Source organism: Tachypleus tridentatus, chromosome 1, assembly GCF_004210375.1.
Source record: "Tachypleus tridentatus isolate NWPU-2018 chromosome 1, ASM421037v1, whole genome shotgun sequence".
In the NCBI taxonomy this organism is placed as follows: Eukaryota; Metazoa; Arthropoda; class Merostomata; order Xiphosura; family Limulidae; genus Tachypleus; species Tachypleus tridentatus.
Genome location: NC_134825.1, coordinates 125,343,557 through 125,410,662, shown reverse-complemented (window position 1 = coordinate 125,410,662; position 67,106 = coordinate 125,343,557). Strand labels below are relative to the sequence as shown.

General features: G+C 34.2%; 2 protein-coding genes and 1 pseudogene across 5 annotated transcripts; 1 reads left to right on the top strand and 2 right to left on the bottom strand.

Moving 5' to 3' along the window:
• Positions 1 to 2,815: 2,815 nt before the first annotated feature.
• On the top strand, positions 2,816 to 4,791 carry LOC143233117 (calcium release-activated calcium channel protein 1 pseudogene; annotated as a pseudogene).
• A 7,276-nt stretch (positions 4,792 to 12,067) lies between these two features.
• Positions 12,068 to 27,838, bottom strand: LOC143222746 (MORN repeat-containing protein 3-like). Its single transcript, XM_076449682.1, has 5 exons — positions 27,662 to 27,838; positions 26,088 to 26,245; positions 19,237 to 19,396; positions 16,824 to 17,008; positions 12,068 to 12,349 (listed from the first exon to the last, which is right to left on the bottom strand). Exons 1-5 carry the CDS (start codon positions 27,807 to 27,809, stop codon positions 12,263 to 12,265), a joined length of 738 nt encoding a protein of 245 aa, XP_076305797.1. The 5' UTR covers positions 27,810 to 27,838; the 3' UTR covers positions 12,068 to 12,262.
• Positions 27,839 to 33,805: 5,967 nt separating this feature from the next.
• LOC143222736 (transmembrane protein 45B-like) lies at positions 33,806 to 66,882 on the bottom strand. 4 transcript variants are annotated; one of them, XR_013012452.1, is made up of 3 exons: positions 44,119 to 44,411; positions 38,623 to 38,748; positions 33,806 to 38,107 (listed from the first exon to the last, which is right to left on the bottom strand). XR_013012452.1 is itself a non-coding variant. In XM_076449673.1 (2 exons), exon 2 carries the CDS (start codon positions 38,193 to 38,195, stop codon positions 37,242 to 37,244), a length of 954 nt encoding a protein of 317 aa, XP_076305788.1. In that variant the 5' UTR covers positions 38,196 to 38,748; positions 66,635 to 66,882; the 3' UTR covers positions 33,806 to 37,241. The 4 variants fall into 4 exon arrangements, 2 of the variants coding, with proteins under 2 accessions (XP_076305788.1, XP_076305778.1); XR_013012449.1 differs by having other exon boundaries at positions 33,806 to 38,164; positions 44,119 to 44,410; XM_076449673.1 differs by lacking the exon at positions 44,119 to 44,411 and adding an exon at positions 66,635 to 66,882 and having other exon boundaries at positions 33,806 to 38,748.
• Positions 66,883 to 67,106: the final 224 nt, after the last annotated feature.

Here is a 67,106-nt window from a genome sequence, read left to right as displayed (position 1 = left end):
GAAATTCCAAAATTGGGAGCTAAAGTTTTATTTCTTTGTATATCAACAAAAGCAGAATATCAAACCTAATCATGCTTTCATCATTCTTCTCTAAGTATACTTCCATTTAAACTCCTGTAACTACATTGTCATTAGTGGTTAACTTTAAACCTAGAATTGCATCCTCTCAATTGACTGTCTGACCTTTTGGTGAAGAAAGACATCCTGGATCACTTCAGAAAAGAACCCCAGTAACACAGCAGTATGCCTGTGAAGTTACAACTCTACAAACCAAGTTTTAATACTCATGATGGGCAAAGCACAGACAATCTATTGTGTAGATTCATGCTTAACTTCAACCAAGCAAATATGTCAGAAGAATTGTAGCACTGTTTGTCTACATACAGGCCCAAAACCACTGCATTTAATGTTGCACTCACCTATAATTATCACATTAGTATCCTTATATGAGATAGAACCCTGATCTCTAATTAAGCATTGCTCTCATCTGTCTGATCAGGTAGCCTATAACAACTGCCAAGTATTACCTTTATACCCTATTTGCAACCCATATAGACTCAATGTCTTGGCATCCAAATATTGTCTTCATTCCCAAATGAATGCAGTTCATTCCTAATCTAAGGAGCCAATCCATCCCATCTCTCTTTAAAAGTCTGTTAATAATAAATAACTTTAAACCAGTTATTCCAAATTAATATAATAATAACAGCTAAACTTGTCTTAAAAGTAACAGATTTATCTCTTAAAACTATTAATTTACTTTGTATGCTCTAATAAATCTTTTAATCACCTTGCAGCCATAACTGTTCTGTTTATTTTCTGTTTTCCAAGTTCTTTTCATCATTATGCAGATTTAAACTTTAACAATTTTTTCTAGAGTTTTCTTACACATCTTGTTATTTAGCCTGCATATAATTTACCCTCCTTCCATAAAACTGTCCCGCTTTCTTAAAAACAAAAGAAGTACAAGAATGGATGTGTGGCATTATTTAGTGGGCATTAGCAATTCCTTTGTCAAGCATGAAATGTACAAATTTATTTATTTTTTAATTTGTGGCAAAATTATTTTTTTGGGGGAGGAAAGAGTAATATGATATGGTAATGCAGTGTTAGAAAAAGTTATGAAACATGAGTACACCTTTTGTAGTTTGTGTATGAGTGTGTATTTCAGCGGGTCATAGTATATACTAATTGATTAATTGAATGTAATGAGTTAATTAATCTAGCAGTCAGTCAATAAGAAGTACCACTGAGCACACAGCTCTGATTTACTGAAGATGACCCATACCTTTCCAAGATTTATATTTGTATCCCCTAGCCTTATCAAACCTTAGTCTTATTGTATTTATTGTATAAATACAATAGCTAGTACAAGTGATGCGTTAATGTAACAGAATTTAAACACATCTTAAAACCATAAGTACCCCACAGTTTTAGCAAGGAAAGGTTTTACTTCTAGTCACGTGACAGGAAAATTTTAACGACAATGAATAATTATACTGTAATTGCCATGACTTAAGACATGACAGATTTAACCATCATACAGTAAGCAATATGTCGTGAGGTATGACTGAGTTAACCATCATAAGTTGAGAATAAGAATCAGTTAATGTACATATGAGTTTAAGGGTTATAAATCCCACTATAATTTGAGAAAACTGTGTTTGTTTATCCTCTAACTTCTCCTAGGCTCTTGCATTTGGCCCTGCCAATATGGTTTAATTAACTAGGAGTGATATGGAATGGCAACAAGGAGCTATTTTTCTTTTAAAATGCATAGATTTTATAGCTACAGTGCTGGTTAAATATATATTGGTCATGGGGGGCATTGATGGGATTTCTCCAGTTTCTTCTTTAATTACATGGAGTATACATACAATCTATGTACTTTCAGTCATTACTAATATATTTAGGACAAAAGAAGAAACTAACTATTCCTGAGTAGTAAAATATCAGTTCTGTAATTGCATTTCATTTTCAAATAACATCAATGACACTGCACAACAATTTTTTTGAAAAGTTTTTGCTGATTGTGACAGGTACCTGGTGGGTATGCACAAATATAGTTTTGGTTTTGCTTCATCATGTAGGAACTCTGAGAAATAGACAGTTAACTGTTTACCGCAATAACGATTAATTGCATTTATGTTTCTAATATGCTATTAAGTTCAACGTAATTAAAAGTGTTTTGCTCCTAATTTTCATTTGTATTTAATGTCTGGTGCATCACGTTGCAGTGTCCAACAATAGTCAGCAAGCATTGAGGGATTCCAGTTGCCCTGATATCATTGTAGCAATGTCCTGGTGAAACAAAGATTTCGATGAAACGGTACATGATGGGCAAATCTGGATGTGAATTTCGTGATCAGCAGCCAAAAATCTATAAGGAACACCCAACAGTGTTCAAGAAGCAAAAACTTTGTTGTGCAGTGTAATTTGAGGGATTTCTTTTATGCACATTGTTTATATAAACTTTCAAGAAAGTTATACTGAGGTGTTTTTAAGCCATATGTTAGTTATTTCTTTTCAGCATGAAAAAAACTTTATATTGCCACTGGCATATTTTGGAAAAAGAAAATTTCTCTTTTGATGGCTTTACCACTCATTGATGTGACTTGTAAACTTTCACAAACCTTTCATCATGCATTGCATGGGTGCATATGCAAATTGTAATAACTTTACACATAAACAACTTCTTTCAATTAATTATGGAGCTTAGGCTGTAAAATATTTTAATGTGATTGTGAAATAAAGAAATATTAGCAATATGTTTGTAGATATATTTACTAAAGTAAAAACAAAATCACTTTTGTAATTTTCATCCCTACAGGTGGCAATGGTAGAAGTTCAGATGAGCCATGACATTCCAAAGGGATTGCTAGTTGCTTTTAGTGTCTGCACCACACTTCTAGTGTCTGTTCACATGCTAGCTCTGATGATCTCCACATGTATTCTACCTAATCTAGAGTCAGTTGCCAGTGTACATGGGGTTGCAACTGTATCAGAGTCTCCCCACGAGAAATTGCATATTTACATTGAAATTGCATGGGGATTTTCCACAGTGCTTGGGATTCTTCTCTCTTTATGGCTGAGATAGCCATTCTATGCTGGGTAAAGTTTTACAGTTACAGTAAGAATGCTGCTGTAGCAGCAACAGTCATACTAATTCCTGTAGTGCTTGTCTTTCTTGATTTGCAGTGCACTTCTACCGTAAACTAGTAGCTCATCAATATGAGCCGCACATGGACTAAGAGAACTGGAATCTATGGTAACTCAATTACAAAATGAAGAGACAGATATGTCTAACACAAGAAATGTCATGACAGTGTAGCAAATATTCCAAAGCAACCAAAAGATTAAAATATATTGAATGTAAGATTAATTCAGAAACATTAAAAAAAAAATTACATTGTTACATTTTCATGTCCTCTCTGTCAAAGAAATTTTAAGTATTTGGTTATATTGACATGTGTATATATGTAGTCTGTGATATTTGCTAACTATTTAAAAATTAAGTATGCATTTATAAATAATTGTATAGTATGTTAAAAGTTAAAAATTTAATGTCAGTCATGTGACCATAAACTAGTTTAGTTCTTGTCTTTTTGTACAGTTAGTACTTCAAGTTTTGAACTACATGACTGAAGAAATGAGTAAATTTGAAAAAGAAAATATCTTATGTGAGGGTTTCGGATAATAAGAAACACTGGTGTTAGCAATTAAAATAGATTTTCCTAACATAGAAAAAGTTTTATTTAAGAACAAATTTATATTTACTTGTACATATTTTCTCAGTTAGATATAAATTGGCAAAACTTTGTTACTGAGTTTACCACTTTGCAGATTTATGAATTTTCAGTGTGTTTACTGGTGTCATAAGGCAGGTAGAAGACTTAAAAGTTTAGACACTTTGATGCTTCAGGAGTATATGTATATTTTGTTGATGTTTTTTCTGTGCTATTTGTTACTGTTTCATGTCTTGAAAGCTGTTAAGATTATTGACTAATATAATTTAGCTGCTCAAAGTAGTTATATTGTAGCCTCCTTTATGGCTACTGATGTTTAAGGCTTCCTGTAAAGCTTTATAAATCAAAGCTTCTATACTTTAATAAAAGTATAAATCATTTTATTTAATAACATGAACAAACATCTAATTGGAATCAAAATTTCTTTGTATTGGAACTGGATTGTGGATGAGAAGAACCATTTATACAAGTAATAGATGTTTGTATCAATATAAATCTATAAAATAAGATTATTTGGAAAACGTTAGGTCTTAAATATTTCATTAATTGACTCAGAGGTATCTCTAGGTGGTTAAGATATTCTGGGCTTAGGTCCACAGACATGGAAATTTTTCATGTTTCAGTATAAAATTGATCATGGCTTTCTATTCTGATTTTTCAAGACTCCAACTGGAGATTCAGGACATATGATAACAATTAGTGATGCCTCTGAACTGACTAAAAACCCAATGCCTCTGTTGAAATTTATATATTTCCTAACTTAAACCTTATATTTTAAGGTAACATAAAACTGTATATTTCAGTTGTGTGTGCAAAAGGAGTTTGTTCACAGCTGTTACACATGCATCTGCCATTTTCTTTAGTAGCCTGTTTCTTATAAAGTGTACTTATTGCACATGTGTTAAACTATTTATATTTTCTGTAGTACTTTCACAGTTATATCAACACACGTCTTGATGGCAGAAAAAAATAAAACGTTTATAACTTCAAAAATCTGAACTTTCTATACAATGTAAAATTGCTTAAGTATATGTACCATCATATCAAAAAAAATAATGTGTATGTTATGATAATGAGTTTGGTAAAATGCAAAGCTAATGATATAATACATTTTTAACAAAGATTTTATTGAAAAATAGATAAAGCTTTATGATTATTAAAACAAAGGAAAAGGAGTTAAAAGTGCTTCTACATTTGTTTTTGAAAGCACCTAAAAGAGAGAGATGCAGACAGATAATATAAAAAAATAGAATCCAGAATCAATTTATGGACTATACATTTCTGTCTTTCCTTTGACTTTGTATACCAGTTAGTGCCTTCACTAAAACTAGATACAAAACAATTACTTGGCTTCTGTTAAGAAACAGGTAATTACTTATTCATCTAATATGATGAACTAGGGGTTGTATTGATAAAACCCATTTACTTGTAATAAGGATCATCAAATATATTAATTGGTCTTTATGGTGAAAATTATGGTTTGAAGAAAGAAAAGGTGGTGTTGTTTCCCTCAAAAATTAAATGTTGTAATAATACCTCTTTTGCAGTCAGAATATGGTTACTTGTTACAATAGGTTGCTATTGTTCAAACAATAAAGACAGTAGTTTCTCTCAACTTAATTGTTGAAAGATAATAAACAGGCAATATTTTGGAGATTTTGGAAGGATAGTATTGAAGTATTTTAATAGATGAGATTAACATAATTCACATTATAAATATTTTAGATATGTCTTTCTTTAATTATACAGCATCATACTTGACATGTGGAACTTATCTTCATTCTGTGGTTTGATTTCCAACAGTGGACAGAGTGCAGGTAGCTCATTATAAAGTTTTACACTAGAAAATAAACTTTCATCCATTTAAATTTTAGATTGATGTGATACTTTGTTATATGCAAACTAAAACTAAAGAGGTTTATTGTTGTTTTAGTACAAAAATGCACAGAGGTTTTGTACTGTGTCCACAATGGGTGAATCACATTCCAGATTTTAGCAGTGGAAGTGTGTAAAATTCTGTAGTTTGTTGTTAAACTAAATATTTGTAATTTTGTCAAGTCAAACTAGCTATATTGTGCACACACAGATATATGCATAATAGATGAAATGCATAGAAACTATAATTAAAAACTGAGAAAGAAATTGGTACTTTCAACTTCATCATATTATTAATTATTTTTATGTCTAGGCAAACAACAAAAACAAAAGAGCATTGAATTTGACACTGAATCATTTCTCAAATAGAAGTAAAATTTTACAGTAAAAAAAAACCTTCCAGGAAAATTGTTGTATTGTTTATGGAACAACCAATAAATGCTATCGGGGTTTAGAGGTTGCAGCTAATTCCCACTATTCATTCTTAAGAGAGACTAGCAGCAACTTAAGGCTTTGTCGTTGGGTATAATAACTACCTTTTTTATATGCAAAAACGGCTCGTTTGGGCTGAGAAAACACTTTACATAGAAGAGCGAACAACGTTTCGACCTTCTTCGGTCATCGTCAGGTTCACAAAGAAAGAGGTAACTGACCGGAAGCTGACCACATGTTTGAAAGGGGTTGTGTAACTGTGTGTCGAAATGTAGAGGGCGGTATTAGATGTTTGAATATATAATTTATTATATTAATATAGGTATAAAGGCGTTCCTTTATATTGGTTTATTTTGGGTTTAAGTTGTTGTATAAGTAAGGCTTCTTTAATTTTACGTTTGTTTATGTTTGTTTCTTTATTTAATATTTGAGTGTTTTCTATGGTTATGTTGTGTTTATTTGACTTGCAGTGTTCGAAAACGTGTGAAGGTGACTTTTTATGTTCTTTGAATCTGGTTTCCATTTTTCTACTTGTTTCTCCAATATAGAAGTCGTGGCAGTTATCACATTGTATTTTATAAATAATGTTGGTGTGGTGTTTGTCAGTGTAGTTTTTACATAGTATAGACCTCAGTTTTGTGCCGGGTTTTTGAATAAATTTGGTATTAATTGGAATGTCATATTTTGTTACTAATTTTTGCCAAATGCTGGTTATTTGTTTGCTGATGTCGGGAATATATGGTATACAGCAGTATATGATTTCGTGGTTTTGATTCGTGAGCTGTATTTACTTTAGTTGGTTGATTTTGCTTTCTGTCTAGGTGTGTGCGTATAATGTTTTCTACGGTTTGTGGAGGAAACTTATTGATGTTGGTGAAGTATTGTTTTATTTTGTCTAATTCATCGTTAATTTTATCTGGTGAGCATAGTTTTATGGCTGTGTTTATTTGGTTTCTTAGTATGTTGAGTTTTGTGTTGTTTCATGTGCTGAGTCCCAAGGAATGTATAGTCCAGTATGGGTGATTTTTTCGGTGGATTTCTGTTTGAAATTGTGTATCAGTTCTTGTAATTTTGAGGTTAAGAAATGATATTTGATTGTTTTCTTCCTGTTCACATGTGAAGTTGATGTTGGGATGTATAGAGTTAATGTGATTGAAAAAATTAAGTATGTGTTCTGTAGATTTGAATCCCGCAACCGTGTCATCTACATATCTATACCAGTATAGTGGTGGATGTAATGCTGTGTTAATTGCTTGTGTTTCAACTTGTGTCATAAAATATTGGCTAGAACTGGTGATACTGGGTTGCCCATGCTTAGGCCGTTTGTTTGTATATAGTTTTGGTTGTTGAACATGAAGTTTGTCTTTATCGTGGTGAATTCTATGAGGGTTGCTAACTGGTTACTGGGAATTTCTATAGTTGGGTTAGGGTCTCGGATATAGAGTTCTAAGGCTATCTTGCAGGCTTCAGTGGTTGGAACTTCTGTAAAGAGGGATATAACATCGAAACTGGCCATTAAGGCTTTATGATTAAGTTGATTTAGATTAGACTTGAAATTAAAAGAGTCTTTGATAAATGAGCTGGCTGATGTTACATATTTGGAGAATGCCCATGCTATGTATTTACCAAGGTTGTAATTAAACGATTCATATGTGGACATTATTGGTCGTAATGGACAATCTGGTTTATGAGGTTTGGGGATGCCGTATATTTGCGGTGTGCGTGAGTCGGTTTTACGTAGGTAGGAATAAAGTGTTTGTGAAATGGTGTTGGCTTTTTTTCATTTGTAGTAGTAATTTGTTCAGTTGCGTCTCGTGTGTCTTTGTTGGATTTGTGTGTATTGGTTTAAATTTGTTCGTGTCTGATAGGATGTTATTCATTTTTGGATGTATTCATTCGTGTTCATTATGACTATAGCGTTACCTTTATCTGCTTTTAGAATTTTATGTTTTTTGTCTTGTTTTAGGTTTTTATGCAATTAATGTCTCTTTTGTAAGGTTGTTTTTCAGTTTTCTGTTTTGTGAAATTATGTTGATGGTTTTGTGAGAAAATTCTTTGAAAAAATCGTTTAAGATGTTGTTTTAGGTGTTTCTGGAAAATATAAATTTGTAATTTTACCTGGGAAGGTTGGCTGTTGGATGTCAATAATATTATCTAAGTTATCTTCTTTCTGTTGGTTGTTTTTGGTTGTTTCCTTGTTTTTGTTCTCTGTAGAAAGTATCACAAGTCTCCTGGCTAGGTCTTCTAAACATGTTTTGATTTCTATGGTTGGAATGTACCTAGGTGCTATAGCGAAGTTGAGTCCTTTGTTAAGTAGATGTATCTCGTCTGTGTTTAATTGACGGTCGGATCTGTTAAGTATGAGGTTAGTCAACGGTTTGTCGTTTTGGTGTCTTTTCTGTTGTTTGCATCTTAGTTTTTCTAGTTTTTTGTTGTGGCAGATCTTTTTTGTCTCTGTCGTTTTTAGTATTGATTTGGTTTATGTTTCGTTGTATAAGTCCGTAAATCTCTGGTTTAATGCAGCATGCCAGTTGATGGTCTAGATTCATTTTTTGTTTTTGTAAGTCATGTAGTTCTTTGTATTTTGTGTTCAACATGGCTTTCACTAGTTTTTTCTGTAAATTTTGGATAATGTTTGTGTAGGTATTAAAATATAAACATAAACAAACGTAAAATTAAAGCCTTACTTATACAACAACTTAAACCCAAAATAAACCAATATAAAGGAACGCCTTTATACCTATATTAATATAATAAATTATATATTCAAACATCTAATACCGCCCTCTACATTTCGACACACAGTTACACAACCCCTTTCAAACATGTGGTCAGCTTCCGGTCAGTTACCTCTTTCTTTGTGAACCTGACGATGACCGAAGAAGGTCGAAACGTTGTTCGCTCTTCTATGTAAAGTGTTTTCTCAGCCCAAACGAGCCGTTTTTGCATATAAATTTCTCAACAAGTGGGTTTCTCGTCATCACTGATAATAACTACCTGATCTTGGTCTTCCATAGTTGTTTTTATCCTTATTCTGAGGACACAGACATCTTGTAACTAAAGCATAGTGATAAATAGTTTGTTATTGAATAAGGATGTATTCAACAAAGTTATCCCATACCCACTGGATCATTTGTTTTGTCAGTGCTGGTAGAAAAATGACTAGCGTGTCCAGTTTTCATTGCGCTCAGTTGAGAGATGTTGGCTTAAAATTTCAAAAGTCAAATTTATATAGAATTTACACAGCAGTTGTCTCCCTTAAAAAAATCAAAAAAAAAAAAAGATTCTGAAGAAGGCTGTATTTAATAGCTGAGCATTGAATATTGTCAAATAAGAGGGAAGACATGAAATCAATGTTTACACACACCCCGGAAATTTGAATTCTCTAATTTAATGGAATGTGATAAAATATATACATTGATGTATAATTTTTATCAATTTTTTTATTTCTTATTCAAACATCCTCCCTATTGGTACAGTGGTATGTTTGTAGACTTGTAGTGCTATAAACCAGGTTTAGATACACATAGTTGGCAGGGCATAGGTATTCCTTTGTGTAGCATTATGCATAATAAACAATATCTCATTCAAACAGTGACACTTCTTTCTCATAACCTTTATTATATCTTATTGAAACCATGACTCTTTTCCACCAAATTTATTAGATCTCATTGAAACTGTAAAATTATTTTTCACAGCATTTATTATACCTTATTAATACCAACATATTTTTTCTTCGTTTATGAGACCTTATTCAAACCATAACATTTTCTCTACATTCAGAAAATCTAATTTGTTGCATTTTGAGGTTAATTAGGTATATAATATTTAAGGATTAGTTCAGTGTTATTTGAATTGAAGAATGTAAGGTTTTATGTCAGATACATGACATGAAACTTTTTGTTTCTTTAAAAAACTGAAGTCGATTGCAACTGAAATTTTGGTATAGCCATCTTAAGAAGATAGGGCTGGCAAGATCTGGTTATTCGGACACTCGACTCGCAGTCCGCAGGTCGTGAGTTCAAATCCCGTATTTGAACATAGTCACCTTTTCATCATGAAAGTGTTATAATGTGATGGTGATCCTGACTATTCGATGTTAAAGGGGTGGTGTTGACTAACTGCCTTTCCTTTAGTATATCACGTCTAAATTAGGAACAGTTAGTTCAGACAACTTTCGAGTAGCTATGCACGAAATTCCGGAAAAAAACAAAACAGAAAAAATTCAATGTATGCCCAAATCAATGGAGCTCACAACCAGAGGGGTGGGGTTGTTTGTGTTAAGCGTATGCATTTCATAAACGGCCTTTGTTAATTTTCCGTTACAACTACCCATTATGAACAAAAAGGCATTATATCACAGATTAAGTTAACTCTTTATATTCAGTTCTGAAGACGGGGAAACGAAATTCAGAGTAAAGAAACACGTCAATGCTCCTGTTGATAGCTGCTGCTTTAAGGATTTCGTTTAAAGCTACACAAGGGCTAGTTGTCATTAATCTTGAACCGATAGACTAGAAAGGAGGCTGCAAATCAACAGTATTAACTATCAACTCTTCGGCCATTTTTTGATCAAATGGTGGGACTTAACCTTCAATATTATAGCGCACTCACTACCCAAAAATGGGTTTTTTACAGAAACTGGTCTCAAGCCACGAATTTTTCGATTCACAGTTCGTGCACATTTACAGCTATGGTTGGCACAACCAGAGTAATTAAGTGACTATCTAACAGAAATAATGGAAGCTTTTGTAATTCTATTTCCGTATTTTTATTTTTTCAAACGGTAACTGTAACGAAGGATCAGTGAAATAAGAAAATACATAATTACGTTTTCTAAAGAAAGAAACTAAGATATGTGAAACTGTTTGATTAACGATGAAATATCACACACTACAGTAAAAAAAACAAAAAACTTTGAGTTGCTGACGTCACACATTTATAAAATCTTAATACCCTAACCTTGACTCCAAGAACTGTCTTCCATAAGGGTGTCTCGCAGTTTGGCACTAATTTGATAATTATTTTTTCTAAACTTCAGTTTTGTTATTTTGTCTTTCATCCTTAAAGTATTTCACAATTAAATTAAAATAATTCGCATTCCATGTCAAACAATTTCTCATTCTTTTTTTCTTTATAAACTCGTAATCTGGAGGTCGCAGGTTGAAATCCCCATCACACCAAACGTGCTTGCCCTTTCAGCCGTTGGGATGTTCTAGTGTTTTGATCAATCACAATATTTGTTGATAAAGGAGTAGCACAAGAGTTGGCGGTTGATGGTGATACTTCCATCCAGTCTTACAGTGCTAACTTAGGGACGGCTAGTGCAGGTAGCTCTCGTGTAGCTTTGCACGACATTCAAGAACAAACAAAGTGTTTTATTTTTTTCGAGTGATGCAATATGCATGCTATTCCGCTATCTGTGTGAAACCTGCGACATAAATGTCCCTTTCTAGTATAGTTACATTTTTTTTAAACTCGTGTATATATTTCAACTCTAATAGAACATACATGCCTCAAACAGAATTTTAACACTCGTTTACCCCAGTGGCACAGCGGTATGATTGTGGACTTATATTGCTAAAAAACCGGGGTTATATACCCGTGATGGGAAAACATAGATAGGCCTTTGTGTTTAATAACAAACAACAACAACATTTTAACAACCCATTTCTGGGCCCAGCGTGGCCAAGTGTTTAGGACATTCGGTTCGCCATTTGAAGGTTGCTGATTCGAAAACCCATCTTACCAAATATATTCGTCCTTTCAACCCCAGTAATGTTAAAATGAGACAGTAGAGGAGTATCCCCTATCTTCCTAGCGTAGATAATCCTCGCTTAGCTTTGCTCTAAATTTAAACCAAATCTTTCTTCTGAGATTTGATTTTCTGACTATTGTGTGTATGTGTAGTAGTTTATTTTATGTGTTGTAAACACATCACCATACTTCGTGCAAATAGAAACGTACATTTGTCTATTTTTATTTTGTGTAAAAGTAATGTTTTGGCAGACATAAACAGTTTTTTAAAAGTTTTAATACGATTAATGATGCATTAATCATACATCAACGTTTTTGATGCATGGTAGACCAGTTCTCTGCTACGTAAATTTTGTTGAACTACTTATTATGAGTGCAATATTCACGTAGCTGTAAATTAGAAAATGTATAATAAAAGTTGAAAAATTGTTTCTTCGATATTTAGATAATTATTATAGTAGCAGCTTAGCGTCACTGTAATTGCTCAAGGCTGCTAGTCTAGCGTTGTGCAAGACGTCGTCTGGATTTGCAAGCGTCACCTGTAATAAATATTTTGATAATATTATTATAGATATATGTGTAATTCCTACGTATATTAATCAAATCATCACAAAAAAGCAATATTTGAACATTTTATATCACTTAATAGCTATGTATATAGTTTACGTGCCATACAACGTATGTTGATATTTAAAATTAAAGAAAATACAGTTTATTTGTATTGAATTTCGCGCAAAGCTACACGAGGGCTATCTGCGCTAGCCGTCCCTAATTTAGCAATATAAGACTACACTATCCACCTCCAACTCTTGGGTTACTTTTTTACCAACGAATAGTGGGATTAAACGTCACTGTTTTACACCTCCACAGCTGAATGGGCGAGCATGTTTGGTGCGACGGGGATTCGAACCCGCGACCCTCAGATTACGAGTCGAACGCCTAAACCCACCTGGCCATGCCAAGGCTGGAAAAATACACTTAAATCATAGTTTTGTTCGCAGTAAAACCTTTTTATTCCTTCCGGTGGCTCAGTTGTACGGCATCACATCTTACAACGTTACAGTTCGGGTTTTGATACGTGTGGTGAGTAGAGCATAAATACGCCATTGTGTAAACTTTTTGGTTAATAAGAAACAACCAAAAGAAAGTCTGTTTTTTTTAGGATTTGAACTCGACTAAAAACAAATTCTACGAACGTGAGTTCGTAATAACCACCAAAAATGTGTCGTGAATTTGCACTTATTCAACTACATAGCAAGAGCTGTCAGTTAAACGGTGACACTGGTATATTTCAAATGTACAGACGAAACAAAGTAGTTCCTTACTACTAGCAAAATCCAACGGAGTGACAGGATATGTATTACATATTAGTGGTTTTGTTTGTTTCAGTGTAAAGCTATTTACTCAACAACGATTTCGCATTCATATGAAAAAAGAAATTATTTTTCTTTGTGTGTTGTTAAACGCAAACAAAAGCGTCGCTTGGCACACGGAGCCAATTGGTGTCTTGAAAAATCAGAACAGAAAACCACGATCGATATCATATTAAAACGCCGAAACTTCCTGTTTCTGTAGGCCAGATCTCCGAATCTTTTAAGCACATAACGACCTCAGAACACAATGGGTTTTGTGTATTAAAACCCACTTTTGAGCGTATAAACCTTTCAGAACTTATCACTGAGCCACTGAAGACAAAAGTAGTTATTTGTCCAATCTTGATTTTCAAACAGCATATCCTGTTATTAACAAGGTGTCGAGTGGCTATAACTATTTATTTGTAAATGCATTAAAAGATTCAATGACGTTATTTCAAAAAAGTGTAACAAATTTAAGAAAACCGTTTTGAAACTCTCAAATGATTTTCACATACTCTTCATGTCACTTCTCCTCCCCCAAACCACTTTCAATTTAAACTATTGCAATGACAAACAGGGACTAAACTGCTCGCAATGAAACAAAGTTATCCATCGTTTGGATTTATTTTTTCTGAAACTGAAATTAAGCAAAAATGTAAAACAAACATCAAGCACTGTCATTTCCATTTCATTTTTAAGTATTATTTAAACATTTGGTATGACGTAAAAACCACGTGATTTTCTTTTTTTAATTGTATGAAAACAGTAAAAAGTTTTAAAACTGTAATTCATAACAACTCAAAATATGTCTAGAATAAACAAATAAAAATTTCAATAATGAAATATTCCACAAGAAAGTTTATTTTAAGGTACTTATTTGAATTAGACATTATTTTCCTTTTAATTCAACAAATTAAAAAGTTAATCGTCTTCATTCGTTATTTATAAACCAACTATGGAATAAAATTGGCAAGATATAGTTGTACAACTTAAGTAACTAATACCAATAGTATTCAGAAGCGTGAAATAGATGTCAATACACCAATTTCTGGTACAGCTGTAAGTTTACGGATTTACAATGCAAAAATCAGGGGTTTGATTTCCCTTGGTGGACACAGCTGATAGCCTGATGTGGCTTTGTTATAAGAAAAAATACACACATTACCTCGGGTCGCGGCTTCGAATCACTGTCACGCTAAACATGTTCGTTCTTTCAGCCGTGGGAGCGTTATAATTTAACGGTCAATCTCACTGTTCGTTGGTAAAGAGTTGGCGGTGAGTGGTGATGACTAGCTACCTTCCATCTAGTCTAACATTGCTAATCTAGGGACGGCTAGCGCAGATAGCCCTCGTTTAGCTTTGCGCGAAAATTTAAAAAAAAATGTACCTCGGTTATGTGAAAGATATTACCTGTATTAAAAATCGAATGGTGATTTTTTTCACTAATCGTTTTAAAGTTTACGAACGCTAAAATCTTCATGACTTTTCTTTGTAGTTGTATTATACGCCGGAAATGACGTTTACAATTTCAGTATCAAAGGGATTTCCGTTGCAAAATCATGTAAGTTTGTAATAAAGAGAGCGAGCCTTTACGTGTTAGGCCTATTGGTTACTATTGAAACGATTCAGTTATGAAGCCAATTCTATATTTCATAGAAGCCCACATTACTGAGAGACCTGTGTGAATTTTTGTTCATCACAAAACCAAACTTATTTAACAAGAAAATATTTACGGTGTTTAATTTTAATAATTATGTCATAAATTTGGCTTGAATCAACAAAACTAAAGTAACTTGGTTACAAATTAATAACATAACTCATACCTTCCCATAATAAAAAATGTTATTATTAGCGAGGCAATAAACTGACTGGTAATGGAACACTATTATACATAGATAGTTTCGACAAAAATTTTTTTCATTCTCAAAACTTGTATGCATCTGTACGTATATATATTATTTTTACTTCTAACTAATTAGAAGTAACTACTAATTCTAAGTTTTGGTATAAGAAGTTTTTATATTAAAAAATACTTCTTAGTATCTTTCAGGTTTGCGAAGATATTTTACTTTTCTTCTTACTGCTAGAAGTCTCTATGAAACTTTCGTTACACTTTTGAGGATATATAAAAATCAGATAACCTTTGACAAAATACTTCGAGAAAACAGCTTGTCACTTGCATCATGCATTATTCAAGCAAGACCAAGAACAGATATGAAAATTATATTCGTAATTTTTGTGGCCCAGTGACTTTTCATTTTTCATCTAAACCTTTCACCACATAAAAGCATATTATTGGTAAATTGGAGTTATAAATTTTAACAATTTCAATACGGCCCAGTACTGTTCAATATCAGTATTCGGTCTGAAAAAAAAAGAGAGTTGGCGATAGGTGTTATTGACTAGCTGCCTTCCTATAGCCTTTCATTTCACTTCACATTCAAAGACAGCTAACACTACACGTGTAGCTCTCGGAAGCTTTACACGAAGTCCAACAAAAACAAGAATGACACAGTTCGTAAATTTTTATTCTACTGCTGATTGCAAACTTTTACACCCATAAAATATCAGCTGCAATAGCTGGTCTCTTGCTTATTCCTCTATATATATTACAGACAGATAGCCGTAGAATTCAACTAATAAATACTCGTGACCTAAACCTTAACTAGTCAAACAATTAGAACATTAATTCGTAGGTAAAACTCTCACTTTATAATTAAATTTTAATTAAATAAGCACTAAGGTTTCTTGCATGTATTTGGGAGACATTAGTTTTTAAAAGTTGATTGACAGCTATATACTTGGCCCGCGGTTTCGATACCCGTGGTGGGCAGAGCAGTTAGCAGTTTTTTGCTTGTTTGTTTGATTATTGTAAAGCACAAAACCACACAATGAACTATCAGGTTACGTTTAAAACGTTATATATATATTGAGCTTAAAATAAACGAAAAATAAATAATAAGAAAAGGGAAGCGAGATGCTCGTGAGTACAATATATAGATATCTTAACATTAAGAAACCTGGCAAGTTGGTCTCCATAACATATTTTCTTCGATGCCACGAGATAAGAAGTTCCAAATAAGCGAAAGACCGGAAACCTTGTTTTGTTTTTTGATGAAGATGTGCAGCAGTATTACATTTTACGAGCTGATTTACGTCATAGTGTTATAACGAGGTTTTAGAGGAAATGACGTATTAAAATGAATTCCTCTACCATAACTAAGAAAAACACAACTTGAAACGTGTTTATTTGTATACATATATTGGTGAAGTTTATATTTGTCTGTGATTATATAAAGTTAGAATAACTATCACATGCTAATATCTGTGACATTTTACGCTTTAGCACCATAGATATAAATCCCTTATGAACAAGGAACGCTAAAATATCAGTGTATGGCATAAATTACGTTATGTTACTATTAAATGGGGTCTTTATATAGTTAAAAGAATGGACACATCCGAATGAAGATGGATATTACAGTTATAGAAGTATCAGAATAATTCTTATCGTTTACAATTGATATTTTGTTTTGGGTTATGGATATTTCATTCAATAAAATATAAATCTTAATTAATAGGACGTAAAAGCTGGTGCAAAATTACCTATTTAAACTCTAAGTACATTCGAAATTGAAAGTTATAGACGTTTTTATACCTCGGGGATTGGAAGAACTGTTGGTTTTGGGGCGTTTTCACGTGCTACGTTTTTTATTGTCCCACACCGAAAGATGTCGTCCACCCACAATCCTTGCATGATCTGTGCAGTGTCCACAAAGAAGTAAGTACCTGATCCATTCCTCTTGTCATCTCTCCAGCAGCCCTCGTGCCTGTTCCCATTGGCTATGAAATATCCGTCACAGAGAAATTGAGATTATAAACGCTCATGTAAGGAAACAAGCAACAAAAATGAAACTTTATTTCAAATCTAGGATCGGTAATGGTTTATTTTATCAACTAGCTGCTAAATTGACTTTGTTTTTAGTGTAGTCCTGACGTTACTGAATAAGGGTACATAAGGTCACTCAATCCAGAGACAGAGAGAGAGAGAAACGAATATTGGAAACTTTAATAGTTATTTCAATATATATCTATGTGGTATGAAAGATAAAGACTGAGTATATTGTCTATTTAATTTTAATTCAATTACGTTTAGGGTTCACTACAAAACAAATACAGGTGCAACAATACAAATTTGTAAAAACTTACGAGCGAAAGCAAGTAATGATATGTGACAATATGCCAACCACACCACACCTGCTTGTCCAAGCTTTTCGAACTCTCAATCACTCGAACAGTAGTAAAAAATGCGAAACCAATGCAATATATTTTACTTGGTTTCATCAATAAATATTGTTTGAAGCTAACATGCAAATCCGAAGTTATTTTTATTCTTGGTACTGACCACACCAACCAAGGGCCAAAATAAACCTGCCTAAACCAGCCAACGAGCGTAACAAACATGGCAGGTGTTTGGAAAACGTATATGTAGGTAAACTGATAAAACTGGCAATCGATTATAATGGGATATTGTTTTTACTAGATTTTAAAACCTGCTGCAGCTAACCCCCACCACCCCCACCACCACCACCACCACCACCTACCTCTCAGTGACATAGCGGTATTACAACGCTAGAAATCGAGTTTCGATACCCATGTTAGGCAGAGCATAGATAACCCACTATTTAGCTTCATGTTTTACTTTTAGATCCCCAGCTATGAAAACCGACCCCTTAAGGCGCCGCTTCAGATTTTGAAATATCATGTCCCAGTAGTCGTTGACTGGTAGAAATAAACTATTTGGCTCTACTATTCAGAATACTTTTTTTTCAAACTTGAAATCCATGAAGTATGACAAAAGATACAGGTGTATATAGCAGTAATGGTTTTAGAGGTTTCAGCGTTTCCATCTTCTCCACAACCCATATCATACACCTTGATTTCTTCTAATCTAATTCAATTCTGACCTTTCAGGTCACTTGTCCTTCTCATTACTCTTCTTCCTCTACTTTCAGCATCATCTCATCGTTTCCAGTTAATACGATTTGCTTTATTCAAGTACGAATCCAAAGGTAATGGGCATCAACAAATGCTATAGTCTCCTTTGCTTCAATGTTTATGTTCCTGGCAAATCATTTTACAGGTTTCATTTGGGAGTGTAGTTTTTCAATCAAAAGAAGCTTTTTTATATTGTATTATTGGATTATGGTTACATAGTCTGGCGCCTCCAATCTGTTTTTTGACTCTGAAGTGTTTTTTTTTTTTCTGTATATACAGGGTGTTCGGAAAGTCACTTTGCACTTATATATTTATTAACAGACAAAATTGCACAGTGACTTTCCGAACACCCTGTATATATATATAAATTTGGGTTGTTTCTAGTGAACGGGGGTCTTAAACAAACTACTCTATTTACAGTGAACCTTCGTATAGAAGGACTATTTGAAAAGGCTATAAGACATTTATATTTAATATTAGAAGTGTTTATTGACAACGTACAACTTTAAGTCATATCTTAGTTCATCCAACTCCGAAGCAGAATCAGCAGTGTATAGAAAATTTCGTATGAAAAATATAACGAAACCTACTGTGCCAAAATAGTTCGATCATTAAATACACTTGTTACATCTAAATAACATACCATTTGTATTAAATTCTCTCTGATCGACGCTTTAGGCTTAGCACAGCACGTTTTTATACAACATCACATTCCAAACTGGTAAAATAGTAAAGTTGCAGTCAGACCCAGTAACAAAGATTTTAACGTATTTTCCACGCCTCATAGCGTTCCCTTGGAGACAGAAATGAATACAGGAACCATGTTACCAGTACAATTTTAACACTAGAACGTCACGTGTTACTACTTTAAACATGACTAGTCACCTACAAGATTGCAGTGTGAAGTTTTAACCTGTTTTTGTTAGTTAAATTGTTTTAATTCTTTGTGTTTTAACCTGAATTTTGTCTGACGTGTCAGTAAAAGTAAAATACTGGATGTATGTATATAACTGTAAGAACTGTTATTATTTATTTTACTTTCTCAATACACTAGCATATTTGAAATTACTCACCAAACCTGAGGAGACCGAGTCCATTCCTTGCATCATCTTCCCATTCGCCTTCATACACACTAGCATCAAAATACAACATTCTTCCCCATCCGTGACGACGTCCCCTGTGCCATTCTCCGTCGTATCTTTCTCCGTTTTCATATAGCTGAATTCCGTGACCCTAGACAGTCAAGAGAAATGGTCGTATGTAATAAATAGTATTCGATTATTGATATTTTCTTCAGCGGATAGCTAGCTACACAATGGATCGATGCTCTAAAGATTATTGTTGAGTTACAAGTGGGCGTAAGCATTCGGCCTTAAACTGTTTGTTTGTTTCACGTTAAACCCAAAATTGCACAACAGGTGTACATGCTGTGCTCACCGCAGGGATCGAATCTTGAATTTTAGAGTTTTAAGCCCTCAAGTCTACCACTTAGCTACTGACTGACTTGTGTATGATTAAGAAGTAGTCGGAATAAATAATATATTACAATAAAAAATATATACATCTTGATAACATGTGAAACTGCAAATATAAGAAAAAAATCAATATTTTCGTCCAAATGACCTTTGTAGAGTCCACAAAGAAGTCAGCAGAGAGAGGGGCAATTTCTAACAACAAAATAACTTGTAATATGCAAAGCAATTATCCAGACTTTGCTAACCGCTTTGCTTTGAACTCTGTAAGTAAAATCGCGAACAGTTGTTGGAAACAAACTAATAAGAGAAAAACAAATTTAAATTTAAAAAAATAGATTGAAAGGCAGCACAAACTGGCACGTTGTAATCTGGTATAGTATTTCTTTTAAATATGGATCATTTATTTACATATATATTTCGCAGTTTGAAACATAATTTTGTTTGATGTAAAATCACAGTAAATGTAACGAACTGTTAGAAGTATTGATATTTTAGGAACTAGTTTCGACATATTTATGCATCCATTTTTAATCTCAAGTTGTCATCGGATTGATTAGGTGGTTGATTTGAATTTCGCACAAAGCTACACGAAGGTTATCTGCGCTAGCCGTCTATAATTTAGCAGAAAAAAACTAGAGGGAAGGCAACTATTCATCACCATCCGCCACCAACGCTTGGAATACTCTTTTATCAACGAATAGTGGGATTGACTGTACCATTATTATGCTCTCACGGCTGAAAGGACGAGCAACTTAGGTAAGGCAAAGAAAATATAAGTGTTAGTTATTTCAAAAATAGTTATGCATTTGTTATAGAAGTTACTATGAAAAACTTTTAAAAACTCTAGAAACAATTGAAACAGGAAGGTAGGAAAATAAGAAACAAAACTGATGATTATGGGTATTCATGTAAAAATTTAGGCTTCAGTGAAAAGAATGCGGGCGATAGCACTTTGCATCATAAACAATTCCTCCGCTGAGCAAATGGTTTTGATAAATATTAGTTCTCAATTACGTTCATAACATGTGTTGGCTATTTTTCTACTTTCAAGTTGTAATTTTGATTCATCTTTCTATATTCAATTTTAATGGTTGCTCTGAATATCCAATTATGAACGTGGATATAAACTGTCCTGTGACCTACTTATCTTAAACAAACATAATTTATCTATTTATATATATTTAATTTCAGTATTTAATAACTAACTGGATATGGTAACAACAGTTTCTGAGGATTTGCTAGAAATTACCGAAACGGTAACGCAGGCCATGTTTTTAAAATTAGGGTTTTTATATCTTATTTATTTATTTTTGTAGATTAAGATACATACTTTCTCTATCAGAAAGTATGTATCTTAATATACATTTTAAGTAAGAGATAGAGATAGAATATATATATATATTTGTTATACGAAAAGCTATTGAAATCATCTAGTTTGAGATAAACTTATTTAATGGGGATAATATTTCACTAAACAAGAAATGAGCAGTTTTCTGGTACTTTGATAAGAAATACAAACTCATGTAAAAATTCATCTTACTACGTAATTTTTTACTGGCTTTTGTCCCCCCCCCCCCCAAATAGTGCATATATGCCGTAGTTGCGACGTGACTGAAAGATCAAACATGGTATATACACTATATTAATTATTATATCAAAGTATAGAAATTATCGAGATCAAATCATAAAAAAGCGATATATATATATCTATATACTCTGCATAACATGACACAAAATATGGAATACATTTTTGCAAAATCACTTCGAAAATAAAACTTTTAATAAGAGAAAAATAAGCTGTTGGGACAAACACCGTCTACCGAAAACAAAATACGTATCAGAAAAAAAGAATCGAACAACCGCCTATTGCTAGTTTCAAGGATCTGCCAAAAGTGAACATAAAAGTCTAGGTATCAAATAGACCGAAACTGTTACCACTAGGTTACGTGTGTAAAATCTACGAAAACAAAGGGCAAGAGGGTGCCGATCCATGTCAAGATTCAATAATTGTTTAGAACTGTATCCATTCCTCATACCCTATATGGTAAGTTTATAGCAGTATTAACAGTGTTAACAACGACAAGTAACCAATATTGCTGTTTTCGAATAGTATTCTTATATTACTTAGCTTTTGTTGGTACAGAAAAGAGCTACTATAAGGAAAGCTCAATATCCTTCACTCACGAAAAGTTAACACGCGAAAATTATTGTATTTATTATGATCTTCCTCTCGACATTAAACGACAAAATACTCTCTTTCCTTAATTAGTGTTATGTTGTCTGTTCGAATGATACAACGGAATTGTTGGACGGTACACTTGACTATGTGTACAAACATTACATGGCCAGTAGCCACAGTGTTCTACAAAGTTTAGGAAATATTTTATTCACGAAAGACAATTCTTCAAATTCAAAGGACCTTTTCTTATGGGAGTGATGTTAGCTTTCAAACTGAGTCCAATGGCAAGAAACATGTTTTATACAACAAAGGGTTAACATGAACCCTGTTTTATCTGAGACACAAGTGTTCCTGGATATTCTGAATGAAAGATCTCCCAGGCATCTTAAATAACTACAACCACATTCTCGATGGAGTTTCTTGTCTGTCTGTTTCACTTTCTTATTCACGACCCAGCCACACCATAAATGTACTCCTGTCTGTCATAAACACGTCTGTCAAGATTTATGTTTGTAATGAACATGTACAGTGCTGTTTAGCTGAAAGGGAAAACTTATATTTAAGCAAAGTAAACATAGTTTGAAATAAACAAACAAAAAATTGTTTCAGCAGTATTGGGAATTTATCTTTTTGCATCCCAGCTACAATTGAAACCAGTCAAAGAAAGTATTTAGAAACAACAAAATCCAGATATTCACTTTCTAACAGCCTTTCTCTCTCTCTCTTCCTTTTTCGTGATTTTAACAGACCTTCCGTTTCACTTTCAAAAGAAGTTAAAACTGTCGCAGCCTACCTGTCCGAGTAAGGGGAATGTTTAATTTGTTTTGAATTTCGCGCAAAGCTACACGAGGGTTATATGTGCTAGCCGTTCCTAATTTAGCAGTGTAAGATTAGAGGGAAGGCATCTAGTCACCACCACCGATCGCCAACCTTTGGGCTACTCTTTTGCCAACGAATAGTGAGATCGACTGTGACCTTATAACGCTCCCACAGCTGAAAGGGCGAGCATGAAAATGTGTTAGTTATTTCAAAATCTAACTCGCGACCTACACATTGCGAGTCGAGCACCCCAACCATCTGGCTATACTAAGCTTATCAAGGGACTGACTGTGTTTTGTGTTTGTAGTTAAACGCATACGTATTACAGAAAGAACAACCTATGCTGTGCCTACCTCAGGTATCGAAATCTAGGTTTTAGCGTTATGAGATTGTTGTGTCAGTGGGGTGGGGTGGAGGCTTTAATCATAGAACTAATCTAATTACGGAACACATTAACACTTTGGCTGACAAAGTGAGTTATCTTGAAAATTTGTTGTCACTGTTGTTAATCTCAAGGTTCATAATTAGTTTCCTCACCCGTTGAATTCACAAAACTCTTTTACCCAGCGTACTTTTACTGCGACTCCCTGTTCTCCAAACAGCGCCATAATCCAAAGTATTTATCGTAAAACTACATATAATAATACCTGTTTGAATCTCTTCGTACCATGTCCCACAGTAAATGTATTATTGAACTCTTAGTAAATCGAGCACGCTATTTATACACATAGCCTACGAAAATTATGATAATAATAATAATTAAAACATATTACCCTGATTAAAAAACTGAATAATTATAGTCATTATTTTCGAAAGAAGTGTCCTAATTCCATTAAAAATGCCAGCTTTAAGGAAAATTCTGGATTTTACCGTTGCTGAATACGTCTTTGATTGTTTGTTTGGGAATTTCGCACAAAGCTACTCGAGGGCTTACTGTGCTAGCCGTCCCTAATTTAGTAGTGTAAGACTAGAGGGAAGGCAGCTAGTCATCACCACCCACCGCCAACTCTTGGGCTACTCTTTTACCATCGAATAGTGGGATTGACCGCACATTATACACCCCCACGGCTGGGAGGGCGAGCATGTTTAGCGCGACGCGGGCGCGAACCCGCGACCCTCGGATTACGAGTCGCACGCCTTACGCGCTAGGCCATGTCTTTGATCAATTTGAACTTTAGCTGGAATAAAAAAAGAAAGGAATTTTTTCGAAACCGCTAAAAATTATTTCTTTCTTTCAGTCTAAATGATGTTTAGCCCCTCCTAGTACAGCGGTCAGTCTGCGGATTTACAACGCTAAAATCAGGGGTTCGATTCCCCTTGGTGAGCTCAGCAGATAATCTGATGTGGCTTTGCTATAAGAAAACACACACTAAACGATGTTTATGTTGCTTGAATATAAGCTTTTTAACTTTCATCTATACTTACAGTACGAAAACAAAGGTTATGAAACATTCGAAACGGTAATGTAATTTTAAAAATCATGCACTCAGGAAAGTTAACAGTGTTGTAATTTTGGTATTTAAAATACACAAGCAGTCATTCTCCTTATCGGAGAAAAATTACCTTTCGCCAATTACATACATCCCATAAGAAGAAATACAAGCAGTTAGCAAAGTGATCTGGTACCAAAAACAAACAAACGTGACACATATATAATGGTCACAACATTACGGTCTCTGGGAGTACTAGCCTTGCTTTCAATACTGAATGAAATACATATATCATCTTTACGAGTACGTTACGTTTGTGACAGACAATAAAAGGATCAAAGAAGACTCGTGGTGTGGCTGGGTCATGAATAGGAACATTAAACTGACAGAAAAGAAAGTCCATTGAAATTGTGGTTTCTCATGGTAGTTATCTGTAGGGAGAAACTGAACTTATAGTTCATATTCAAACACGATTAAGGTTACTCTTTATTACAGCGTTTTTCGACCTTTTCGATATTAGGTGGTCGAGTCATTCATTTCTAAACTGACTGGAATCACTAAGATGCAAATAAAAACAACAAAAGCGTTATGATTTACATACATATGAATATTCTGAGTTTGTTTTTTTATTTGTTTTCGCAAAATCCCACAAAGCGGCGTTGGTCTACGGAACGATGACTGAGAAACATTGCTCTATTGTATACAACAGTTTTCATGCCAGTATGTTCTGCTTGAACATTAACACCACTCGATTGAAATAACAATTTGAATTTTAAGGATTGTCCTTCGGGACTGACATGTTTAATAGTCTAGCAAATAACTATGTAATGTTTGTGTGGATATTAAGTGTGTCATTCATATATTATATTACTAGTTGGAGTACCTGTCCCATGGACATTTAATAAAACTGGTCTATATATTTATTTTAATATTCGATCGTGCTTTATTACGTTTTATTATCAACTTACCCAACAAAACAATAATGCTACACACAACAATACAAACGCAATGGTTTCGGTAACGAATGGAGTTATTTTGTGATGACGAGAAACCCACTTGAAGTTAAAATGTATCTCACGAAGGCTGGTATTGGTAGTATTAACACTTTTACTAATTAATTAATTTACTTTTACTAATAAAGCAGAAGACAACGTTTAGACCTTTTTTAACCTAAAGATGGCCTAAGAAGGTCGAAACGTTGTTCTTTGCTTAATTAGTAAAAGTGTTAATACCCATACCATTCGTCCTGAGATACAATGCAGTTATTTGTTTAAGGGATGAACAATTGCAAGAACAAATTAAAAAAAACAACAGAATAATTATGTGATTTAGGACATCTGAAAGTGGATTGCCAAGAACTTGGAAGAGAGACAGGAGAACTCTAACAAGAAGAATCGTCTAAGAAACCTTGTGGTCCCTCTGGACTATGGGATATATCAATAAATCAGGAAGCTTAAATTGGTTTTTTGTAACTTTGAGGTTTCCGTGGATAATTTGCTGACAAATACAGTCATCTTAGCTGGTATTTCTGGTTATTCTTCTGGTTTCGTGAAAACCTGTAACGTTAGGATATAACTGATTCTTATTATGTTTTTCCTGAAGTGCCACTGATGTGTTACTTCTCTTACACTTTAAGTCCTCCCTGTTTACCATTAATATCTTAATTTCATTTTTGTAATTATAGGCATATTTACAACTTAAATAACTTGCAGTTGTAAAACTATTGAACCCCAGCAGACGCTTGGATATTATGTTTTTCCCCTTCTAGCAGCGGACAGATGCTTATTTGAGGATGCTTAATCAAATCTTTGTAAAAAGGTGTTTTATTTTCCTCCGTATCAAGCATTTTATTTGGGTTATTGAATTATTAAAAATGAACATAAATGCACAGTATTTACAGTTTTAACATTAGTTTGTAATGTCAAATTCCGTCAAAAGGTGACACTAGTGTACAATTAGTTATTCTCTATAGTGAACATAATTAATTGTGTATGCACGAACAAAAATAATAACAAGCTTACCTCTCTTTCATTATGAGACCAGTCCCCTACGTATTGCTCCTTCAGACCGGAACCAGATGGGTTAGGGACACCAAATGTTCCGTGACCATGGCGTTTCCCATTCTTCCAATCTCCACTGTACGTAGCGCCTGTTGCTTTCCAAAACTGTGTACCTTTGCCTTTGTACGAAAACACACACACACACACAAATAAATACAAATTAATAAAAATATTTCATAGTGAAGTTTTCACTTTATTTATTTCGTTATAACTTATTATTTCAAGTCAAGTGGTTATCTCGGCTTTCTCGATCTACATTTCTTAAAATTTCCAAATAATAAGCTTTGGATATATACCAATATTTTCTTACAAAATCAATAACATACAGCATAACGTGGGTGCGTTTTTCTTATAAAAAATTACATCGGACTATCTGCTGTGTCCACCGAGGGGAATCGAACCCCTAATTTTTGGTTTTATAGTTGGAGACTTACCGCTATTACAGTGTGGGAATACAGAATAATACGAAATGAAACTTCGTAATGATAACATAAATTCTAACTGAATCCTAATAAACTTATTTTAAACATTAAACTCCTTTACTACTTTTCTTTCATTTTCTTATTATACATTTCTAAAAGTAGGGGTTCGATTCCCATCGGTGGACTCAGCAGATAGTCCGATGTGGTTTTGCTGTAAGAAATGGTTTGTTTTGAATTTTGAGCAAAGCTATACGAGGGATATCTGCGATAGCCGTCCCTAATTTAGCAGTGTAAGACTAGAAGGAAAGCAGCTAGTCATCACCGCTAACATTTAGGCGACTCTTTTACCATCGAATAGTGGGATTGACCATTGCATTATAACGCCCCACGGCTGAATGGGCAAGCATGGTTGGTATGACAGAAATTCGAACCCGTGACTTTCAGTTACGAGTCAAGTGCCTTAACCACCTGTTCATGCCGGGTTCTGCTATAAGAAACGCACACTTAGTATACATTTCAATAATAATGTAATTTCATTATTCTTAAATTTAAAATACTAATTTAAATATGATATGAAAAGGAACGGTTACAATATTTTCACATGATGTGTCTAGCTTTTATTTGGAGAAAAGGTGTATTTGTAATACACCAAAGTTTTAAAACACTCTACATAAACAAATGTTTAAAGAAATTGATAAGCCATGAATTTAATTGTTATGATGTTTCAAATGTAAATCATTTTACATGTATTTTTATAATCTTCTGCAATTTTACAGTATAATTTATTTTTTCGGCTTGATATACATTCGTCTTAGCTTAAAGCTCCCGACAGACTATTTGCTCTATATCCTTTGCGGAGAATCTAACCTCAGATGTTAACGCTGTGAGTCCGTAGGTTATCGCTAACTCAACAGAGGTCCTTGATTTAAATATATATATATTTCTTGTTATTTCACTTCACGTTACCGTGAGTTACAGGCCCTGTTGTGCCCTTTTAACCTAAATAAACCTATTCGAGGTTATGATTTGTAGTTAGTGCCAAACGTTATGATTGAAAAATCATATCAAATAACATACACATATATATATAATCTATCTGCTTATGTAGCTTACCATGTTTCTTATCGACTGCCCACTCTCCTGAATACCAGTTTCCATTAACGTCATATATTGTGTGAAGAACTCCATTTCGTTTAGCTTTTTGTAAGTTCTGTTTCCAAATTGGTTGGGATTTCTTTTGTTGTGTTTTGAATCGTGGCATTCCTGGAGCATACTAAGGTACGAATTATGTTTAAGGTTAAGCTAAAAACATGAATTTAGTTCCTGTCGTTGTCCAAAGCGCGATTGTCTTACAACCATAGCGTATTTCTATATTATTTTCATTTCTATGGAAACGCAGTATATTGTTGTCTCTGCCATCTACCGGATAATCATATCTTTTTAAAAAATATTTTGTTCTAACGGCATGAAAATGTATTATTTCGAAATGAATAAACATAATAATAAAGAAACGATAATGTAATGCTTAAGATTTATATTTTGCTTGATTATGGTGATTTTGATATTAAAAATTTCGTTTACGTTTCTGTTGTTGCAACTAGGAAAACATAAACAATAAGAATGTTTTTTTTTTTACAAAAGTTTATATTAAGTATCACACATGTCAAAAGTATTTTAACGATTTATTGTAAAATTGATTAATTTTATTGTTGTTCTCGCTTCACGCTATTAGGACATTGTTTTAACCTTATACTATCTAATGTGCTAAATTATTGCTATTTCCTTTTGCAATATACCCTAAGAGGGTTGAAACAATGCATAACTATATTTATTCATACAAACGTATATATACACTTATACTATTAGCCTAGTATTTAGGCTAATTTCATAGTGTTAACATTTTCCCTATTAAATGCTGAAAAAGTATTTATTTTTATTTTCCCTTTTCTTATTTTCATCTTTCGAAGCTCTACTCAAATAAGTGGTTGAGTTTAACAATGCAAAATGCATATATTTTCTTTATGTTCATTGGCCTTAAGATTTAGGCCAGCAGTGTATTTCTATGTAATAAACATTTCACAAATTTTATAAAATAAACAACTTCTTTTATGTAACTTTATCACCAGATATATTATATTGTTGCAAAAAGGACATTAAAAGAGTAATCTTTGAAATATATTAAAACAAACGACCACCCGTGTTCTATTTTTCTGATGAACTCTGTATTGACCAAAACGCCTCGTTCGCGGTGGATGTGACGGACAAACTGTATTTGAAATACTATTATGCACTTTTCTTCTTCTTAAAAATACATAAGAAACTAAAGAAAAAATGTAGTGTTAAATATATAATAAGATTAACAATGTCTTATTAAAAGTATAGCTAATTACAACCATGCCTCACTAGCTTAGAAAAGCTTTTCACATCATAACAATTATTGTTGCAATAAATGGCATATTGCAATATCCAATCCCATGTTTGCTTTTAATTGATCTGATGGTGTCTGTATTGAACGAAATGCGTCATTGGCAATAGAAACAATGTTGTTCAAATATTTTTTGCTCGGCATGGCCAAGCGTGTTAAGGCGAGCGACTCGTAATCTGAGGGTCGTGAATTCGCATCCCCCCTCGCGCCAAACATGCTCGCCTTTTTTAGCCGTGGGGCGTTATAATGTGACGGTCAATCCCACTATTCGTTGGTAAAAGAGTAGCCCAAGAGTTGGTGGTGGGTGGAGATGACTAGCTGCCTTCCCTCTAGTCTTACACTGCTAAATTATGGACGGCTAGCACAGATAGCCCTCGAGTAGCTTTGTGTGAAATTCAAAACAATCAATCAAATATTTTTATTAAATTTGTAAAGATCAAGTGACAGTAAACTGGATCTGTTATTCTCTACAAACATAACGACCTGTCAGATATATTTTGAGTTATTTTGTTGAGTATACGTTTTATTCATTTTCTCTACATACGATAACACAAGGATTGATACACATTTAAGTTGCAAACAAAGGAAAACAAACTGTAAATCATGGAACAAATTTGGTTTAAAACCATGTAAGGAATACAATATTAATCGAGGCTTATAACATAGGAGATATATTTTAACATATTTTGTAGAGTTTAAGATATGACTATCGAAGACCAAGAACTTGTTAGTGAAGTACGATTGTAGTTAAGCACAAAGCTACACAATGGGCTATCTGTGCTCTGCCCATCATGAGTATCGAAAACCCAGTTTCTAGCATTATGAGTCCGCAGACGTGCCGCTGTGCCACTGGGGGAGAGGTAATCAAGTAAGAACAACATAGAATAAGAAACATCTAAAATAGTTTGTTAAATATACAGGAGAGGAAATATAATGCTGGTGGAATAACAATTAAAATGAGAAATAAACATGTAGAAGCAAATAGCTATTTCAAAGATATATTTAATATATTTATTTTCGAGCTGAACATTAATCACTCTATTCCCACATGGACTACACTGCTAGGTCAGAGACCCCTAGGGTTTAGGTATGGCTGTCTCTAATTATAAACTACTAACAAGAAAGAAGGAGCCAATCAGCATCAACTGCTGTCACAAGGGCTTTGCCCTGCTTTGAACCAAATAAGAGAATTAGCTGTTACTTTTATAACGGACCCATAACTTAAAGTGGGGAACATATTCAGTCACATCATGGCGTAAACAGTGTATTCCTGGTTTGCAATCAGCCCCACTCTCAGCACAAAAACAATATTCACTTTTAATCACTGATGACGAGAACACTCACTTGTAGAGAAAAATATATATGTAAAAACGGCTCGTTTGGGTTGAGAAAAATTTTTACGTAGAGGAACGAACAACTTTTTTTGTCAACCTGACGATGACCGAAAAAGGTCGAAACGTTGTTCCCTCCTCTAGATAAAAAAAATTTCTCAATCCAAACGAGCCGTTTTTACATAAATATTCACTTTTAGCTTGTGCTTTTTTGACGAAAAAAAAAACTCTAGAAATTTCCTATCCATAAAGCTTTCGACTTTTTCTAGAGATTTATAAATTTACATAATAATCCAAAACTGGTAAGCCATGTTGAGAATTGTAGAAACTGTTTGTTTTTTAGAATAAGTACACAGATTTGTTTAAAAATAATTGGGCGGTTTACCATGTGCATCTAAACTTATTTTTTAGCGTCGTAAGCCTGCAGACTTGCTGCTTATCTACTATTAGGGGACACACGTAAAATGTACATAGAATTATACCTAACATAATGTTGTTGAGAAAAGTATGACATTTGATAGTTTTTTTCTTTAAAAATACATATTTTTAAAGCGAATGAGAGACTGAACGTCACGCATAAATCTATTGAATTCTCACATTGTTATTGATACGTAAAGAAATAAAAGAATAAGCGGGTTCGATACTTTTATTACTTGATATCTTCCGGGTTTGGTTTGTTTTGAATTTCGCGCAATGTTACACGAGGGCTATCTGCATTAACTGTCCTTAATTTACCAGTGTAAGACTAGAGGGAAGGCAGTTAGTAATCACCACACACCGCCAACTCTTAGGCTACTCTTTTACCAACGAATAGTGGGATTGACCGATACATTATAACGCCCCCACGGCTGAAAGGGCGATCATGTTTGGTGTGGCGGGGAATCTTCTGCGTTTAATAAGGTTTAAGGAGTCATTAATACGAAATCTGGAAATTTGAAATGTTCTTACTCCACAATCTCATTAATGCCTAAAGTATGTGAGTCCGTGTAGTTTGTTTTTGTTTCCTGCACAAAGCTGCATAATTGGCTAATTACCTCCAATGTGCTCACTGCAGGAATCAAATCTTGAATTTATTGTGGCAAGTCCTCAAGCTCTCCACATTGAGAAGCAGTATGTAGTGTATGAGAAGACGTATCTAAACGATGAATGAATAAAGTTCTGGAGAAAATATGTGGAACAGTATGACGTATAAAACCATTTATAGAGCAACGAGAAGTAAATAAACTGTGCAAGTACAATCGAATTTGAAAGGTTTACAGTTATAACACAAGATGGTTTTACTGTCTTGAAATTATTCAATAATCTACTGTAAAGTCCTGTACGCTGAATCCGAAAATAATATCCACTTCTCTCCACCGCGTACAGATTTTTCACAAAATGTCATAACGCAAGTGCATAAAAGAAGAACCACAACGCGTAGTTTCGTGATTAAAAGACGTAGATTTCATTTTAAAAGCCGATATGAATGAGGATTCCTATTCGTTTAATATCAATGTTCTTCCTCCTTTTTTAGTTGGTTTGTATTTTTGTTCACAAACATAATAATAAAAAAAAATGTTCATTGTGGTAAACGAAATAATAATTTAATCCAAGTAAGTTTTTCTTTCCAACTTGTAAAAATGTTTACGTGAAAGTAAAAGAAAATATTATTTTTGAATTATATGTCGCTGAATTATTGAAAATCCGTTATTAAAACCAAAACAACTTATATGCAGTTGAAATTTGTAGAGCTGTGTAACTAGTTCAGTTAATGTAAAGTGTTTAAAATATATTTAATTTCCTTGGGATTTTTATCCACAACCTTATAAGGTAGTTTGATTTATCAGCCTCTACGTCATAAAACTGTGTCATTACAAGAAATAAATTTGTCTGCACATTTTTCGCATTTATTTCCACGTTATTGTTTTTATGGTTTAATATATATTTGATTATCAATGATAAATATTAAAATTTATCTAGAATTTAAAGTGTTTTTAAGTCGCTTTCATAAAAAAAGTAATTTTGATACTTTAAGAAAGGCTATGATTCGTTGTCATGAAATTGTATCCAAGTGATTTTTTAAAATAATTATTAGTGAATATTTATGGCTTTGACATAAATTTCATTACCTTTTAAAACAGATGGATTTCGCTGATATTTGTGAGCCATTTCAAACATTACTGGGGCTACGGCCGACAATATCGTTGAAAGCTAGGTATCCAAGTGATGATTCTTTATATTCTAATCAATATGTTTAATTTTTACGCTGTGTTAGTTTATTATATTAAGTGTCTCTGTTAGGTTTGTTAAAAAGTAGTGTTTTTATTAACCAGTAAGTTATTTTTTAAAATTATTTTGGTTGCTTTAATTATCTTTATTCAGAAGATTCTAATAAATATAAAATATATATAGATGTATAACTAACGAAGGTAGAGTTATTATAATTTTCAAGTATTTCAATAAATCGCTCTATACTTTAGGGTCGTATGTGAGTTACAACGGTAAAGATCAAACCCGCTATTCTGTCAGACAAGAGTAACTCCGGAATTGTCGGTAAGTGTTATGATATACTGCCTTCCTTCTAATCTATATCAGTTTAAAATTAGGGATGGCTATTGCGAATAGTCCTTGTGTACCTATACGAGATTATTCGAAAACAAACATACAATAATTGCAATGATTGAAAACTTTAAAGTTTTGTTTACATCAAGTACTTCATTGTCGGGAACTTTCACGCAGGTTATTCGCGCATAATAAATCATCAGATTAGCAGCACATTTGTGAGACAAGATTTACTTTGAGTAGATTATTAAGAGAGTTATTGAGCATCGAATCTATAAAGCTGGTTGTCTGTTTTTCAGACACCAGCTACCAAACTATCCGCATCTGTTATATATACCTCACTGTGAGTATAATACTGGATAACATAATTGTTTTATATGTATTTACTATATCTATTACTTATCACTAGCCCCGGCATGGCCAAGCGTGTTAAGGCGTGCGACTCGTAATCTAAGGGTCGCGGGTTCGCATCCCTGTCGCGCCAAATATGCTCGCCCTTTCAGCCGTGGGGGCGTTATAATATGACGGTCAATCCCACTATTCGTTGGGAAAAGAGTAGTCCAAGGGTAACAAACAAACTTATCACTTACTTGGCATTCTAAATCAATGGAATTACGTTCCCTCAATTTCATTAAAAGCAACAGTAAATAAAGTAAGAATTGTTTGTTTGTTTTTTTTGAATTTCGCACAAAGCTACTCGAGAGCTATCTGTGCTAGCCGTCCCTAATTTAGCAGTGTAAGACTAGAGGAAAGGCAGCTAGTCATCATCACCCACCGCCAACTCTTGGGCTACTCTTTTACCAACGAATAGTGGGATTGACCGTCACATTATAACGTCGCCACGGCTGAAAGGGCGAGCATGTTTGACGCGATGGGGATGCGAACCCGCGACCCTCAGATTACGAGTCGCACACCTTAACACGCTTGGCCATGCCGGGCCATAAAGTAAGAAAACAGATATGTTTCAAAAAATACTATTTTTATTTATTTTTCTTAGAATGCAAATATCTCATTTTTCACGTGACATCTCTTTCTTTCTTGTTAATATTAATGGTGGCACTAATACAGTTAGAATACCTTTTTTACCGTTACATTGTCATACAATGACATAAATTGAAGGCACAAGATTTGACATAGAAATATGCGAGAATTACTACATCAAAAGGCTATAAGAAATCAAAGAAAATTAATCATTAATCATGTGATTGGTAAAACCTTCAAAATAACAAATTACATGTGTCATCTTATTTTAAGATATCTTTTAAAATACGCTATATGACTCGATATTATAAAAATGTATCCAAACCTTATTATCGTACTATTTTAAAGACAATGTTAAACACATTGATAATTTGAAACAAAATAGTTGCAAAAGCTTCTCGAGCAATTATCATTAACAAGAACTTATGAATGAGAGTAAAAAAGAGTGTGTAGGAATAAGTCAGTTATGGTATTTGTAAAATATATCATGTGTCGGCGAAGCCATTCGCTTAATGCCAGAGCTCATCAGATTGGCTGGAATATGAAAAATACAATAATGGTTGAGATACAAATTATGATAGCAACTAGTCAACAAATGTTACTGTGAGAACTGGATTGAATACGGGAAGTATAATATTATTCATCAGCGTTTTATTTGTATTAAAACACAACTGAATTAAGGTAAGGGTTTTTAACATTGTATTACTTATTTATTCTTTCACCATATGTTATTGATTATTATTTTTATTAATCTGCCACATCTACAAAAGAATGAAGAATCAGGAAGCTGGTTTACTTGATCTTAGCTTGATCTTTCTTGAGGTAGTCAAGTGACCTCAGTATCAACAGAAGGAAAGTACATTAATTAATATTATGAATAATAGCCTCTAAGTGAAAGTATATACAGTAATATGTGAACACGTGTTTTGTTTTATTTTATACATTGTTTTTATTTTGTTTCTTGTTATCTACGTACATGAAATACTTCTATATCTGCGCTGTGCCCACCGCAGGAATAAAATCCTGAATTTCAGCATTGTAAAATTTGACATTTGTCACAGATCCACCAGGGAATGACTTTTTTTTTACATACATTTTGAATGGTTAAGAGTTAAGCAATATGATACTAAAGAAACTAATTTCTTATCTTTCCAAAAGTCCAGTTCAAACAACAACAAATATCACAGCTTATCATTAACACAACATAACACCGTGAATAAATTGATTCATTTTAGATATTTTTTCCTTAATTATTCAAATTCTTAATTCTTTAACAAATGATATACATTTTTACATTCGTTAAAACACTTGTATACCTGGGGAGAGGGGAAAAGGTATTTGATACACTTTTTCTTTCAATTAATATTTGAGACCTTTTTGACACGATATTTAAGCAACACTCCCACGCATATATACACACACATACACTATGTACACATTACTCCACATAACTAGTGTTTAAGTCGACGTTCCGCCGTTACATTTCAATATGGACTAAAAAAATATGTGTATTCGCAGACACAGTTATTTCTGTTACATAGGAAAAATTCAACAAGTATGCATTACAATATAAACTCTTCCGTTCTACCTTTAGCCCTTAGAAGAAATAAGTTACATCCGAGATTGGTATAGTTTCTTGTAATCAGCAGCATAGTTACAGTAATATTACACTATAATTCTAACTGTAATCTATAATTGATATCAAGGAGAAATTGTAAGCATTATGGTTATATCTAGCCGCATATGGTAAATATGCAGTTAGATTTTTGACACAACGGACTTCAGCTTATAGTTACGTCCCTAATGTGATCCTCTGTTGTTTGTATACTGGTTTGACCCCGCAAGTTGAGGGGCAGTTGAATAGATGGGCTGTCTCCAACGCTGTTTGTGTGATGTTACTGCAGTTATACCCTCTAAAATACTCCTTTCGCGGTTTACTCATCTGGAACAATGTTTTGCTTATTAAAGCGCGAGTTTATTATATAACTATTCTTTTCAGTGTATATAAGTACAAGTTGCTTTGTATATTGCGTTTGTTTATAGTTAAGCACAAAGGGTAATTTATCTGTGCTCTGCACACCTCGGGTATCGAAACCCGGTTTCTAGCGTTGTAACTCCGTAGACATACCGCTGTGCTACTGAAGGCGTAGAGGTTGTTATCGTTACTATTGTAGCAGATATTTTATACATATATTTGATGTGTATATAGTCTTATTTGCAACTTACATATCAAAGAGATAGAGACGTTTCAGAGTTCTACTTAACGGTTAACGACCTCAAATTGTTTACTCAGTGAAATACTACCAAGGATTGTGCATAAGACTAGACCCTTTAAGCGAAGGCTTACGTCTTACCGAATGTTTTCTTTCCTTTCTCTTGTCATACTGTATATCAATGTTCTTTTTAATATGAAATGCCGTTTTAACGTGCTGTCTGGGCAATTGGTATCATGATCATTTCCTTAACCTTCAGCAACGATACAATAGCAGAGCAAGGAATTCGACGTGAATATAAATACGAGGACTGGGCATGATCTACTCTTCGACATGTTTAGCTGATGATCAAAAGGTCTAAGGTTCGAGCGCGCAGTATGCCGCTGAACATGCTTTGAACTTTTGGATGTGAGAATATATTAAGAGTGACAGTCAGTTCTGATGTTCGGTTGAGATAATTGTGTAAGTGACGGGTGTTCTCCCTGTAGCCCAAATTTATAAATTAGGCACGAATAAGCCTGAGCTTTGGGGCCACTGGCTTGGTCATTTAGTGCTATTCAGGTTGCAAATGCAAACGATAGGTATTTACCCAGATTTTGATCACAAAGAAAAAAATGCAAACCATTACACTTCCGGACATCTATTTTATACGACAGAAATATCTAGACAAGTCTTGATTATTTCAGTTAAACATTATTAATCAAATGGAAAGTTTATGATATTTAAGAAAAATATATGTTTATAAATATATATAAAGCTTCATGTTAATAATATTAAATATGCTCAGAGGTATACATTTATTGAGATTTCTGTTAAAAAGTCATTGTTTGTTATCATATATTGGAAACGAATACAAGTTTCAATATTATACTATGACGGTACATAAAACATCATATTAATACACTGCAAGGAAGCGAGAGTGATTTAATAGTGACCGCGTGGTTAGTTATTGTTCGTGTGTTTGACGGTCCTCAAACACTCGAAAGGTAAAAGGATTAAATCTAATGTCCGAGAAATAAACTAATGTGCAGAGTTAAAGTAAACCAGGTAATCATGCCAAAGTTAGCATTTTCTTTTGACGTAAAATCTACCTTACACCTACGGAGTGGTTGCATAAGCTTTAGAAATACTCACAATTAAAAACTGTAACATTTGCCACAAATTTTAAAATTACATGGTTTTCGTTTTTTTCTTGTTAGCATTCAAGGACGAAGTGGTTCTCTTTCTTCCCAATCATCTGGAACACTAGGAGTCGCTTCTACTTCTTCAGATCCACCATTACCCCACGTACTAGTAGAGCGCCAGCAGCACTTGCTTTTACGTTTGATAAGCACAGCTACAGCGGCAAGAATAGACGTTAATACAAACGTGCCTACCACATGCCAGGAAAGGATCAACGATACCCATGAGAGAACAAAACCCGATTTATTTATATTCGAAATGAACTGAGACAAGCCAGGAATATTAGAAGCTATACTGTTGTGAAAGAATCCCATTTGAAGTAGCCAGAATCCCTGCAGTAAAACGAAATACGACCGTGCAAATTTTAAGGGAAGGTTCAAAGAAAAACGCATTTCTGCAAGAGTGGAGAAAACACACATCAATACGGTCCAGATCAACAGATGTTGCATCTCCTTTTCCAGGTGTGTTTTGTTCTCTGCATCTAGGAACTGTAAAGTTTCGACTCCAAAAGTGAGAGCAAGCACAAAGTTACTGGTTCCTTTGGGAAAGAGAATGTTCCAATGGTATAAAATATCTACTACTCCAGATAAAATAAGCATGCCATACACAGAAGCGAGTTGAATATCTTCTACATATTTGAATATCCCCTTTGGAAAGGCAGCGCATATTTCTCCTGCAAATCCGATGATACCACAAGAGATCTTCAGAATTCCTGGTAGTGGCCAACGACGGTGGTGTGGGCAGACGATGTGCAATTTGCATCCTTTTGGTTCTTTAGTTTCGGTCTGGACTTTACTGGAAGAAGAAGGAGTTTGTTGCTCTCTCAACTCAGCTCGATACCCAAACTTCCACCTACGAACTCGAATTCCTTTTTGTCGTCGGTCTTCTAAAACCAGGGCAAGTTTTAGAATCCAGTAGAGGGCAAATAAAATAAAAAATGACCCTAAAAATATATAATCGAGAAATTGTTGCATTGCTTTTAAGGATATAAATCTTTCAAAATTAAAAACTTATTTACTAAAATCAACCGCTTTACACTCCTTACAGTTTTGCTTTTCTTTTTATAATTTCTTGCAGTAAATCTTTCAAAACAAGCCCTAGTAAACGGTCACTCTATCAAAAGTTGTGTCATACATTTGATTTTTTAAACTCTTTTTTTTTATTCTATGGAAATGTTCTTCTTAGTTCTATTTTACATTTTCTGGAGTACATAGACGATATATTTCAAACCCATTTTACAGTGAAATGTTACTCCTTTGATAGACGTTTTGTAACTTGATCAGTTTTTCAATAAGTTAAAAAAGTCCTTTGATAAAGGGGTTTACAAGTTTTTACAACCTCCTGTCGAAAATTTCCTAAGGTTAATAACGTCACACATAAAACATAGAGATTTAATTTTACTATATGTATGGATGAAAAGGCCTCTAGGGGTGCGGTCTTCTTCGTGGTAAAGCTGTTCTAACGAATTTCATAGCAAGTCTGCCCAGCGGGGGGCGCCACCTGGTGGGGTTCCTTTGGTCATAAATTCTGTGAGAAAGAAGAAATGCTAACATCAGTTGATGAAAAAAAAAAGAAGAAAAAACTGTGAAATTGCCTTGCCTCTAGGTATCACTTAAAGAAATGGATGATTAGTTTCTTGTATAAGGTTCTGGCATTTTTATGGCAAAGAACAGGATAAAAAACATAAAAACACATCTTAGAAAAACCATAAATCTATTCTCTACTATCAGTAATTTCAAAAGTGAAATGAAATAATTGTCGTTACTGATGAACAATTAATTAGATTTTTTAAGATTGATAATTAAACATTCTATTTTAGCAACACAAACCAAGTCAAAAATCTCGGATACTGACAAACAAAACAATAAACAGTGTATGAAAAAATCAAAATACCACATACATCAATAGATCTCTAGAAGCGAGAAGGTTAAACAATGAAATAAAAATATCAAATTTTCATAGCAGTATATTTTATTATTTTGTTAATTAATGGCAAGCCATGTGAATTCACAATACTGTAATAAAGCACTATATAGTTCTGAAATTTCTATCAGTTAAAGTACGTTGTGAAGCTTGGCATGAGATCCTTGCATTTTGTTTGTCTATCTGTACTTAATTTGAAACTAATGTAATTCAAGTCATAGTCTTTATTACCAATAATGTTATATACATAATAGATACCCTTCAAAATTCTAAAGAATAACTGACTATTTGATCAACATTTTCATTGATTGTTTCCTTTTCAGAAACATAAATAACTCAAGAGCTGGCGGGCTTATGTTTCCCATTCATGCATCATTTCCCCCTAAATAGAACGAGTAATAGAACTGTGATAGTACAACTACCAAACAGGCGTAGAACTGGTTTGACCTCGTGTATTAACTACTTCATTAGTAGAGGTACTTCTACTTGTTAAGGTTTCAGGTTTGGTACTATTATTTCGCATAAACGAGTCTTAAAAAATAAGCTTATATTTAAACAGATAGGCTTAGGTTAAGATTTTATGTATATAAGGTGGAAGCACTAACCGACACCTGTCGAACAAATTTGGGATTCTATAAACAAAAACGTCTGAATTAGTAGTTGGAACAGAAAATTTACAAATCAAGCTTAGGTTTAATGTGGGTATTCACATTTTGGTGCCAGACAGTAACCAGAAGAACCGATACAATATTTTTATAGTGAAATACAGTTCAATTGTACAACTGCTTACAGTTTATTAACAAATCACAATAGAGAAAATATTAGTTTGTCAAAGGTACGTTTTTCCTTTTATTACCCTCTTGAGACATCACTAACAAACTAAACAATAACTTTGAAAGATTATGTCTTAAGGATCCATTATAAAGGTATTCAACGTCCATTTCTAACAGAACTATAAAGCTCGAGCGTGCTTTATTACTTTCAAACGTAAAAACACGGAGTATTCTATTTAATGCATAAAAATTCTGTGCAAATAATAATTTAAAAAATCGCCCCTGAAAGTATCGGAGCCAAACCATACGAATACATTCACTATAGATGAAAGGAACCAAACCACAGGAGTACATTTATTGCAAAAGAAGAGGGGCCACCCAACATCAGTACATTGCATTTTTTTATTCCTATAGAACAGCATAAGGTGCTTCTAAAAGAGTCACACCCTTGAAGGGACGCCATTTTGAAAACATAAGAAGTCGTTTTTCAGCCCATTCAGTTAATGGGTATACGGTTCAAAATCTTTAGATTGACAAAGTAATCACAATCCACTAATTTCATCACGGCTGCAGATCATGACTGAAGAAGTGCAATGGAATCAATTTCTCCAGCTACTTAATTCAAACGAACCTTGGTATCATTAAAAATGTTCTCTCTTTGTTTCAGAGGAAAGAGGGCATAAACTCTAAATGAATTAATCTAACAGCGTGGGAACTCAAGGTGCTTATACTAAACATTCATAGCAAAATAAACCATATCTTTTAATAAGCATAGTTATTTTTATAAGGATCTTCCAGATGGCGGGAAATATTACGAAAAACGTATACAATTAAAGTTTTCTTCTTTTGTTAATGTTTGTACGACCACAAACTTACACAAATAAATATAAGACGTAAGGATTCGAATCACGGTGCACCGACCTTTTTGTTAATCATGAAACAAATTCAAAATAATAAAAGAGGCTTTGATGTTGACGAAAGTCCACATCCCAAGGGCTCGTAAGCTTCCAGCAGTAACTTGTCATCACTATCTTTTTGCAAACAAAAAAGCCAAAACAAAACCGGAATCACAGTAATTTTATTCAACCTTATACTTGAGAAGTCTTCCATTGCACTTCCAAAGGGTTTTTTGTGCCTTTGGTTTGTTAAAAAGTAACATTTGAAACTTTCATACACAGTAGAGGGTAAGCGCGAAAGAGTTGCCAATATATGTGATCTAAAATTGACTTTTCTTTCCTTTGGAGAAGTTTATTGCAGTGGTAACTACAAAGTTGGGTATTAGTGCGTGATAATGGCCACGACATTGCGCATGACTGATGGTGATGTAAATGTTTTCAAAGGCAGTTCAGAACCTGGAACAATATATATATATATATATTTATAGGGTAGTCAACCATCCTGAGTATCATCAGCTTATAACTTCAAACTCTTTGTTAATGTCCTATTCCGATTTATTACTATTAATTTTAATATAAATTCAAATTACTGAGCATGCTCCATACTTTAAGCTGTTGGCAGGTTATACAAGTGGAGGCTAATCCAACTATTCGGCAAGAGTAGCCATGCAGGTGGCAGGTGCCATCTCTCTTGTCAACAGTTCTAAACTAGAGAGAACTATGCCTAAATCTTGGGGTCTCACATGTTGTATAATGAGCCATTCAGGAAGTAATTACCAAATATTAACTCATTTTAGCTTCAAACAAGTTTACATAAAGGCTGTAGGTAAGAAAACACAAAGTAGCTTGAAACTATATAAATTATTTTATAATTGACGTTATTACTTATTTAATGGTCATAACGTTGCGCGAATTTATTGAAACCTAGTCCTATCAGGGTGTTTTCACGGTAGAAATACATCTAAGCTGTGCATAATTGTCCAACTCAATTTTGTTGTGAAGTTAAAAATGCTTCACGTTCTTTACTAAAAACGCTTATGCCGCAGAAAAAACGTACGTTTCATTTAAGTGAGAAGAAATTGGAAAAATGGAAGCCTTCAAACTACAAGTTGTTGTAAGTTTGGTTTGTTACAAGTGTTTCAAATTATCATTAGCATAATATGGAACGTCTTTCAAGCCAATGGCACAATTGCTTTGACACCTGTGAAAACATAATTTACAGCTCAAATAGTATTCGCTGATTCTAGCTCAGAACAATCGTAGAGTACCTGCTCCGAGACTGATTTATATATTAGCAGCCGCATTCATACGCTACGTCAGTACACTGAAGATTCGAAACATATTTCACAAAGCTATACTGTATTTCAGGTGTCTAGTTTTACGCATTCTACTCAAAGCAAAGCATTAAACACTCGCTTGAAAAGCCATTAAAAATATTCCAGACAACTGAAACATGTTAAACGATATTTATTTTACGAAAGTTAATCATGATTCATCCTACAGCCAGGTAACACGCCTATAGTTATTTATAAAAGATAAGGAACCAGGTTTCACCCTTAATTCCATAAAGAAAAGTAACGTACATGTTGGTTGTGGAAGCATGATATGAACATGAATTAGCGGATATATGAATCTCCACATCTTTCAGAATAACACCATTAATACTCTCATTGTAGAGATTGCGTCCATAACCAGCATTTGATAAATCCATTTGGATGGACTGTAAAATGGCTACGTAGGAAAGATGTAGGGCTTATTAGATAGGTGTTTTTTGGCTAACCCCCTACCAGAAGAAGAAGGAAACCAATCTAAGAAACACGATGTTGTTGTTTTTTATTTTTTTCAAACGATACCCAATAGTTCACTATTTTCCCGAAGAAGAATATTCAAGTACTCGAAAGCGCTCGAGTTTTAGGTCTCGTTTGAAAACATTACAACTTTTGTAGGTAATTCTGTATGCTGACTTCTTAACTGAAATGTTTTCTTTGTAATGCAACTAAATAGTGTTATTTTCCCAACTGAACAAGAAAAGCTATGCGTGTGTGGATGGATGGGGTGTTTTTGTTTATCATTCACCACCAAATTTTGGGCTACTCTTCTCTGACCGAATAATGGGACTTACTATCACTCTTATAATGTCTTCACGTCCTCAATTATCGAAAAGTGTTTTAGAGCAACTGGCTACGAGTTTTGAATCCCTGAGTTCACACTCATTAGGTTTGATAACATTTGATTTGATTTAATAACACACTTGCCCAATAAAACCTACACAATAAACACCTTTGGTCCTACCTGACAGTCTGTACAATGAATATAGTAATGTATAGTGCCTTAGAAGGTTAAAAGGATATAAAGGATGGGAGCTTCTTATTAAATCTAAAACACGTCAAAATGATTATAATGTGGGGTTTAGTGACTTTCATTCAAAAACTTAATACTTTTTACATTTGTCGATATGCAATATTACGAATTTAAAAATTCGACCAATCACGAATAGGATCCTAAAATACGACAGAACTTGCTATTCTTACTGTGTTATTGATTAAATATTAGTACTGTATTTAACAAAAAATCAAAAACAACAACAAAGTGTATCAATCTTAAATATCCGCTACTTTACATTCACTGTGTTACAGGTTTCCTTTATGTGGTGTTTTTTGTTTGTTTGTTTGTTTGTTTGTTTTTTTACATACGCGAATCTGTCTTGTTTATGAACAGTTATACCACAGATTTTTCATATAAAAGCACAACAAGCAGGATATGTCACGCTGTTTATAAGCTATATACTGGATCTTTTAGTTTCCTGCTAAAGAATACTGACGAGAGCATCTCCAACATATTTCTAATTGAAACTTACGTAAAGGATGTTCCTCTATGCCATTGGTCCTCAAACCTTTTCGTCCGCAGACCACTTTGGCGTGGCAAAAGACCCTGCGGACCACTTACCGATCTTTCCCCACCCGCTTTTACTTGCCATCACAAAAAAAAAAAAAAACACAACAGCTTGGAAGAATTGTGGTGATTTTTTTGTGACTTGTATCATGGATTAGCCGTGGACAATCTGAAGGACTCTAACCACTGCTCTCTACTATCAATGATAAATGCCACCTTCTTCAGACATTGCATCGCGTCCTAAGTTAATAACTTCCTTTAAGTATTGAGGAACAGTTCTTTTCAATTGTCACGTATTAACACAAATTCGTAAACTTAATAGAGGAGGCGACCTCACGTAAAAGAAAGTAAATTAATTTTTGTTAAAACAACAACAGGTTTTTAGAAGCTAATGCCTCAGAATAACAGCTTACCTTAACCATTCAGTCGTAATCACTATGTGCACTGGAAGTTGTACAAAGTACGTAAGGGAACGTTAAGCCTCTCCACGCACAATCAACGACGACGAAATTTATCCAACTAACTCGAACCGCAAAACCTCCTCTCTTTAGCTTAAAATAACGTGTTTTACGCAGGAAATACGGGTCAGACGGTGAATCTTAATGGCGAGTGGAAGTAGGTTGGGTGCCGTAAGAGAGAGCTAGTTTTGTCTGATCGTATCAGTTGGTTAACACATAGGGCAAGGCTGACCCGCAGGCTACGACTGTTTCGAAAGCTCGAAGAAATAGGCGTTAACTCTTTCGTACTTTCTTCTTGGAACTCGTAGATATTAACCGTCAAAAACACAAGTTACGTAGCCAAACGTTTTATAATAATTGTGCGAAAGGGTTAATCATAATGAACAATTTTGAAAAATCTTTGTGTGTGTGTATGTCCATCAGCAAAAGGGATTAACAACAAAAACCTACGAGTATAGTAGCTGTATGACTGTGATTAGTGCTGATGAAGAAAAAATAACAAGAAAAACAGTGAAGTTTAAAGTCGTTTTCTAAGTCGTGCCTATGTGATCGAATACGTTTATAGACCAGATATTATAATTCTAAGTGTCATTATGAAACAATCTGGCATATATCTTGAACGTATTTACATACACGTACGGTTATTTATTTGTTTCTGAGTGTGGGTAAACACACGTGTATGTTTCGCGTTGTGTAAATTACACGCGAATTACGAAGCCATTGTGTATTTTGATCCATTTCCTAAAATCAGTTGTGGTTAATTGGAACGTTGATTTTAGTTCTCAATTTGTTTTTAAATTTTAATCTCTACTGCAATATTTAGCCCATAGGCAGTAAAACGTTGTTTTGTCTTTCAGGATTGTAACACATACAGAAAAGTACTTATGATGTAACACACAAGTACTCCAGATGGACATATGTAAAACAAGAAGAATTACAAATAAAGTTTAAACTTCATCTTTCATTGAAGTATATGTTTGTTTGTTAAGAATTGTCTTGCAAAGCTACACAAGGACTGCATGCGTTTGTCTGTCCCGAATTTTGAATTGATAGACAAGAGGAAAGGCAGCTCATGAGCAACAGCCATTGCCAACTCTTGAGCAACTACCGTCTAAAAGAACAATGTAATTTGACCGTTACTCGCCCACTCTCTACATTGCGGAGCACTTTTTATCGACAACGAGTGGCAAATCGGGAATTATTGGATCTACAGTAGATGAAATTTTATATGGATACTGAGATAGTAGTTGATGCACCTGGATATAAACTGATGACCCCAGAACACTGCCACTGACACAGAAAAACCCGAAGAACATTTCGAGGTACATGAGGATTGGACCCGACATGGCCAGCAAGTTAAGGCGTTCGACTCGTAATCTGAGGATCGCGGATTCAAATCTTCGTCACACCAAACATGCTGGCCCTTTTAGCCGTGAGGGTGTTATAAAGTTACGGTTAATCCCACTATTTGTCGGCAAGTAGGCGGTGTATACTGATGAATAGCTGCCTTCCCTCTAGTCTTACTCTGCTAAATTAGGGACGCCTAGCGCGGATAGCCCTCGTGTAGCTTTGCGCGAAATTGAGAAAACAAACAAACTAATTGCTGAAAAAACTTTGCTTTGGAAATGACATTGTTAAACCTAAAATTTTTGATTTGTTTATATACTACTCACGGCACTTAGTGTAAAGAACTGATACGCTAGTGAATTTACTTATTATTCATATAAAATACACTGGAAATCACACTGAGGACGAGAAATCCATTTGAAGTAAAAATGTTACCTTCCCTCTAGTATGACATTGTAAAATTAGGGACGGATATCACAGACAGCCCTCGTGTAGCTTTGCGTGAAATTAAAACAACAACAACAAAACAAACAAACTTGAGGATTGCAAGTGGATAAAATTACTAACATTTGTTCCTCTTACTCGCTAAGTTCTTACGCAATCGCAAGATGGTTGCTGGATAAGAATGTTATGCAATAAAGATATTTTTGGAATTCTTACGGACTTTATAGAGAAGATGGAGTACCCAGTGGAAGCATGCTATACTTAGAAGTTAAATGAAACGGCCTGAGCAGTATTGGCACTATCTTAGACTATCAGAATCACAGCCAAAAACATTCGATACAAAAAATAACTGAGTCACAGCTTGAAAAAAAAGGAAGAAACATGAAAAACGTACTGTTTACGTAATCAGACAACGATGTCTATTCGAAATTATCTGATTAATTTCGTATTGGTATCAGAAGCTAAGCATAACCAGAATGATTAGGGCAATTCTTTGTTTTTACATTGCAACATATGAAAATTAAAATATTTATCCTAAAATAGACGAACTCTGCGAACACTAGTTACTCTTTAAAAAAACAATATATTCTTACATAAATAAACCTTTTTACAAATAATGAAATGCGCATGCTCATCGTAAACCAACAGATCCTGAATCAGCTTTTGAATTTCTTTATACAGACACAATCACGCATTTACATGTATTATTTTCTTCATTCAAACACACATATAAGTAGATCAAAATAATTAAAGATTCTGAATTATTTGTTGGAAGAACACGTGACCTTAATGCAAAAGTTAAAAGGACAAATTTTTTTCTTGGCTAATGTGCCTCCAAATTTTTTCAACCACTGTATCATTGAGTTGTTGTGTCCGAAATCGAGAGAATCAGTAGGAACAGATTTGGGCCCGGCATGGCCAAGCGTGTTAAGGCGTACGACTCGTAATCTGAGAGTCGCGGGTTCGCATCCCGGTCGCACCAAACATGCTCGCCCTTTCAGCCGTGTGGGCGTTATTATGTGACGGTCAATCCCACTATTCGTTGGTAAAAGAGTAGCCCAAGAGTTGGCGGTGGGTGGTTATGACTAGCTGCCTTCCCTCTAGTCTTACACTGCTAAATTAAAAACGGCTAGTACAGATAGCCCTCGAGTAGCTTTGGGCAAAATTCAAAAAACAAAACAAACAAACAACAGATTTATAAATATATAACTGAATATAACCTCCCCAGGGGTGATTCCAGCCCCTTTCTGGTGAGGGTGCTGAAGTGTGCTGGACATAACACTCTACATCTTGTGGGCACACACAGTGTAATATTTAGAAAGTAAACTAGTATTAGCAGTAACCATTTTTTTTTTGTTTGGTGCAGGGAGTACAGAAGAAGGAGGCTAAGGTAGCTTCAGCTTTCCCCTTCCCACCCCTTACAGCTGCTCCTGATTCTCTCTAACTCTATTTGACATTTGTAATAGTAAACATAATTTGTTGATGTTCTTTTTTTCATCAGATCTACAGAGGTAAAAATATAACAATCATGGTTTCATTCGTTGTTGTCGTTAGTTCTGTTCTATTCACATTCTCTTCATGAGGAAATCTTACGGGTTCGCACGTTTATAGTGTTTTATATTCTATGCTGAGAACCGCGAAAGCCTCCAAGGTGGTAAGGGGGGTAGACTGAATACGCAGGGTTACATTGAACACACCACTGTGGCATCTGAACGAGAAGGTTACATAATAAATGATCGAAATAACTGGGATGGGGGGGGGGAACAAAAGACAACGCCCTGAGCGTCACTACAATTTACTCAGTGAACAGCTAAATTACCGCTGGGCATAACATTTTAAATACATTGAATGGTCGTACAGAAACGTCATAACGGCTGAAGCCTTATGGATGCCATTATGTCTGCTTGCTCTGGGAACGCTCTCTTTAATAATCTCACTTGTCTTATTACCTGTGGGTTGTAGGATCGCCTAGAACAAAGACAGACAGACTAGTGTTGTTGAAGAATGAATTACGTGAAAAAAAAACAAAATTATTCCATTGTTTTACCTTTAGTCTCATAAATCTTATTATATTACTTTTATTGCACGTGATTTTTCCATGTTGGATGTTCTAATCTATTATGCCTGGCTTGGCCTGGTGATTAGGACAATCGACTCGCAACCTATGGGTCGGGGGCTCGAATCTCCGTCAGTAAACATGCTCGTCTTTTCAGCCGTGGGAGTGTTATGATATGAAGGTCAATTCTACTATTTGTTAGTAAAAGAGTAGCGCCAGAGTTGGCGGTGGGTGATGTTGAGTGCTAGTCTAGTGTCCTAACCACCTCGTTACGCCAGTACAAAGGTAACTAAGTATCGTTTCCAGCCCTATAGCTAATTCTTGTGAGATCAATTAGTTAATATACGTTCATGACAAATTGCGTTTCTTAGTTCCTATGACAGATTAATGATATCCAAAAATGTAATACCAGCAGTTTGTTCTACGTCAGTTGGTAAGTCTGGTGAATTTGAAATTAAAACAAATGGTAAACATTCAGGTTAGGTCTACGAGTTTCTTTAAGACAAGGAGGTGACTTAGAGATAGGTCTCTCATAAAAAGTTACCGGTTTGGTTTATGTTTTTCTCACTCCTGCCCACTCTGTGATTCATTCGCTGATTACAGTAGACAAGAAACTCGCACGTGTTTTATGTTTTTTCTTTATTTCTTTGTAATCTAAAGTTGACCAAATTAGAAACTAAGTAAAGTAAATATGGATAATATAAACTGTATAAAGAATTCGATAGAGACAACTCAAAGACAAGTTACATAGCAGCAAAAACAAATTTTTATAAATTACATAATTCAACAGAGCAACTTATCAAAGTCTACTTCTTTCAGGACTTGAAACAGGTTACATATTGTAGAATAACTGTATCACCTTAAAGTTTATTCTCACTTGGTTGCATGACCTGTTTACGCTATAGTTAGAGAGCTGAAGTACTACTTGGCTTGGATTCCGGGCAAAATTATCGTTTAAATACTAACATAGTAGCCTAATTCACTAATCTTAGTCAAAAGCATCATTCAGACGCTAACACAGTAGCCTAAATCACTAACTCTCGGCAAAAACTGTCATCCAAACGCTAAAACTGTAGTCTAACTCTTTTAACTACTCACTACCAGGTCTTAATTGACTCTTTTCGTTCATTAAGTTCTAAGTTTAAATTATTCCGAGGATTTCTGTAGCTTTTTGATCGAACTATATCGTTAACCATGTTTTTAAGAACCATCTTAGGCTGCTACTACAAGACATGACCTGGCACGACCAGGTATTTAAGACACTTGCCTCGTAATCCGAGGATCACGGGTTCGAATTCTCGTCACAACAAACATGCTAGTCTTTTCAGTTGTGGAAACGTTATAATGTGATGGTCAATACCACTATTCGTTGGCAAAAGAGTAGCAGTGAGTGGTGATGATTAGCTGCCTGCCCTTTAGTCTTACACTGCTAAATACGGGTTGGCTAGCGCAGATAGCCATCGTGTAGCTTTGAGCGATAACCAAACAAACAAACTACAAAACACCTAGACGTCAAAGTTGTTATAGGAATTGGAAAAAACCATCAAAAGTAATTATGTAACAACAAACATTTTTCAAATTAAATGTGTGGCATTGTATTCGATGTCGTGCTTTTTTATTATTGTTGCAAACACTGAATCGAACATTTCTCTGTGAATTAGTAAGTTACCATGATACGGTATACATTGAAAAGGCTTGCCAAATTTATGAAATTTTAAACATTGCGAGATCGGTAACTGATTTAAGTATATAAAAAATTGTAAAAAATTTTCCTATGCGGATTTTTTTTATAAATATTGCTAAATCGTGAAGGCCTGATATTCAAAGTTTACTTGATTGGACCCGGCATGGCCAAGCGTGTTAAGGCGTGCGACTCGTACTCTGAGAGTCGCGAGTTCGCATCCCTATCGCGCCAAACATGCTCGCCCTTTCAGCGGTGAGGGCGTTATAATTTGACGGTCAATCCCACTATTCGTTGGTAAAAGTGTAGCGCAAGAGTTGGTGGTGGGTGGTGATGACTAGCTGCCTTCCCTCTAGTCTTACACTACTAAATTAGGGACGGCTAGCACAGATAGCCCTCGAGTAGCTTTGTGCGAAATTAAAAAACAAACAAAATGTCTTGAGTTCAAATGGAAATTGTTGCCTTTAATGGACAATAATCACAAGCCCATACTCATGCAAATAAATAAGAAAAAAATCATTTGAAAAACCAACTCTAGCTGCAGAATTCGAACAATGAATAGAATCCAAAATTATCGGTGAGTAAATGCAGAGTGGTGGTGAGGAGATATGAACATCTTTAGTTAGAGTAGATTTACACAGGTTACTCAACTATCAAATTCTCAAGATCAAATATGGCAGAAAAGTTGTGAGTCGATCTATTAAGTTTCAAAGTTGTTACTTTCTCTCTTCCTTCGTGTAAGCTGAATTTTACTCATTTTTTTTTGCCTTAAAGAAACTTGAAATCCCTTCGTAGCATGTACGATAAAGGAAACTGAGATAAATTCAGTGATTATGTCCCTATGAAAGGAAATTTTATCAGATCAATATTTGTTTTCTTATTCTAGAGCGAAATGATTAATTAGAATGAACAAAAACACTGTTACATTGCAAATGATACGGTGGCACCATTTGTCGAAACTGTTCAAAACTAAAATAACCAGACAGTCAACGTTTATGTACGAACTGTGCAACAGTCATATAGTGTGTACGTATCTTGGTTTATTGGTATTCCATTTACTGTGTACATTTTCTAATATTCATAGAACGATAACAGTAAATACATTTCATCCAGGTTCTATAAATGTATCGCAGCTTTGATTTCATTCAACGTTCGTGCGTATTTTTAGTTTGAGGATAATGCCGGCGGCATTTCCTTCCAAAAATCGTGGCCTCTGTTGTCACGTGACAAGTTTCTAAATGAGTTGGCTGAAATATTATTGCCACGGTGGAAGTGCGTTTGATTCCGCTGCTCTTCCAAAAGTACGGTGTTCGAGTTGTGTTATGAAAGAACGAGATTGTGAATGAAACTAGTCTTGGAGTATTTTAAACCTGTTTGAGTTCTGCCCTGTGGCTGACCAGTTTCCCAGCTTCAAGTAATTATAGTATTCTGCACAGTTGAAGTATACATTTTACGTCGAGTAACTTGTTTTTCTATTCATGAAATTATCTGCGATAACATATTGTTCTGTAGAGCGTATTGCTGGGAAATAATTACCACTAGTTGTCTGGCAGTAAAACAAAAATGAAGGAGCATGAACCTTCTTTATTATTTTTATGCTACATCATACTTGAATGACCAAAGATACATCTCTAGTGCATTTTCACCAAATCTCAAAATGCTATTGTTTTTTTTTGTATACGTCCGCGTGAATTACACCTATAACGTAAAAACGTGTTTGAATGAAGTGTGAACAGTTCCTTCTGTATAAAACGTAAAAATAAATTTACTGATGAGTACAAAAAGAAACAATTAACGTCACGTGACGTTGGGGTTGTACATTTTAAAGTTCATGCATATATTTGGTCAGGGAAAATAAATATATTTATTACATGACACAATTTAAAGCCAAATTAGGAAGAAACCTTATTTGGTATTGATTTTACGTCACGACAAGAACGCTACAAAAGAAATACGTCATAATATATCTATATATATCTATATATATCCAGTGGGTAAAACAAGCCGTGGTCAGAGAACACAGATGACCGTTAATTCGTAATTTCTTGGTTTTTTCACGCACAGAATAAAATACCAGGAATTACATGCTGTGTAGAGCATTGTATCAAAGAGTTCGTATTGTTATAACACTTGCTATCCTTTGACGGTTTCTTTTTGAATAACTGGAAGATACAACGCTGCGTACGGTCCACGTAATAAGTGATGATAATTAAACGATTAGTTTATGTCTTCCTCAATGTTTGCTACAAGCTGCTTTTACTTCAACATATGTTCTAAATCGAATCAAGCATCGTTTTAACATAACTAACTAACAAATAAACTCACAGAAATTCCTCACTAATTGTTCGAGTAAATGAATAAATCTCACTTCTGGCACTTAGCCCATAAATTAACTGATTACTCGAATTTATAAATAATGCTTAATGATTATTACATTATCATATTCAGTATATAACGTTGAAAATATAGTTCACAATGCTATTGTAAATACTAGCAATTTAGCCAGATACTATATCTCTTTGATTAGATTAACTTCGTTCGTCGATGCGTAGGAAAGAAAAATTAAAATAGCTCTCAAACTCATATAATTAAGAGTAAATGCATACAATAAGTGTTTAAGAATCTCTCTGGACGTTTTATGGTGATAAAATGCCAGGAAAATTTATCATTTCTTCATGCAAAAACAAATAGACGTTCGTGCTGCTTATGATGTGTCTAAATGTTTGTGATATATAGCCCGTACATTAATCATTTTTATAACAAAATATTTCTGATAGCATCACATTTGTTTTAGCTTATATGATGTACTTATTAAACACTTTGATATCTTCTCTAGAGCACTTTATCTAAAAATGTTTAATGAAACATGCAACTACTTTTCTAATGCTATTGATAAATTGTCTCTCAGTCCTCCTTGGTCTATAACTGGAATTAACCAGATAGAATAGTCTTCTCCACATTCTTCTGTAGCTCCTGAAGTAACTACCACACAACATGATTGGATCTTTATAGCACCGTTGATCTCTGAACAACATGGAATACCAAACAAATAACCCAAACAGGTTTCAACCGCTATAGCAACGTTGATTAATAAACAACATGGCATGCCAAAGAATATGTTCACACCAGGATTAGGTCTCTTTACAATGTTGAATTATATACAAGTTGGCATACTAAATAAATAACCTAAAGCAGGGTTGGATCTCATTGCAATGTTGAATTTTGTACAAGATAGCATACCAAATAAATAACCTAAACTAGGATTGGATCTCTTTGCAATCGAATTCTGTACAAGTTGACATGCCAAATAAATAACCTAAAACAGGGTTAGATCTCTTGCAGCATAACACGGCATGGCAAGTAAACAACCCTTAACAACATTGAATTCCTATAACAACGTTGATTTCACAACACACCAAATGAATAACCCAAAACAAGGTTAAAATTCTATAGCAACTTTGATCTTTTTTAAACAACACGGCATGCCAGTAAACGCCCAATTATCATTTCAGGGTAGATTCCTCCCCATATTTTATTTTTATAGAAGGTGTGCATAGGAGTTGACTACAAGGCCAGACTCGCACGGCTGATTACTAACAGTGTGAATATTAATTACGTGTTCTGTTGGCAACAGTCGTGACAATCATTCAATTGAGCAGGAAGTGTCCTTGCATAACTCTTTTTATTTCACAGCAGTCGTTCCCTGCAAATGTAAAAGTAGAATAAATTTGACTGTTTATAAATTATTATCGGTTTTGAGCTGGGACAGAAAAATAAATATATTCATTACAAAAACAAGAAATTAACATAACACCAGTTTTTAAAATATGCAGATTCTAACCCTAAATTGGCGTTTTAGCTCAGCAAATATGAGAAGAATATGGAAATTTTGTTCAGTTTGAATTTCACGCAAAGCCACACAAGGGTTATCTACACTAGCCATCTCGATTTAACAGTGTAAGACTAGAGGGAAGGCAGCTAGTCATCACCACCCACTGCCAACTCTTGGGCTACTCTTTTACCAACGAATAGTGGGCTTGACCGTGACTTTATAACACCCCCACGGCTGAAAGGGCGAGCATGTTTGGTGTGATGGGGATTCGAACCAGCGACTCTCAGATTACGGGCCGTAGAATCTTGGAAAAAATATAGGATATTAAACTATTGACCACATAATAAATTGTAGCCAGAATTCTTTATTTGGTGTGACGGGAGTAAGAATCTGAATATGGAAGAATTGTATCTTTAATGATAAAGATATAAAAAATAGCACAGCAAGGGCATTTCTTAACAAATATTTTTGGCTGCAGGACCAGATTTATTCAATGATGGTCATGACAACTTTTTTTTTTTAATTCGGACGCCAATGACATCAATGAGCGTCTTTTTACTACATATTTGTGTTCCGTTGTTGAATATCAAAGTTTAATATTTCGATATTTTTAGCAAGAAATCAAAACTATCATTTAATTAAATTGTTTGGCATTTAAGCTGCAGCAAATATACTTTATGTAGATTTTAATGTGCAAAGTTCGGATTGTTCACCTTATAAATAAACACAAAACATATCTGATGTCAACATTAATGTCTTATAATTACATTTTTTATCTGTTTTTACGTGATATTCCAGCCTTTTTAAGTGAATGAAGAGAATCGAAGTATATCAAATAGTAGAAACTCGACAGCCTAGCAGTTCAAACATTTTGTGTAACAGATTGAGAAATGTGTTGTATGCCAGGAGGACACATCTAATATGTCTCTCTGCCCAGCCAATTCAAGGTCTGACACATTGGAACAAACGTGTTCTGCGTCAAGAGGACACATCTCTGACAACTCACTATGCAGTCGATTCAAGAGATGACACAGATCGACTATGTTACAAGACTTTTTCTAAAAATCTCCTGCGCTTCTACAAGATCGTATGCTTGCCAAACCCAATAAATATCACATGACTAGACGATGGTAAATGTTTCGAAGCAACTTTCCGACATCATCACAATGCCAACTAGCATAACTTCAAATGAGTAAAATTCAACAAACATCATGATTTGTAATTACTTCCCATTATAGAAAACTCCTGTTTCTTATCAGGCCTGGCAAGAAGGAGTCAGTGAAAAACAAGGAAACAATTTTATCAAACTCAATGTATATATCGACATAACAAAAATAGTCTTAATATGTTATCGAGAACTTTGAAACGTTACTCAAATAAATTCTTCGTTTCCTTGATGAACAAATATGACGCTAGCATAAGAATGAGACACCACATTCTTTAGGAATTTGTAAAAGTAAAAAGGGAAGTAAGTGTTTGTGACTTTAAACGGAAAATAATAATATATTGTAAGGTGACAAAAATGTGTACGTGTAAAGGTAAAAACGTTCAGGAGGAACATTTCTGCCTTTTTTTTACAACGGGATAAAACTTTGAAGCACATGCTGAATACATATTTACTACTTTAAACTTGAACATTTTAAAAATTTAGTACAATAATGAATGTCAAGAACTGGATAGGGATTAATACTACAGTGGAGGCTTGGAAGACCACAAATTACTCACCATTTTTCTGTTCAGTTCTACCTTTTATAATTAGACATGAGTTTAACTTAATTTTTGATCACAGTGATCTATATTTTTGTATAGTTTCATTATATTAAAAGATACAGGGTTAGTAACAACGGCTCGAGACAGCATGTACCGTGCTCACATTTTTCCTAAATTGGAGGAAAAAAAAATACAGTTTCTTGGTTTTCTTTCCTTTTTTTTTTAGTGTAAATTTTTATTTAGTATATGGTTTAATGAATAATACTTTGTTCGATCGTCTTAAGGGTAGCTAAATCTAATACTTAAAAGTCAGAAAAATAAACAATGTTTTTACGTCACTGTGTAAAGTGAATAGTTCAAGTGCCCTGAAGGGAATTGCTGAAGTGCGAGACAAAGACACTTTTCAGTATTGGTAAACTACAGTGTTTATTTTTATCAAGATACGACTCAGTTTTGTATTTTTTATTATATCTGCTTTACTGATTCGTACATATGAATAACTTTTTTTTTCTGCAGCAATATTTATTTTGCAATATGAAATGACAATACAAGTGGTATAAAAATACAATATTGTATTTAAACAACATTAGAAAAGCTTATTTTATTACAAAGTTTGTTTTCTTCTACTTATCTAGCATGCTAGTAATTCTGTCATTTATTTTTCTGAATAGGAGTTCTTGTTGTGACACATTGCTATCTGATTTTCAGTATAAGTAGATTTGGGGATGTCATGCGACACCCGCCTGTTTGAAGATTTACGGTTACACTTCTTGCACCTTAATGGGAAACTAGTAACTTAAAAAAACAACAAGGTATTGTTATATATTGTAACGTTTATATACGTATTTATTTTGTTTAAAGAGATCCAGTTTAGGTCTTTCGTTTATTGTTGGTCCATTTCATGCTGAGATTCTGTTCAATTGATCCTAAGAAAGAAAGCGTGTCTCCCTCTCAGCGCATTTCGAAACGTCTGAAAAGAACTTCTAACCTTGCGATGATTTTCATGTACGTACGTATTTGTTAATAATTTCTCAGCTTGAAGAACTGTCGCAACCTCTAGGTTATAGATTAAATTATGATGGAATTAAACAAAGTTGTTATATATAAATATATTCAAACATATGTATGTGTGTCTCTGAAGTGACATGCTTATCTGAATTTATCTAAAACACTTTAATTATACCTTCAGCAGCAAACCAATAAGAAGGACAGGCATTTTAAAACGTCCTATTTTCCAGTACCAGGTCTTAATCGACCGCTGTTTATGTAAATAGGTCAAGGAGTGACATGCCTGTATCCCTTGGTATCCATTTTCAAATGAAAGTAAGTAGACGTAATACATGAGGGGCCGTCAAACATTAACCCAAGCTGCTGTGCAAGATAACCTCCACTTTTCTCCCTCTTTTGGTACATCAAATTAAAAACCTAAGTATAATCCCTTAAGGTAGCGGTTTATGAAAACCAACAGTAAAAGTTTGATAAGCCTTTTTCTACTACATTAACTACATTTGTTTTATTAGCAAATTTGTATTTTATATAATGCCCCTTGATATCAGTCCGAAATCAGATTGAGTTCTCAAGTGAAAATCCACGAACCAGAAATGTTTGCATCATTCTATGAAAATATCAAGAGACTGTAGACTAACATGAAGAAGAAAAGAAAAAATGTTTGCGGTTATAAACATTTTAAAAACACAATGAAATCATTGTGGTTGATAACCCGAATTTTGTGTTGTGATAAAATAATAAATCAAATTATATACAATTGTAAAGAAGTGACAGTTTGCAAACATGCTTTTCTACAGTTATTTGACACTTGTGATGATTAATTTAGCAGTGAAAATTACAATGGGAATTCAGTCATTGTTACTTTACAATAACAAACGTTATTTTAACCATTATAATACGTAAGATTTTCTTAATTTGTCAACTGGTTTTATAAACTGCTCCAACCTTTTTACTATGCTACTTATCAGGCCTTGCAAAGAGGAGCCAGTAAAAGCAGTTACAGTTTTGCCAAACTCAGTGTCTTAATCGGCAATGAAATAGCAGTCCTAATTTGTTACTATAATATTCCTTATAATAAAACTACTTCTTTATAAGTATTTATAAAATAAAAAAAATTCAGTTATAGCACTAAATGTTGGTTGCCAATATAAATTCATTGATGTCCACTTGAAACCAGCATCTTACGAATACGGTGTCTTTCGACTACCGTCACCAATTTTAAGCTAAGTGTGTTTTCTCATTGGCCATAACATTAAAATTAAATTTCTTAGTTTGTTGGTCAAATATTCACATAGAAACACAAAACAGTTAACAAATAATAACCTTATTTAGCTGGTGGAAGTTCGAAGGGTGATTCTTTTTGAAATTATATTATGACTTCTTACAGAGTTTAAAAAATAAATATTTTGCGTTCTTATTTAAAATTTAGGCCCCAGAGATTTCAATAAAGTATTTTCTTCATACTTTTCCTAGCCACGTTTCCACATTCCCTCTTTCTTCACTGTTATTTTATATGCCAATTGAGATAAGGTCTTCTCTTTATTGTGAAGGTAAATTACCTGCAAAACTGCTTTACATAAAAATATCATAATGATAAACTCCTAAATGTTTTACCGCGAATTACCAAAAGTATTTATACGTTGTAAATGCGAATGCATACTTCGCCTTGGAACTAATTTTTTTAGGGAGTTGTCTCACGCTTGGAGTTCATACCAGAGAAAATATTCGTACTAAAGCTTGCGATAATTGTCCATGCATGCCTGGTGGGATAGGCCGTCACTATTCTTGCAAGTCAACCAGAATTTTAGAAAGGTTCTACTGTTTTTCTTTTAAAATGCACCAAGGTGGTTTATTTATATTCAGTTAGGACTCTCGGCTGTACAAAGAAATTCTGCACACTCGCACAGCTGTATGTCTGCGGAACAAACAAACAAGAACATTTCTAAAAATCATACTTCTTCTGTTTATGGTTGTAAAGTACAAAGCTCTGCCCACCACGAGCATTGAAACCCGATGTCTAGAGTTCTAACCTTACTTTTTCAAACTAGTTCTATGTATAAGATGCGTTATTGAATGTTAACAGCTAATTCGACAGTCAAAGAAGACAACAAAATAAAAGGATAGCAAAATAAAAACAAAATATCCAATTAATTTATTTGCCAAGATCATTGTATTTACAATATCAGTTCGCTTGTAATGCTCATCCTAATTACAATGTTTCATTGGCAGATCCGGGTGAAGCCCTCAGTTTCCATCGCTAAACATTAAAAATTCTCAGTTTTTATAAAGATGAGAGTATAAAAAACAAAATTCACTGTTATGATTCCAGATATTTCTAAAATACTTAATGAAAACTATGCCATTGTTGTTGTGTGTAAATTAACTCGAAAAAAAAGGTTTTTTAAAGAACAAATAAAATTTTATTTTTGTGAAATAATTTTTGAAGTATGTAAAATTTTGCAAGCAAGTACAAGATGACTAAAAAACGGACAACTGGAAATAATGATACCTTTAAAAGAGTTTAAACAATAAACTTGGAAAAACATGGATGACGTAAGGCGCCATCTTTCTCGTATCCAGTGACAAAAAAGAATGCAGAAAAATAGGAAGATTTCCAAAACAAAAGAGTCAATGTTAAACACTTCTTTCAAAGTCACAAATTCAAATAAAATGAGAGGACTACCATTGAAAGAGTAAAAAAACTGCTGAAAAGACCTACCTACTCTGCTGTCTCAATAATTAAAAATATCAAAGCTTTTTATGAAAAAGAAAATTTTAAACAAGAAAAGAAGGGGAAAAAAAGCCAATATGAATATGTTTATTTCAATTGAGTGGTTCGGCTAAACGGCAAAAGACCGACTGAAATAGGGCCATACGGAGACGGCTCGTCATGGCCAAATGGCTAAGGCACTCGACTCATAATCCAAGGGTCGCGCGTTCGAATCCCCGTCACAACAAACATGTTCGTCCTTTCAGTCGTGGAGGCGTTATAAGGTTACGGTCAATCCCACTATTCGTTGGTAAAAGAGTAGCCCAAAAGTTGCCGGTGGGTGGCGATGACTAGTTGCTTTCCCTGTAGTCTTACATTGCTAAATTAGGGACAACTTTCGCAGATAGCCCTCGAGTAGCTTAGAGAGAAATTCAAAACAAAAACAAAAAAGACATGTGGAGTCAATCGACTTTCCCTAAAGCACTAAAGGAAGGGATCTCTTAACATGTAATAATGCAACTTGAGAGTGGAGAATTTCCAATACAAGGGGTTCAACATTCGGTCGCATGCGATTCAGTGTTTTATTATCGCTGAAAACGTTTCAGCTCGGCTAACATTCGCTGTTGTCAAACGAAACAAAAAGCTGAGTAAAAGTGAAAACTTCTAACTCTACAAGTAAGGTCTTTAGATCAACTGTAGATACTTAACAGTAAAAATAATTAAAATTTGGACTGAAAATGATCCAAATGTTTGATTTGGAAAAAAACAACACATATTTCATGAAGCAAGAAATCGAACATTGGCAAGCTGTACTTGAAAGACCGTTGCTTTAAGAGCCTATGGAACTTAAAATATTGCTCTTCATGGAAGTCACGAGAAGCTCGTCTCATCCGGAAACAGAAAGTTCCTAAATGTCTGGCCATCTTTGATCCTATCACGAAAGAGCACCTTAAAAAAAATTACGACGCAAGAATTCCTTAAACACTTATTGTGAAAAGACGTCTATAATGAGGTGATTCAAATGCTGTCCAACAACATCTAAGCTCACGAGTTAACTTCTGCTAGTAATGTTAAGTATTAATCGACAGACATAAATCACACAAAGTATAATATGGCATTGGTTATCCGGTTTGCCATTGCTGCTGAGCTTTCTATCACTGACAGTACTGAGATTAGTATTACCGAACATTTCCCCTGATTTTAAACGCTTAATGATGCAAACATTACCACTGTGATCAAGGTTGTTTTGAGCAAATCTGATGAAATAATACTACAGCTGGAAGGCACATAAGTCCGAGAAGTTTAACAATGGAACTAACATGGAAAGTAAAAAGCACAAAGGTACGGTATAGTCAGATAGTTAGGGCACTCGACTCGTAATCAGAGGGTCGCGGGTTTGAATCTCTGTCATATTAAACATGCTCACTCTTTCAGCCGCGGGAATGTTATAATGTTACGGTCAACTCCACTATTTGTTGGTAAGAGAGTAGCCCAAGAGTTGGCTGTGAGTGGTGATGAATAGTTGCCTTCCCTCTAGTCTTACACTGCTAAATCAAGGACGGCTAGCGCAGATAGCTCTCGTGTAGCTTTGCGCGAAATTTAAAACAATTCAAACTAAACAAAAAAAAGCACCGTCTGCAATCTAAACAAAAAAACGGATTGTACTTCAACTACAGACACTAATTAGGTGTTCAACGATGCACCTTACAGTTGCATATCGAGACAGTAATGATCACCATCTGATTCTAAGCACATACATTTAGTTTTGTACTTCAATCATTGTTGGAAAGTTTCGCTACAACACCATTCACACTTATCCTCACGGCGATTGCTTTGACATCGGAATTCAACTTTATTACTCCACTGGCTCTTTTGAGGGCATTGTCTTCCGTAGTGGAAACTACAGTGTCGTAGAAATCCCACAACTGAGAACGGGTGTATAGAAACAACATCATTTCTACGTTCCCAGAAGTACATATTGTGGTTAGTCTTTTTGTATGGCACGATTTGCTATACGAGATCAGGGCCTTCCGTGAAAACTCAAAAATAGTGATTTTGAAATGTTCCGTGCTAGCGCATAACTGCAAATAACAAAATATCAATATAAGGTTTATGATGATGAAAGATTTGCAAAGACATTAGTGGATAGAGGAAAGTTTGAAGAAGAAATGGAACTAATATTTGCACACAAAAAAGAATAAATGCAAGAAGTGTGAAGAGCCCTATCCTTGACATACAGTAAAATTCCAAGGTCACTTTTTAACAAACTTTTTATACAATAATTTAATACGTTTTAAACTTGTTTCAGAAATTACAAAAATATAACCAATTGTTGAAAATTGGTTCAATAGAACTGAAACATTTTATGTCTCGGCAAATCCATTTATTGGGTGGGAGAGGCAAACGATGTGGATTGTTTGCGTGTAAACTTTCGTGAAATAGGCCTATGTAGCATTTTGATAAAAGCAGCATATTAGTCCATCATATCGATTAGGGTTAAATATTTCATGAAGTTTAATAAATGTATTTCATTCGATTTATAGTCATACGTTTTGTTGTACAATTTAATGCACAATAGAAGGTTGTAAAAAGCTGAAATTTTGCTTAAGGCAGAAAATTATCACGTGCAGGGCTTGCATGGGAAATCAACATGCTGGAAGGGGGTTTGTCATTTCTCATAGAATCCTATTACTTTTGAGAGAGAAGCATTGTCCAAAATATTACAAAATGACAAAGAATTCGTGGCTCTTTTAAAACAAGACCACAAACATACCTATTATATTTCAAAAGTAAATGTCAAAGATGGTAGTTTTCCATTGTTCTTCCACTTTATTTCGTAATTGAAGGCAGAGTGTGAGTCATGAATTCACGGCTGTAAATATTTGGCAGTTTATGGTCTGTAATCTGTCCATGATCTTTGTGTATACAGTGAATGAACTTATCTACAGTCATTTAACACCAGAATGCTGATTTTTTTAACAATACGTTGGAAAGTTTCTATGAACTTGAAGTGATCGATCGACACAGGCTTGACCATTAACATAAGCATGTCAAGTGGCCATCCATATTCTTAGAGTTACTCACGAAGGCTTGTTGAACCATAGTAAATTCACATTTTACGAATTCTAGTGTACTGCTTAAATAAATAATTTAGTATATAAATGTATATCCTGAAAAAGTAAAAAGTAAAATAAATACCACACCAAGCTTTTGCCATATTAATCATCTCTGGTCTAAATATATTACAAAGCATCAAATGCAAGTAAAAAATAAAATAAAATGTCCCTGAAGTAAAATATAATGTTTTCCATAAAAGAAAATTAAATAGTTGAAGACAATTATTTCATTACTAGCGTAAAAGCCCGTCAAAAGTGACGGGAAACCACTGGAAACCTAAGCTATTCCGTATAAAACTGGAAATACGCAAAAAAAAAAAAATTTACTTTCATAGGAACATGTTGTATATTGGTACTTCTGGATAAAAGATTGAAACATACGATAACCATGTGAAAATTGGTCCACTTTTCTAGAGATCATTAACAAAGGCTTTTCCATAATAATTTTCAAGCATAGAGTTGCGTTAATTTTTTAACTTATCTTTCACAGGAGTATTTACGACTTTCTTATTCGGATCCTACATAGCTTGACTTCATAATGATATAGATGATGTGGTGTTAAATATATAACACTATGTCTGATCTGGTCCCAGAAACTCCCTTCTTAACAGAATTTTATAAAGCGGAAAAAGTACCGAAATTTAGGAACTACTTACCCCTATATTAGTGATTAAATTCAACTAAAATAGGAACGAGCAGTGAAACAAGAAATTATTGTAGGAGAAAAAGTGGAATTGAATTAGTGTAAGTCAAGTAATTCGGAGAAATCGAGACCGACCAACACTTGGCTTTTATAAATATTGATCATTTATATTTATGGTACTTTTGTTTGTTATGGTCAAAGTTCAAAGCTAGTAGAAGCATAATTCACGTCTTCTAGAATCATATGAAGCACTTTTAACGCTAGTCTTTTTTTTTTCAATGAACGAACAGACTGGCTGGGTGTTGATGCTTCAGATTAGCGAAAACAAAATAATTCTACGATTGTTTGATTCACAGTTTTTCATTACGCTTGTTTGTTTGTTTTTTTAATTTCGCACAAAGCTACTCGAGGGCTATCTGTGCTAGCTGTCCCTAATTTAGCAGTGTAAGACTAGAGGGAAGGCAGCTAGTCATCACCACCCACCGCCAACTCTTGGGCTACTCTTTTACCAACGAATAGTGGGATGGCTCGTCACATTATAATGCCCCCACGGCTGAAAGGGCGAGCATGTTTCATTATGCAAGAACATTCATACTATTAATAAATTTAGTAGGCCATGATTAATTAATTTTATAACAGACTTAATAATTAATGCCAATTCATTTTTTTTCTATATTACATTTTAAATATTCGTACAATTATTTTACCATTTCAGCATCAACACGAAAAAAATTGATTAAAAACAAATATAAAATGCATCTATTTAGTATACGTAAAAGACATCTTTTCCTTGAGTTAAAAAATTAGAGTTCCTCCCAAATATTGTCTCCTTGAAGGTTTTTATCTTAAGAAATATATCGACAAAGAGTTCTTGAACTCCACGTCAGTCGGGATACTCTTAACACACACATCTTCCAATGAACTCGACTTGTGAAACACATCGACTTGTAATAGTTTTTGAGATACTTAACACACATATCTTTAAATCAACTTGACTTGTGAAACACGGCGACTTGTAATATTTTTGAGATACTTAACACACATATCTTTAAATCAACTTGACTTGTGAAACACGGCGACTTGTAATGGTTTTTGAGATACTTAACACACATATCTTTAAATCAACTTGACTTGTGAAACACGGCGACTTGTAATGGTTTTTGAGATACTTAACACACATATCTTTATGTCAACTTGACTTTGAAACACAGCTACTTGTAGTGGTTATCATAATTAAGTATTTCGAAGAATAACTTTAGTTTACTGACAATAAACCGAGTTAGCTAGCCCCAGGAATTTCGAAAAGTGAAAAAAAACTAAACTAGAGAACAAAATAAACATCAATAGTAATTCAAGAGTTACAGGGGTGTCAGTTAATAACGCTATGTAACAAAATTTTTACTTTGTCTTGCTCCTGGGCAGAAAATGTTATTTCCCAATTGCTTGTGCCTAAAGTAAATGGAAAAGACCAATTTTTCTCTTCAAACTTTGCTTTTGTGACCTGGGAGCGTATAACGAAAACATGATGGGAGACTATATTTGGGGGCTAATACGTGAAAGTGATTTACATTACAGTCGTAAGTTGCGAAAAACTACTCACTTCTAAACATTTTATTCGTTTTTGTAAAACTTTAATATAAATACATGTAAATCTTGATTCATATGTTGTTTTATTCAGACCTTGTGTAAACGAAAATGTACAAATTTGCCCGTTTTTACATAGAAAATAGGTTAATTTCTAAATTTCATTATCCAGGTCACAAAAGCAAAGTTTGAAGGGAATTAAGAAGTAACACATACTATCTAGGAACAATATTTGTGTTACATAGTGTAATGAATAAAAATGACCTCGTCTCAGCCTTGGCCCCAAAGATTAAACGTGAAGAGAAGCTTTAGGAATATGCAGATTGAAGAGTCAGGTAAAGGTTTCATGAAAACCATGAAGAGGTACAAAAGCCTCGAAAGATATTCTTATCCTGGAAGAACTAAAAATACATTTTCTAATGAATGATGCCATATGGAAAAAAATCTCACGTGGTTAAAATAGTCATTTGATGTTTTCGTTAAGATAATATGCGTGTAGTCGTTTCTCAAATGAAACTCGTAGAAAGTAAGACCAATGACTAATTCATTGACTAGTAGTTGATGTTGTTATTTTAATATTGTTAGTCAGAAGTTAATTAAAACCAAGTGTTCAAACCGTTCCAATGACGAAATCATTGAGATATTTCATATCAAAGTCTATGTTAGGTAAGAAACTGGAAACTAATATTTTCGATATATGTTTAGTAGTTACATATTTTATTCTAAAACATTTATTTGACGCTAGAGAAACCAAAACAACAATACTTGGCTATTGTTGATCTTCATTACAAAGGTACACCATCATGGATATCGAAACCAGGTTTCTAGCAGTATAAGCCCAAGGAAATACCGCAGTGCCACTGGAGGAGGTTTAATTAAAACTTGGCATTAATATCGAAGTAGTGGGATAACTAGCTTAACACGATTAAGGCTATAATACACAGCATAGCTTTAAAAACTTGTGTTATTAATGTTTCCTGTAAAGACATAACTTGTAAAATAATTAATAAATTGTTTCTCCAAAGTCTTCAAATCATTGTTCAACATTCACTTTGGCTTAGTCAGGAATTTTCTACACCACAGATACGCTACCTAAAAATAGAATCTCGATCAACCTAATGTTCAGTTTTGTAATCAGGATACTTTTATTCACTTTTAGAATGTTCATGGTAATACCCAAAGACATGAAAGGCACTAAGTAATTCGGACTTTCATCTATTTCCTTTTTCCAAACACCTCAGTCGTGTTTATAGTTCGGTCCCTCGTGATTTCGATAAAATTAAAATTTCTAAGGTTAAGGGCTAATTCACGAATTTATATTTCTTAACAGAGAGAAACAAAGCATGCAACTTCAAAATATTTTAATTTTGTTGTTAAAAAAGCAAACGAATATAAAGTTAAACACCTTCGATGTTTTCGGACACCAAGAATGATCGTATCCAATTCTACTTGTGATAGTATGATGCAACGAATGGATTTGAGTTGTTTTATTACGTTTTCTGAACTATTCAGTGAGTATTTCAAAAGCATATGCTAAGCATCACATGCAGGTAAAAACACATAAAAAACTTTGTGAGTGGAGAGAAAAAAAACAAATGAAGTGATGTTTAATATTCTTAAACCAACCAGTGTACAAGAGTAATATATTATTTATCAATAGTTAAATCAATCACAATGTGGCCCGGCATGGCCAAGTGTGTTACGGCGTTCGACTCGTAATCCAAGGGTCGCGGGTTCGAATCCCGGTCGCACCCATCATGCTCGTCCTTTCAGTGGTGGGTGCGTTATAATGTTACGGTCAATGCCACTATTCGTTGGTAAAAGAGTAACCCAAGAGTTGGTGGTAGGTGGTGATGACTAGCTATCTTCCCTCTAGTCTTACACTGCTAAATTAGGGACGGCTATCGCAGATAACCCATGAATAGCTTTGCGCGAAATTCAAACAAACAATCAATCAGTATTATAGTAAAATACTGAAACAACGAGTATTTTAGAGCAATAAAACTAAGTCAATCAGTATTATAGAATGATATAACTAAAACGGCTAGTGTTCTAGAGTAATATAGCTAAATAAACCAGTATTATAGTGAAATACTGAAACAATCAGTTATTTAGAACAATAAAACCAAACCCATCAGTATTATAGAATGATATAACTAAAACGGCTAGTGTTCTAGAGTAATATAGCTAAACTGACTAGTATTCGCAATTAGAGCGAGTGAATTACTAAAAGATCAGCATTCTAGAGTACCAATATTCTAAAGTGGTATAATTAAACCGACTAATAATTGAGAATGATATATTAAATCCACCAGAATTTTGCAATCATTGCTAACTTACCTGATGTATTTCTCAGGATCACCTGCAACAACGTGTACGTTAGCAAACGTGGGTCCTGTACGCTAACTAGAACGCGCAGTTGGCTCGCTGGTTGTTACAACCGACCACTGTGCGAAGCTATTATTACGCTATTCACGTCCGGAGGGAGAAAAATCCCTACGGGCAAAAGTCCCGACACACATCCACAGTTTACACTGTTAAGTGCACCGACACTGCTTCGAAGCACGCGCAGCTACTGATTACCGACTTCCTTTCGTGTTTTGTTTTTTTTTAAGCTCTCGTATGTTTTTTCTCTTTCTTCCAACACCACTAGATGTCACCATCTTGATAGTCTTTCAATAACAGATACTGAAAACGTGTTTCTCGAGACGAGATCCCACAAGACTCGAATTGAAAGTCCATCACGGTGTACAAGAGCTAAGGTAGGGTAACTGCATCCAGTGTCTTGCCCAAACAAAAATCTGGCATAGCA

Bases quoted from the DNA above. Each gene is read 5' to 3' on its own strand.
- LOC143222746 (XM_076449682.1), bottom strand. From the start codon at position 27,809: ATGCCACGATTCAAAACACAACAAAAGAAATCCCAACCAATTTGGAAA. The intron at 19,397-26,087 runs GTAAGCTTGTTA...TTGACTGTCTAG, and splicing joins GGTCTCATAATGAAAGAGAG to GGTCACGGAATTCAGCTATA. The intron at 12,350-16,823 runs GTATAAAAACGT...TATTTATTACAG, and splicing joins CAGTTCTTCCAATCCCCGAG to GTGACGCTTGCAAATCCAGA.
- LOC143222736 (XM_076449673.1), bottom strand. From the start codon at position 38,195: ATGCAACAATTTCTCGATTATATATTTTTAGGGTCATTTTTTATTTTA.